This window comes from Pan troglodytes, chromosome 6 (assembly GCF_028858775.2).
Source record: "Pan troglodytes isolate AG18354 chromosome 6, NHGRI_mPanTro3-v2.0_pri, whole genome shotgun sequence".
Taxonomy (NCBI): Eukaryota; Metazoa; Chordata; class Mammalia; order Primates; family Hominidae; genus Pan; species Pan troglodytes.
Genome location: NC_072404.2, coordinates 7,417,021 through 7,484,336, shown reverse-complemented (window position 1 = coordinate 7,484,336; position 67,316 = coordinate 7,417,021). Strand labels below are relative to the sequence as shown.

Genomic DNA, 67,316 nt, shown 5'->3' with positions numbered 1-67,316 from the left:
CCTGGGTGGGCGGGTCTGAGTTTCCGCTGTGGGGCCCCAACAGCCGACGTAAGTAAGGGTGCAGCGCTCACGCCCCACGTCCCGGGAGCAGCGCCGGGCAGCAAAGTTCTCCGGCACCACCTATAACTTGGAACAGCTCTCAGGTAACTGGTTTTCTGATGGAAGAGGCAGGGTTTTCAACCCAAGGCCAGACACCTCGACGTGACGCAGAACTAAACAAGGCTCAGCGGGGGCATCATTTCCTCTCAAGGAAAAGGAACTGCCAGCAGTCTCAGACAGAGACAATTCCTGCGGCTGCAGCTGGGGATAAGTGACGGAGCCGGGACGCCGGGCGCCCCCTTCCAGGATCCAGACCGAGGGCCTGGGCTCCATAAAGCGCAGGGCAGGGCGGCTCCGCCCAGGAAGGCACCTTGCAGAGGGTGAGGATCAGAGCCCGGGGCTCCCCCCGGCAGGGCAGGCAGCCCAGGGTCAGCCGTCCAGAACTGTGCTTTCAGGAGCAGGTGATCCCCAGGCAGCCACCTCAGCTTCTGGAGGATCATGTTTTCCCTTTTAATTTTCATTTTAGAGACAAGGTGTCACTCTGTCACCCAGGCTGGAGTGCAGTGGTGAAATCACGGCTCACTGCAGACCTCCTGAGCTCAAGCGATCCTCCTGCCTCAGCCTCCCGAGCAGCTGGGACTACAGGTGGGCACCCCCACACCCAGAGAATTTTAAACTTTTTTGTAGAGACAGGGTCTCACCATGTTGCCTAGGCTGGTCTTGAGCTCCTGGACTCAAGTGATCTTCCTGCCTCAGTCTCCCAAAGTGCTGGGATTACAGGTATGAGCCACCTTGCCCAGCCATTTTTAACTTTTTAAGTCCCAGCAAATACTCACTGGTCACCCATGGGCCTGACCCTGCTCAGTGGGGGGCTGGCAGCCTTGGCATCTCTTGCTGTGCTGGCACAAGCTGAGAAGGACCTGCTTTGGGGTCCAGGAGGGAACATTTTCTCCACCAAGTTGGGACTGGGCACAGTGGCTCTTGCCTGTAATATCAACACCTTCGGAGGCTGAATGCTTGAGCCCAGTAGTTTTAGGCCAGCCTGGGCAACATAACGAGGCCCCATCTCTACAAAAGAAAAAAAAAAAAAGAATTTTAAATAGCCAGGTGTGATGGCACATATGTGCCTATGGTCCCGGCTACTCGGGAGGCTGAGGTGGGAGGATTGCTTGAGCCGTGAAGTCGAGATTGCAGTGAGCTGTGATCACACCACTGCACTCCAGCAGCCTGAGTGACAGGGCAAGACCTTGTCTTTTAGGAAAAAAAAAAGAGAGAGTGCAAAAGTGAGTTCAGCAGCTGACGGCTGGATGACCCCTCTGAACGGTCCCGGCTGTGGATGCCCATAGAGAAATGGGGATTTCAGCTTTGGGGCTCTGATTCTTCCCAGATGAGAGGACGCATCGGGGCTGCCGCTCGCTCTCCGAGGCCAGCATGGGGGCTCTGGATGGGTCACTTGTTCTTGTCCAAGGGGTGAATGATGACACAGACTCCATGCCCCACCCCCTCAGCTGCCCAGCCAGTCTGACCAAGACGGAGTGGCCCTTCCACTTCTATTCTCCGTGGGTCTCCGAGGATGTGGGATGCGGGAGAGGGAGGAGGGGCAGGAGGAAGACCAGGAATGGAGGACGGGAGCTCTGTGCGAGAGACGCGGGTTCAGAAACCCAGCGGCACAGCAGCAAGCGCCCTCCCGCCCCTCGACCAGTGACTCCCACGGCAGGTGCAATCCACAAAACCAGAGGCCACCCAAGGTGTACCCGCCTCTCCCAGGAGCCTTTCTGCCAGAGACCCCAAGCCGGGTGCCCTCCACACTGGGCCGCAAGGGTAGGTGGGGCCACTGTGGCACTGGTACCCAGTGGGTGCCTGTCAAACAGGTGTCAACCGACTAATTGCAGTCCGGCTGGTCCCAGAGACCAGCCAGACACCCTTCCTACTGAGGGTGAGGTCCTACACTGGGAGGGCCCCCACTGTCCGGCTGTCCCGGACACAGCCCCACTAAGCATGCGGGAGGCACCCCACTTGGCACCCCCCAGCCCGGCCCATACCAGCCAGCAGCCTGGCCCTGGCTGGCTGCCCTCCAGCAAGCCATGACTGTCGGCCCGGCTTGGAGGACGTCTGGTCACCTTGCATTTGCAGTCTGAGGAAGCTGTGTCATTCCGCTACATCCAGAGGTGACTCAGGCAGCTGCAGCAGCAGAGAGCAGACTGCAGAACACACCACACCCCCTCCAGTCCCCACCCTGGCTCCCACCACACCATCCTCCTGTCCTCGGCCTCCAGCTCCCCATCAGCATCCTGTTCTCCCCCGGCCGCCCTGGGGCTTCAATCCGCTCCCAGCCTCCAAGTCCAATCAGGGGCATTCCGGGGGGCCCAGATGCCCCCCAGCCCCCAACCGCATCATTCACCAGAGTTGCCCCTGCCCCTCTCTCTTTTCCTCGTCCACGCGCCAACCGGGCTTGATCCCCGCCCTCAAGCATCACCCGCCTGAACCCACAGCACCTGCCCAGGCTCCGGCCTCCAGCGTCTCCTGTCTGGACCACAGCTTTGCCAAATGGGATGCCCTCACCCTGATCCTGGTGCCCCCCACACAGCCCCACAGGCGGTCAAAAGTCTTGGGGGTTCCTCCCAAACCCCGACTCCCCCACCCCAATGCCGTTTTAGGTTTCTGATCACCATCTGCAGAGAGCACGTGGTTCCCTGCCCTGCTTCTTCCAGAAACACTCCCCACTGCTCTCCTCCTCGCATAGGCAAGCACCCTCTACCAAGGCCTGGTTCTAGATCCTTCTGGGGACAGGGGGCCTCCCCAAGGCATGGTGAGCTCCTTGCAAGCAGGGAGAAGGTCTTCCCTACACCCCACACTAGCCCCCGCTGTACGAGATGAGCCGGCCCCGCATGGGAGGGCAGGGAGAGGGCAGTCTCCACCCCAATACCTTCCCCAGGACACCCGACGCACAGTGCGGAGAAGCAGGAAGGCTCTACACCAGACCCCACCGGCCCGTGGGACAGGCCAGCAGACCTCATGGCCTGGGCTTCCTCATCTACAGCAGCTGGTCGGGGGGTGGGGCATGTGGCCACTCAGGTTCACTTGTACCTGCTCTAAAACTCTATGATTTTAAGACGACACTCCCAGTTTCCTGAAACTGTAGGAAAGCGGAAACATGACGAGTCTGTGACTTATAAAAAGCAAAAATAAATAGCGGGGAAAGGCATCTTCCATTCGCGGAGAGCAGGGAGGGTGGGGACGGAGCGGTGAGTCACTGTTTACTGTTGAAAGGCGGCCACACGGAGCCTTGTCTCAGCTGGCCAGATTTCCATTTCCCGTGTGGACTGGACCCGAAACCCAGAAAGTCCACTCCAGAAACCTTTAGACTCAGAAACAGCTGGGACAAGAACAGGCACAACTTCTTCTCAGTCTGGGTGGCAAACAGCTTTGCCAGAGACTGTAAACAAACGCAGCCATCGCTGAGCCCCGTGGGTGAAAGCACACGCCTTGTAGACAGTGAAGTGGCCCGGAAGACAGTCTCCCTTAACAGCAGCCTCCCGGGTGCACACAAAGGCTGGCGCCCCGACAACCCTGACCCTCGGTAAACGCTGGCTCCCGGGTTTACCAGCACCTGGGGAGTCGACGCTGCGGGCAACCAGCCCCTCAAAGCCCTGGCTCGGTTCAAGGATAAAACGCAGGAGAAGCCTGGTTTTTCTGCTTTAATAAATGTCTTATTTTGGAATAATGAGAGGTCTAGTTTTAAAAGCAGACTCCCTCTCCCAAGGTCAAACTCAGACATTCCTACTGGGTTACCTAAGAAAGGGAGATGTTCTCATAAATGGCACTGGACGCCCAAATAGGGTGTAGGTGTGTCCCAGACACCTGCACAGCCCACCTATGTTCTCCAGACCCCGCCCACGGCTCTTTTAACGCTCCATGTCCCTGAAGACATTGGGTTTGGAGAAGCTGCACAGGACACCCCACTCTGTGTTGGAGATCCCCTTACAACAACACACCGTGACGGTGAAACCTCAGTGCCAGTAAAGAGACCTGGCAGCCCACCCTGGAGAATCAGAGGGGTGGGAAGGGCGCTGCCAGAGCTGAACCACACGGATATCCCCTAGCCCACGGTGGGGGGCGGTGGGGGCGTTTTGAGTCTCAGGATCTTCCCAAGGCCAGGCACCTGGCCAGAGATTGGCTGGCTGCCTGTGGGTCACCTGGTGAATGAATGGTGAGTGGATCTAATTTCTGCCTCAGCTACAAGAGCTACTTAAGAAGCAAGAAACAGCATGCTCAGGGACGCAGGACACCGGGAGAGGGACACGGGAAGCCCCGCGAACACGGACACACACCGTGTGAGCGTGAGAATGCAGTGCAGGGCCACTGCTGTGTCCCAGGCGGACCCAGGTCAAGGGCCAAGGCCAGGCGGGGTCCTGGCTTTCTGGGTTTCTCGGTGGCGCCTGGTCCCACCCCCCAGGATCTAGAGGCTGTGCAGACGCAGACACACACAGTCACGGGCACATACACAGTTTCCTGAACTTGACAGAGGCACAGAAGAACTCACGCAGTGGGAGCGGGAAGAGGCCGGAGCCCCGGCCCCACACGTGAGCAAAGGGACGCGCCTTGGGGCCACTGTCACCTGCCCCCCTCCCGCCTCCCCACGGCCTTCCTTCCAGCAACCCTGGCAGGTGGGCGGCTGAGAGCGACACTAGTCCCAGGATCCCGCCTGTGGGGAGACCCGGTTACCCCCGCCCCGTTCCCGGGCACGCGTGGGCCCAGCCACTGAACCAGAGCGCCGCCCGTCACCGGGAGGAAGCGCGGGGGGCAGTCCGGGGCCGCACGCGGAAGCCACGCTGGGGCGGAAGCCGCGGGGAATCCACGCGCCCGCGCCCTCCCCGCACCGCCCGCACGTGGCGCCCGCCCCGCCCCCCGCAGGCGTGAAGGCGCGGGCCCGATGCGCGCCGCCGACCCGCGTGGATCCTCGTCCTCCCAGGTCTGGGGTCCGCGCCCTGGGGCCCCCGGCGCGGCAAGCATGGCCCGGGCGGCACGTGCAGGGGAGAGAGCCTCGCGTCCCGGGGAAGCCCCCGGGCCTGCGGGGCGGGGCCCACCTGGGCAGGTGCCCGGGCCGCGCCGCGGGCCGCATGAGGGTCTCGGGCCCCGCGCACCCAACCCCGCCACCCTCGGCCCGCGCCCCCAGGCGGCCGTGACTCAGCGGCCAGGTAGCCCCGGCCCCGCGCCCCGGTCCCCGTCCCCGCCGCGGCCCGGGCCCCGCTGCCCCACCGCCCCTCACCTGGCGTCGCGCGGAGGGCGCGGGCGCGCGGCGGCTCCTCGCGGGCACGCGCTGTCCTCGCGCCGGCGCTCACTGTCGCGCTCCCCTCTGCCGCCGCCGCCGCCTGGCGCTCGGGCTCCGACTTCGCGAAGAACAACAAGTCCCCCCCCGCCGCCCGCCGCCACCGCACCCGCCCGCCCGGCTCCCCAGCATCTGACACCGCTTCCGGGATCCGCGGCGCGAGCGTCACACCGCCCTGCCCCCCGGGGCCACGCCCCCTCCACGCCCCGCGGCCACGCCCCCGGCCACGCCCTCCTCTCCCGCCCGAGGGGCCGCTGGCCCCGCGCGCACCTGCAATCCCCGCGCTTTGGGAGGCCCTGCGGGAAGATCTCTGGAGGCCGGGAGTTCAAGACCAGCCTGGGCAACATAGCGAAACCTCCCTTCCCCCATTCTCCGTCTCTACAAACATAGAAAACATTAAGGCCAGCTGGGAACGGTGGCTCATGCCTGTAATCCCAGCATTTTGGGAGGCCAAAGCAGGAGGATCGCTTGAGCCCAGGAGTTCCAGACCAGCCTGGACAACACAGTGAGACCCCCATCTCTACAAAAAAATTACAAAAATTAGTCGGGCGTGGTGGTATGTGCCTGTGGCCCCAGATATTCAGGAGGCTGAGGCAGGAGGATGGCTTGAACCTGGAAGGTGGAGGCTGCCATGATTTCATCACTGCACTCTAGCCTGGGTGACAAGGTGAGACCCTGTCTCAAAAAAACAAAACAAGCAAACCAGCAATGTAAAAATGGGGATAAGCGGCTAGTGATCACAGCCTCTGTGGGTGGGGCCAGCCCCCTTCTAAAGCCCCAGCTGGTGGTTGCCAGGGGACACAGCAGGCCCAGGATGGGGTTAGGGCACCACTGGCCCAAGGAGTCCTGTGAGGGATCCTCAGGTGGGGGCGGGCCCCTGAGGGAGCTGCCTCTGCTTCCTGTCACAGGTGGAAGACAGGCTAGAGAGGGGATCCGTCTGGAGCCCCTTGCCACGCTTCTGGGTCCCCAAGTCCCGCCCCCCTCTGAGCGCTGCAGGAAGAGGAGTTTCAGGCCTGGGCAACCGAGGGCCCCCCAGGGCACCCATGGCATCTGCCCAGGGTTCTGGGAAGCCTGTTTTCTCAGCTCAGGTGGGACCCGGGAGCCTGTTTTCTCGGCTCAGGTGGGACTCAGGAGCCAGTGCAGGGAGGTCTGTGCATCTTCTGGGTGTCGTCCTTACCACCACGTGGCTGGGGATTTAGGGAGCAGCCCAGTGGCCTCTTGCTGTGGAGCACGGGGGCAGCCTCCCGGGCCATCTCTCCCCCCCACTTGCGGGTTCTGCACCGGCCACCTGGGAGGCCCCTCCTTGCTAAGGCCCACACGGCCGTCTGGGGCAGCTAGCCACAGTGATGCCTGCAACCTGGCCGCAGAAACAGGTGCCAAGAAATAACTCAACAGCAGCAGTAGCGACAATGTCCCATGTCCCCAGGATGTTTGCAGAAAGACATCCCCCGGGGATGGGAAAGGTGCTTCCCTTGTCCTGGCCCACACTCTGCACTCGGGGTCCTGGGATGCGCTGGGAGCCTCCAGAGAAGCTGTGGCCGTCTCCACGGGACTCTTTACGTTACTCATGTGGCCGTCTCCGCGGGACTCTTTACCTTACTCATGGTGTCGCTCCTCTAACCCAACTGCATTCTTTCCATAGCAGGCTTTTGTTACTAATCACACACTTTTATTATCTTTTTAATTTTTAAATTTGTATTTATTTATTTCTGAGATGGAGTCTCGCTCTGTCGTCCAGGCTGGAGTGCAGTGGCACCATCTCGGCTCACTGCAGCCTCCGCCTCCCGGGTTCAAGTGATTCTCCTGCCTCAGCCCCCTCGAGTAGCTGGGATCACAGGTGCCCACCACCACGTCTGGTTAAATTTTGTTTTTGTTCTTGTTGCTGTTTTGAGATGGAGTCTCACTCTGTTGCCAGGCCGGAGTGCAGTAGCACGATCTCGGATCACTGCAAGCTCCACCTCCCAGATTTAAACAATTCTTCTGCCTCAGCCTCCTGAGTAGCTGGGACTACAGATGCCTGCCACCACGCCCGGCTAATTTTTTTTTTTTTTTTGTATTTTTAGTAGAGATGGGTTTCACCATGTTAGCCAGGATGGTCTCAATCTCTTGACCTTGTGATCTGCCTGCCTCGGCCTCCCAAAGTGCTGGGATTACAGGCGTGTGCCACCACACTGGCTGATTTTTGTATTTTTAGTAGAGACGGTTTCACCATGTTGGCCAGGCTGGTCTCGAACCCCTGACCTCAGGTGATCTACCCGCCTTGGCCTCCCAAAGTGCTGGGATTACAGGCGTGAGCCACTGCATCCAGCCTAATTTTTAAAATTTTGAATTATTTATTTATGTTTGTTTTATGAGACAACATCTCACTGTCGCCCAGACTGGAGTTCACTGGTGCAATCACAGTTCCCTGTAGCCTCCACCTCCCAGGTTCAAGTGATCCTCCCACCTCAGCCTCCTAAGTAGCTGGGACCAAGGGCTGGTGCTACCACGCTCGGCTAATTTTCTTTGTTTTTTTTTTTTGTAGAGACAGGATCTTGCTCTGTTGCCTAGGCTGGTCTTGAACTCCTGGGCTCAAGTGATCCTCCCGCCTCGTCCTCTCAAAGTGTTGGGATTACACGCATGAGCCACTGTGCCTAGCCAAAGTTTACTTTTTATTGTGGTAAAGTAAACATCACATAGAATTTACCATTTTAACCATTTTTTTTAAGTTAAAAAAATATTTTTTCAGAGATGGGGTCTTGCTACGTTGGTCAGGTTGGTCTTGAACTCCTGGCCTCAAGCAATCCTCCTACCTCAGCCTCCCAAAGTGCTAAGATCACAGGTGTGATTAGGTGAATAGGCTGGGCATGGTGGCCATCACACTAGGCCAATTTAACCATTCTAAGTGTACGGTTCGGTGGCGTTAAGTACATTCACGTTGTGGTACAAACATTGCCATCATCCATCTCCAGAAATTTTTCATCATTTAGTAGTTCCTTTTGTAAAAAATGTTAAGTTCTGGCCGGGCAAGGTGGCTCACGCCTGTAATCCCAGCACTTTGGGAAGCTAAGGTGGGCGGATCACCAGAGGTCAGGAGTTCAAGACCAGCCTGACCAACATGGAGAAACCCTGTCTCTACTAAAAATACAAAATTAGCTGGGTGTGGTGGCGCATGCCTATAATCCCAGCACTTTGGGAGGCTGAGACGGGCAGATCACCTGAGGTCGGGAGTTCAAGAGCATCCTGACCAACATGGAGAAACCCCATGTCTACTAAAAATACAAAATTAGCCAGATGTGGTGACTCACACCTGTAGTCCCAGCTACTCGGGAGCCTGAGGCAGGAGAACCACTTGAACCCAGGAGGCGGAGGCTGCAGTGAGCCGAGATTGCACCATTGTACTCCAGCCTGGGAAACAAGAGCAAAACTCTGTCTCCAAAAAAAGAAAAAGTGTGTGTGTTGTGTGTGTGTGTGTGTGTGTTTTGAAACAGGATCTCATTCTGCCACCCAAGCTGGCGGGCAGTGGCACGATCCTGGCTCACTGCAGCCCGGACCTCCTGGGCTCAAGCAATCCTCCTGCCTCAGCCTCCCAAGTAGCTGGGACTACAGGCATGCACCATCATGCCCAGCTAACTTTTATATTTTTAAATAGAGATAGGGTCTCACTAGGCTGCTTAGGCTGTTCTTGAACTCCTGGGCTCAAGCAATCCATCTGCTTCAGCCTCCCAAAGAGCTGGGATTACAGGCATGAGCCACTGTGCCCAGCCTTGAAGAAAACATGTGTAACTTTATAACTTCAGAGTGGAAAAAGGTTACTCTAATCATGATTAAAAATCTACATACCATAAAACAGATTCAAGGCAAAAATCCTCGGAAGTAAAGTCACAACGCAAAGCACACACTAGGAAAAATACTTGCAACTCAGATCTACCAGGCAAAGGGCTCCTAAACGTGTGTGAAAGAACACAACCAATAAAAGAAGGCAAAGGAGATGAATAGATCATCCACGGGAAAAGAAATCCACAGGACAAACACGTGAAAAGGTGTCCGTAATCAGAGAAATGCACATCAGAGAAAGACATTGCCGTTCTGCTTCTTGTCCAGGTGAATCCCCAAGTCAGATCTCGCGCCCTTGGACGCATTGCTGGTGGAGGGGCCAGGCGGCGGAGCCCCAGGGAAGGAGTCTGGCCACACTGTCCATGAGACCATGGCCCCGATTTGTGCTAGAACCCAGCAATCCCACTACTTCTTTGTCCTTCTCTCCTCCTCCTCCTCCTCCTCCTCCTCCTCCTCCTCCTCCTCCCCTCCCCTCCCCTCTTCTCCTTCTCCTCTCACTCCTCCTCCCTCTCCTTCTCCTCCTTCTTCTTTTTTCTTTTGAGACAAAGTCTCTTCTGCTCAGGCTGGAGTACAGTAGTGCAATCCTAGCTCACTGCAGTCTTGAACTTCCAGGCTGAAGTGATCCTCTCGCCTCAGCCTCCTGAGTAGCTGGGGCCACTGGTGTGTGCCACCACGTCCAGCTAATTTTTATATTTTTTTCGTAGAGACAGGGTCTCGCTATGTTGCCCAGGATGGTCTTGAACTCCTGGGCTCAAACCATCTTCCTGCCTTGGCCTCCCAAAGTGCTGGGATTACAGGTGTGAGCTACAGCACTCAGCCTCAGAAATCCCGCTTCTAAAACTTGTGCCATTGATCTGCTTGTTCATATGTGAAAGGGACAGGTGCAAGGATCACCGCGGTGACATCGACAGTCATTGTGACCGACTGAAAACAGCCAAGCTGCCATTGTTGAGGGCCTAGCTAAGTCACTCGGCACAGCCACAGAGCAGAGTACTATGCAGCTATGAAAAAGAAAGAAGACCTCTGCATGCTGATTCGGAAGGTCTTCTGGGGTACATTGTTAATGAAAAAGCAAGGTGCAGAACTGGTGTATAATATGCTACCTTGAGTGTAAGAAAGGGCAGGAGAGAAAAATGTAGATTCGTGTTTGCACCAGTACAAGGAAGACTGGAAGGATGAACAAGAAGCTAATAGAGGCCGGGCCGGGCGCGGTGGCTCACGCCTGTAATCCCAGCACTTTGGGAGGCCGAGGCGAGCGGATCACGAGGTCAGGAGATTGAGACCATCCTGGCTTACACGGTGAAACCCCGTCTCTACTAAAAATACAAAAAAATTGGCCGGGCGTGGTGGGCACCTGTAGTCCTAACTACTCGGGAGGCTGAGGCAGGAGAAAGACGTGAACCTGGGAGGTGGAGCTTGCAGTGAGCCAAGATGGCGCCACTGCACTCCAGCCTGGATGACAGAGCGAGACTCTGTCTCAAAAAAAAAAAAAAAAAAAAAAAAAAAAGAAGCTAATAGAGGCCGGGCACAGTGGTTCACGCCTGTAATCCCAGCACTTTGAGAGGCCACGGCAGGAGGATTGCTTGGAGCTAGGAGTTCAACACCAGACTAGGCAATGTGGCAAGATCCCATATCTACAAAAAGTTTTAAAATTAGCCAGACATAGTGGCATGTGCTTGTAGTCCTAGCTGCTTGGGAGGCTGAAGTGTGAGGATCACTTGAGCCCAGGAGTTCAAGGCCAGCCTGGGCAACAGAACAAGACCCTGTCTCTACAAAATATGAAACAGCTAGGCTCATGCCTATAATCCCAGCACTTTGGGAGGCTGAGGCAGGCAGATCACTTGAGCTCAGGTGTTCAAGACCAGCCTGGCCAACATGGTGAAACCTGTCTCCACTAAAAATATAAAAAACTAGCCAGGCGTGGTGGCAGGTACCTGTAATCTCAGCTAATCAGGAGGCTGAGGCAGGAGAATCACATGAACCCAGGAGGAGGTTGCAATGAGCTGAGATAGCGCCACTGCACTCCAGCCTGGGTGATAGAGTAAGACTCAGTCTCAAAAAAATTTAAAAAAAATTAGCAGGGCCCTATGGTGCACACCTGTAGTTCCAGCTACTCAAGAGGCTGAGGTGGGAGGATCACTTGAACCCAGGGGTTTGAGGCTGCAGTGAGCTAAGATTGTGCCGTTACACTCCAGCCGGGGCAAGAGAGCGAGACCCTGTCTCTAAAAAAGAAAAAGAAAAAAGCCAGTAGAAACAGGTGCCTTTGGCGGGGTGGACGGGGCAGGGTGAGAAACCAGACTTCTCTGGAAAACCCGTTTTATGTTCTTTTGGCTGTCGTCAGGCCACATATTCAAAACTCTACAATTCAATGTAAAGTGAGATAGAGGAAAGAATGCCTGCCTCGTGGGGTGGTTGTGTGGGTTCAGGTTCTAAGGGGCCGTGCAGACCTTTGCCCCATGCGTTGGTGAATGTCCCTGTTATTACGGCTTTATGGCAGAGGCAGCATTAGTTACGCCCAGATAGGCTGTCCCTGTTTGCCCTGGGAAGAGCTGTGTGGCTGAGGGTGTCCCTGTTTGCCCTGGGAAGAGCGGTGTGGCAGCCGGGGCTCTGGGACTGGGGTACAGAGCGGGGCCTGCCCCGGGACCCCAGCGGTGCAGGGCTAGTTCTTGCAGGGAGATGAGTCCAATTGCACCATGAGCCCGGGGCGCCCCAGGAGGGGTGGGGTCCCTCCTACCCTCGCTTCTTCCTGAGAGTTGGAGGTATGGAGGGTAACCCGGGGGACTCAGGTGGCCCCGGCTGAGGTCGGGGAAAGGAAGGGACACGGAGACCACCAGGATCAATTCTACTGCAGGGAGAAGACAGGCAGGAGCCCTGAGCATGGCGTGTGGGAGGTGGCCCCAACAGTTCTACAGGCTCTCCCCCAGGGACTCAGATCCCAGAAAAGTGGAGACTGGAGTCCGGAACAGGCTGGACTTCAGGACCCCCGGCCGCATCCCACCCCCAGCTCGGGAAGTTCAGCATGGCTCCCCGGGAGCTAAAGGGGGCCCAGTGTCTGCACCCCACGCCTCGGGAAGGGGCAGCCTCTGCAGGCAGGTGCTTGCTGACCGCCACACACGATGCATGCTTCTCTGCAGGACGGCAGGGCTCAGCGGCGCCCCTCCGTCTCCAGCACTCCCTGCCCCCGTGAGGAGGAGAGGGGATGTGACTCTCTCGGCAGAGGCAGGGCCGCACCTCGACCTGGTCCGCCTGCATGCTCAGGGCTGTCTTGGGTGCCGCTGGCTCAGTCCTGTGCCCTTGGAAGGCTCCACCTGAACAAAGGCCCTCCCAGGAGTGTGGGGGCCCCCTGGCTGGGTCCCAGTGTTCAGGCTCCTCCCAGGAAGCAGTGATGGGCCAGGGCTGTCGGGATGGCGGGGGACCTCTGCCTGTGCAGGGAGCAGAGGGAAAAGGGGTCCCTGTGCATGTCAAATCTGGGAGAGGTACAAAGGGCCCCGGAGAGGGAGGAGGTGGGATCTGACTTCCCAATGCTTCACCACTTGCCCTGAGGGCACGGCTGCCACCCTTGAGCCTGCTCCTCATCCCTAAAATAGGAACAGGATCGACTTGAGGGCCAGACACGGGGAAGTTCTTTGTAAACTGCAAAGCGTTCTCAAATGAAAAGACCGGCTGGGCGCAATGGCTCACGCCCAGGACTTTAGGAGGCCGAGGTGGGCAGATCACCTGAGGTCAGGAGTTCGAGACCAGCCCGGCCAACATGGCGAAACCCCGACTCTACTAAAAATGCAAAGATTAGCCGAGCTACGATGGCGCCATTGCACTCCAGCCTGGGTGCCAGAACGAGACCCTGTCTCCAAAAAAGAAACTCAAAACAAACAAAAACACAGTAGTTCCCACCCAGTGGTGACCTGGCCTCTGGGGGTCCCTTGGCCTGGACAGCTTCCTGCATCCTTGGTTGTCATGCCGGTGGTGGGGGAGGTGACCAAGGTTCTCTCCCGGAGCAAAACCCAATCAGGCTTCTCTGGCTCTTTCTTTGCTTTTTTTTTGAGACGGAGTCTCGTTCTGTCACCCAGGCTAGAGTGCAATGGCGTGATCTCAGCTCACTGCAAACTCCGCCTCCCAGATTCAAGTGATTCTCCTGCTTCAGCCTCCTGAGTAGCTGGGATTACAGGTGCCCAACACCACACCCAGCTACTTTTTTTGTATTTTTAGTAGAGACTGGGTTTCACCATGTTGGCCAGGCTGGTCTCGAACTCCTGATCTCAGGTGATCTACCCACCTTGGCCTCTCAAAGTGCTGGGATTACAGGTGTGAGCCACCATGCCTAGCCTAATTTTTTTGTTTTTTATTTTGTGTTGAGAAAGACAGGGTCTCACTCTATTGCCCAGGCTAAAGTGCAGCAGCATGATCATCACTCACTGCAGCCTCGACCTCCTGAGCTCAAGTGATCCTCCCACCTCAGCCTCCCAAAGGGCTGGGATCACAGGCATCAGCCACGGCTCCAGGCTGCCTTCCCATCTTCCACAAGCATCATTGAATGATGTTTTCTTTTTCTCTAACAGGGAGTTGCTGCTGGCGTGGAGTAAGCGGGAGCCAGGGAGGCTGGTCAACACCTGCGTGCACAGGACAGACCCACAGCAAAGAATCTTCCACCCACGGGCTGGGGTTGGGGCACCTGTTCCGGGGAAGCCCAAGTCCCTCTGTGACAGCCTTTCCCTCATGCTCAGACAACAGCAAGAAGCAAGTTAAGAGCTGCCAAGGTTGAGTTTCTTTTGGGTGCCAGTCACTGGGTCAGGTATTCGACATTCCTCCATTAGACTCTTCCGAAGGGCCTGGCGAGACAGCCAATACGGTTCGGCTGTGTCCTCACCCAAATCCCATCTTGAGTTGTAGCTCCCATAATTTCCCCATGTTGTGGGAGGGACCCTGTGGGAGGTAACTGAATCACGGAGGTGGTTTCCCCCACACTGTTCTCGTGGTAGTGAATAAATCTCACGAGATATGATGGTTTTATCAGGGGAAACCCCCTTGTGCCTGACTCTCATTCTGTCTCTTGTCTGCCACCACGTGAGATGCGCCTTTTGCCTTCCGCCATGATTGTGAGGCCTCCCCAGACACGTGAAACTGTGAGTTTATTAAACCTCTTTTTCTTTATAAATTATCCAGACTCAGGTATGTCTTTTTTTTTTTTTTGAGATGGAGTCTCACTCTGTCGCCCAGGCTGGAGTGCAGTGGCACAATCTCGGCTCACTGTAACCTCCGCCTCCCAGGTTCAAGTGATTCTCCTGCCTCAGCCTCCCAAGTAGCTGGGATTACAGGTGTGCACCACCATGCCCAGCTAATTTTTGTATTTGTAGTAGAGACGGGGTTTCACCATGTTGGCCAGGCTGGTCTCGAACTCCTGACCTCAAGTGATCCACCTGCCTCAGCCTCCCAAAGTGCTGGGATTACAGGCGTGAGCCACTGCGCCCAACCAGGGTATGTCTTTTTCAGCAGCATGAGAACAAATTAATACAACAGCTTTGTGGTCTCGCAGGAGGACCAGAGAGCCAGGAGCGTGGCCCGTAGACGTGCGTGCAGGTGAAATCAGGCTTGCCCTAGCCTTGTTCATAATCGCCCCAGACTGAAACCGCCCAGGAGTCCACCACCCGGGAGACATGCCTCATTCCCGGACATTTGCGGTCCACAGCCTGGGCAACAGCCACGTCACCTTTCATGATGTCACACATGGCATTTTCCAGAGAGGGCTGTAGCAATCTCTCCTGTCCTCATGTTCTCATGACGGTGAACTCACCACTCTTCCAGCAAGAGGCCGAGTGGGGCCCTCACCCCGTGAACCTGGGCCGACTTACGACAGCCTTGGCCAGCAGGGGACAATGAAGGTGACGTCATGGGACATCCAGGGCTGGGTCTATGAAAGGCAATTGTTTGTTTTTTCAAAACACCAACTGCATTAGTCAGAGGTCTCCAGAAAAACAGACGCAAGAGGACGTAGAGAGAGGGATGTGGGGAGACGTATTATGAGGAATCGCTTCATGCAGTCCATCTGCAACCCGGAGATCCCAGAACGCTGCTGGTGAAACTCACCTGCGCACAAAGGCCTGAGAGCCAGGGGAGGCAATGGTGGAAATCCTAGTCTGAGGATGAAGGCCCAAGGGGGAACTGGGGAAAGTCCCAGATCCAGAGGCCCAAGAACCAGCAGCTCTCATGACCAAGGGCAGGAGAAGGAGAGAGAGAGAAGTCAGCCTTCCTCCACCTTCTGTTCTAGTTGGACCCTCCGTGGATCGGATGTTACCCGCTCTCACTGGGGACGGGGGGCGCCTCTTCACTGGGTCCACTGATCTAGTGTTGATCTCTTCCAGAGACACCCTCATGGACACACCAAGAAAGAATGTTTTAGGCCAGGTGCAGTGGCTAGGGCCTGTAATCCCAGCACTTTGGGAGGCTGAGGCAGAAGGACAGCTTGAGCCTGGGAGGTCAAGACCAAGCTGGGCAACATAATGAGACCCCATCTCTAAAAAAGTATCAAAAAATGGCTGGGCGCGGTGGCTCACGCCTGTAATCCCAGCATTTGGGAGGCTGACACAGGCAGATCACTTGAAGTCAGGAGTTCGAGACCAGCCTGGCCAACATGGTAAAAGCTACTCTACAAAGAATACAAAAAATAGCCTGGCGTGGTGGCATGCACCTGTAACCCCAGCTACTCGGGAGGCTGAGAGAGGAGAATCGCTTGAAATGGGGAGGCGGAGGTTGCGGTGAGCCGAGATTGTGCCACTGCACTCCAATCTGGGCTATGTAGTGAGACTCCATCTCAATTGAAAAAAAAAAAAAGTATTCAAAAAATTAGCTGGATATGGTGGTGCGTGCCTGTGGTCCCAGCTACTCAAGAGGCCAAATTGGGAGGATCGCTTGAGCCCAGGAGGTCGAGGCTGCAGTGAGCTATGATTGTACCACTGCACTCCAACCTGGGCAATAGAGCAAGACCCTATCTCAAAAAAAAAACCAAAAAACCTGTTATACCGTCTGTCTGCCATCCCTTAGCCCCGTCAAGTTGACATAAAATTAACCAAGAAAGGTTAAACTCTGTGAGATGAATGCACACATCACAAAGAAGTTTCTCAGAAAGCTTCTGTTCAGTTTTTATCTGAAGATATTTCCTTTTTCACCATAGTCCTCAAAGCGCTCTAAATATCCATTTGCAGATTCTACAAAGAGTGTTTCCAAACTGCTCCATCAAAAGAAAGGTTCAACTCTGTGAGATGAACGCACACATCACAAAGAAATTTCTCAGAATGCTTCTGTCTAGTTTCTATATGAAGATATTTCCTTGTTCACCATATGCCTTAAACTGCTCACAAATATCCCTCTGCAAATAATACAAAAAGACTGTTTCCAAACTGCTCCATCCAACACCAACTGGTGTCCTACGAGTCACTACTTGGAGTTACTGTGGAACCCACAGGTTAAGGACTTGGTCCCCCCACACTATCCTCACTTTAGCTGCCAGCCACAGAAGGGGTCCCCAGGCTACTAGATAGCTTCAGGATGGGGTCTGGGGGCCTTCACTTGGCTGAGGACAAATGTGGGCCTTCCCATGACCTCCCCACTCATTATCCAGTGTGATAATTCGCTATCACAGGACAACTCACGGGTTGTGAGTTGTGATTAGAGTTTATTATAAGGGGTACAGCTCAGGACTAGCCATGTGGACTTACCACATAAGGCAGGGAAGTGGGACACACAGGCACCCACGCCCTCTCCAGGAGCTTCGCCTACTGGCACGAGGATACAGCTCAGAAGCTTCCTGAGTGGCTGGGTGCGGTGGCTCACACCTGTAACTCCAGTACTTTGGGAGGCTGAGGTGAGTGGATCGTTTGAACCCAGGAGCCCTGTGCACCTGGAAGGCCAGCCTGGGTGACGTGGTGAAACCTCATCTCTACAAAAAATACAAAAATTAGCCAGATACGGTGGTGCGCACCTGTAGTCTCAGCTACTCTGGAGGCTGAGGCACGAGAATTGCTTGAACCTGGGTGGCAGAGGTTGCAGTGAGCTGAGATCCCACCACTGCACTCCAGCCTCGGTGACAGAGTGAGACTCTGTCTCAAAAAAAAAAAAAAAGAAAAGAAAAGAAAAGAGAAAAGAAACTCCCTGAGCCCTGTGGTTCTGAGTTCAGTATCCAGGTCTCATGACATACGCATGCTTGGTTAAACCACTGGCCATTGTGATTTAACCCTATCTTCAGCTCCCCCTCCCCGGAGTTCGGGAGTGGGTAGGTGGAGTGGAGTGAAGGTTCCAACTCAGTAATCACATGGCGACCGGGTACAGTGGCTCTCACCTGCAATCCCAGCACTTTGGCAGGCCCAGGCAGGAGGATTGCTTCAAGCCAGGAGTTCAAGACCAACCAAGGCGACCTAGCAAGACTCCATCTCTACCAAAAAAAATAAATAAATCAGGGGCTGGGCACAGTGGCTCATGCCTGTAATCCAAGCACTTTGGGAGGCCAAGGCAGGTGGATCTCCTGAGGTCAGGAGTTCGAGACCAGCCTGGCCAACATGGTGACACCCCATCTCTACTAAACATACACAAATTAGCCGGGCGTGGTGGCGGGTGCCTGTAATCCCAGCTACTCGGGAGGCTGAGGCAGGAGAATCTCTTGAACCCGGGTGGTGGAGGTTGCAGTGAGCCGAGATTACGCCACTGCACTCCAGCCTGGGCGACAAGAGCGAAACTCCATCTCAAAAACAAAACAAAACCAGGGAAGTGTGGTGGCGTGCACCTGTGGTCCCAGCTACTTGGGAGGCCGAGACGGGAACGTGCTTTTCTTGAGCTGCAGAGTTCGAGGCTGCAGTGAGCCATGATTATGCAGCCTGGGCGACAAAGCCAGACCCTGTCTCTATTTAAAATAAGAACAATAATCATACGATTGGTTCCTCTGGGGACCAGCCCCTGTCCTGGAGCTATCTGTGACTTCACCCTAAGCCACCTCATTAGCAGAAACTCAGATAGGTGGCTTGTTATAACAAAAGACACTCCTGCCACTCAGGAAATTCCTGGTGCCAGGAACCCAGAACAAAAACCTTATCTATAAAGATATACATTTTTTAATAGAGATAGGGTCTTGCTATGCTGCCCAGGCTGGTCTCAAACTCCTGGGCTCAAGTGATTCCCCTGCCTCAGCCTCCCAAAATGCTGGGGTTACAGGTGCGACCCACTGCACCTGGCTCGTTTTTTTTTGTTTTTATTTTTGGTTATTTTTTTTTTTTGAGACAGTGTCTCACTGTCACCTAGGCTGGAGTGCAATGGCATTATCTTGGCTCACTGCAACCTCTGACTCTGGGGTTCAGGCGATTCTCCTGTCTCAGCCTCCCGAGTAGCTGGGACTATAGATGCCTGCCACCACACCCGGCTAATTTTTCTATTTTTAGTAGAGACGGGGTTTCAATATGTTGACCAGCCTGGTCTCAAACTCCTGACCTCGTGATCCTCCCGCCTTGGCCTCCCAAAGTGCTGGGATTACAGGTGTGAGCCACCGCACCCAGCCTGTATTTTTTATTATGCTGTGTTATACGGAAATATGGCTCACTGTCCCCAGGGCCTCTTCCCCTTGGAAGCAAGAGCACCATGTGGTAAGGACATCCATGCCATCTGTAGACCCTCCTTGTCAGGTCCCAGCCTGTAGCCGGCATTAAGCAGGAAGGCTGAGGCGGGAAGCCGGTGAGATGCACCAGCCCCAGCCATGTCGTCTGCACCTGCAGGACAGAAGCCCCCGGGTAAGATCCCTCTGCTCACCCAGTCAAGCCGGAACCGTGAGAGGTCATGGCGAATGGCCACTGTAAATAACCCTCAGGATGACAAATGCTGATTTGCACTTGGAGTCAGGACTCCTGGAGAGTCCACCCTCTTCTCCCTATGCTGGTGGTTCCCCAGCCCGGGAATGTCACACTGCACCAACCCAACCTGGGAAGCTCTGTCCCTGACTGTAACGTCTGAGCCAAAAGTCAGGACGCATGATCTGGTGTGAGTTTGTTGTGGCACGACTCAGTGAAAGAAATGCCATCTGGGAACTGTGATAGGACATGGGTTGGAATCTCTGGGACATGTATTGGCTTTTTTTTTTGTTTTTTTAAAGGAAAGTTCGGCCGGGCGCGGTGGCTCACGCCTGTAATCCCAGCACTTTGGGAGGCTGAGGCGGGTGGATCATGAGGTCAGATCGAGACCATCCTGGCTAACACGGTGAAACCCCGTCTGTACTAAAAATACAAAAATTAGCTGGGCGTGGTGGCGGGCGCCTGTAATCCCAGCTACTCAGGAGACTGAGGTCGGAGGATTGCTGGAACCCGGGAGGCGGAGCCTGCAGTGAGCAGAGATTGCGCCACTGCACTCCAGCCTGGGTGACAGAGCGAGACTCCATCTCAAAAATAAATAAATAAATAATAAAACTAAAGGAAAGTTCATGAGGTTATTTTTCTCCTTTCCAACATAATGTGTCGGCTTATTGCAGAAAATGTGAACAATCCCCTGTACAATACCCAGCAGTGTCGGGGAGATTTTGATGGTTTATGGGGACAGTGGGACACAAGATAAAAAATCAGGACTGCCCTGGACGGGGCCAGCAGCGTAAGGTCCTAGCTCAGGTGCCTGCCCACCTCGCTCCCCCCAGCCTAGGAAGGGAGAGGGGAGGAGGCAGGGGCAGAGGGGCTGGAGCTCAGGTTCTCGGTCTATGCCCTCCAGGAGAAGCGCTCTGCACCGCAGAAGGGAGCCTCCCCACACAGTCCCACTGTATGCTGGCTCTGACCTTCAGATCTCCCAGCCCACGCCCTTGACCTCTGCCCTCCTCTCCACCATTGCTCACTAGTCACAAGGTGCCCCCGGAAGCGTCCATCACCACAAAGACAAACAAACAAAGAGCCTAGGCCGGCTCACGCCTGTAATCCCCACACTTTGGGAGGCTGAGGCAGGCAGATCACTTGAGGTCAGGAGTTCGAGACCAGCCTGGCCATCATGGTGAAACCCCCCGTCTCTACTAAAAATGCAAAAATTAGCTGGGCGTGGTGGCGTGTGCCTGTAATCCCAGCTACTTGGAAGGCTGAGGCAGGAGAAACGCTTGAACCTGGGAGGCAGAGGTTGCAGTGAGCCGAGCATCACCACACTCCAGCCTGGGCGATAAGAGCAAGACTCCACCTCAAAAAAAAAATTTATATTAAGAAAAAAAACAAAAAAAAAAAACAACTAAATGCCCCTCCAGGGCCTCAGCCTCTCCAGGGAGACAGTTGGAATGTGGGTGAGAAGCTGGCTGGGCCTGTGCCAGTCCCTGCTCCTCAGTTCCTTCCCACCACTGCACTGGTTCTCAAACTGCATTCCCCAGAACCCAGGGGGTTCTGTGTCGCTGAGCCCAGCAGGGGTTCCTGGCCCCTCCCCACACTCCAAGAGCACCCAGCTTCAATCTGCCCTGCACTTCGTGATTGACAAGAATATTCTGCATCGTCATGATTTTTCTTTCTTTTCCTTCTCTTTTGGAGACAGGATCTCACTCTGTTGCCCAGGCTGGAGTGCAGTGGTGCAACCTCAACTCACTGCAGCCTCGACCTTCCGGGCTTAAGCAATCCGCCCACCTCAGCCCCCCTAGTAGTGGAGACTAGAGGTGCACACCACCACACCCAGCTAATTTTTGTATTACCATTATTATTATTATTATTATCATTGGCAGAGATGGGGTTTTGCCATGTTGCCCAGGCTGGTCTCAAACTCCTGGGCTCAAGGGATCCTCCTGCCTCGGCCTCCCAAAGTGCTGGGATGACAGATGTGAGCCCCTGTGCCTGGCATTCATGACTTTTCGAAGATGGGGAAACCACAGCCAGAAAACTTTTCTAAACCACAGTTAGAAAAAGGCTGAGCGCGTTTATTTCCGCCCCCGGAGCCCATAGGTCGGCAGCCTGAACTCCGCCATGGGCCTGGCCAAACGCAGCGGCAAGCCTGGATCCTGGAGGGGTGGGAGCTCCGCGTGAGGGTCTTCAGAGTGGGGGCTGTGGAATCCCGGGACATCAGAGCAGCTTGCCTCTCACTGAACAGAAAGGGAAACTGAGACTTATAGAAGGGGTGCCCTGCTGAGAAGAGCACAGGTTCCAGATGGGACCGCAGTGTCTCCCTGCCCGGCCAGTTCTTTGCCAAGCACATCCAGCCTGGGAGGCAGTCCTGTCACCAGCACCCACCTTTCCTCCTGGCAGTGAATTTGAGAGCAGGCACCTGCAGCCCAGGGCAGCTTTCTTTCTTTTTTTTTTTTTTTTTTGAGACGGAGTCTCACTCTGTCGCCCAGGCTGGAGTACAATGGCGTGATTTCAGCTCACTGCAACCTCCGCCTTCTGGGTTCAAGCAATTCCCCTGCCTCCGCCTCCGGCCTCCGGCGTAGCTGGGACTACAGGTGCGCGCCACCACGCCCAGCTAATTTTTAAATTTTATTTTGTGTTTTAGTAGAGATGAGGTTTCACCATGTTGGCTAGGATGGTCTTGATCTCCTGACCTCATGATCCCAGGGCGGCTTTCTAGGCCGCGTTTTCCTGGATGTCTGGGATGTCAGGGGTGAGGAACGGAAGGACTCAGGTCTCTCGGGGTCAGAGGCCACGGGCCCCCTCCCTGCGCCACAGTCTTCCTGCTCCCACCTCCCGCTCCCCGTGATGGGGACTCATTTCCTCGTGAGCCGGCCGTTCTATTTTCAGACAATTGTTGGAAAGCACTTCCTAGTCTCCAGCCAGAAGCTGCCCCCCCACTCAACTCCCCCGGAGCTTCTGCTTGCTGGCGGGGGTCTGCATAGGTTAGGAGGCTCGCTGCCCGGTGGGTTCTTGAATATCAGCCCCAAAAGGGCTGCTTCAGGCCCGGGCCACCAGGGCGCCAGTCCGGCTGGGCACCAGCCCACAAGGGGCCACCTGCGACCTCCTGAGCTGCCAGGGGGTCCTGCTGCAGGGCACCTTCTTGGCAGAATCCAGCGCAAAACCTCCATATAAGATTGTTGTTTAGCAGAGAACAAAACCTCCACTGGTGCGTTGATGGGCTCCGAGCTGCCCCACGGGCATCGACGCCCTCATAACTGCTGACTCACGGCTTTGACACTCGTCACCGCGCTGAGGAGCTTCCAGTGTGCATGAGGCAGTTTCTAAATTTAGTGGGCAGGGTGGTTGGGAGATGGCCAGCCCCCTAGGCACCCTGTGGCCACTTGTCATTCAGAGGAACGCGGAATCTCTCAATCCCTGGCCCTGAGCGCCCACTTCTAGTGACCGTGGCAGCCGCCTGCCCAGCCGTGTGCCCGGGTCCTGGACCAGGGTCAGGGCCGCTTCCCACTGAGGCCCCTCAGCAGCCCAGGAGAGCGGGACGTCTGCCACATCCATTTTCCAGGTGGGGGAACTGAGGCCCAGAGAGGAAACCTGCCCAACACCACACGGCCAGTGAGCCGGCCGCCAGAACTCAACACCAGATAAATCTCCCCGGGCCTTTTGTGCCACATGGCCCGAGGCCCTGGAGCCCAGACCCCATCCTGGGTGTGGGGCAGAGCCGTTCCCCATAGTTCTCTAAATTTCCTCACTTGCAAAATGTAAAAAAAAAAAAAAAAAAGGGTGCCTACAGCGGATACTGTGGGCGTGTGGCTTCCCCGTGCAGGTGGCGCACGGGCCCAGCAGCTGCAGCCCGCGACGGTGAACAGTCCCTGGCTGCCTCTTCTCCACAGAACAGCCTGGGCTGGGGGGCACCACCCTGCCAGTGCCTGATGCATGCTCCCAGGGCAGCCCCCAGCCTCAGGCAGGAGAGAGTTCCTGGTCAGGTGGAGGCTTCAACAGAAGCACCCCTTAGCCTGGCTTCTTCCTGCCCCAGCCCTCCCTCCTCCCCAGTTTCCCTGTAAAGAATGAGGCCAGGCGTGGTGGCTCACGCCTGTAATCTCAGCACTTTGGGAGGCCGAGGCTGGTGAACCACTTGAGGCCAGGAGTTTGAGACCAGCCTGGCCAATATGGTGAAACCCCACCTCTACTAAAATCACAAAAATTAGCCGGGCGTGGTGGTGCGCGCCTGTAGTCCCAGCTACTCGGGAGGTTGAGGTGGGAGAATCGTTTAAACCCAGGAGGCAGAGGTTGCGGTGAGCCGAGATTGCACCACCGCACTCCAGCCTGGGCGACAGGGTGAGACCCTGTCTCCAAAAAACAGAAATGGCACTTGGGCTGGGTGCGGTGGCTCACTCCTGTAATCCCAGCACTTTGGGAGGCCAAGGCAGGTGGATCGCTTAAGCCCAGGAGTTCAAGACCAGCCTGGGCAACACAGTGAGACGTTGACTCTACCAAAAAATACAAAGATTAGCCAGGCACGGTGGTACACGCCTGTTCCCGGGCTTGGACCCGGGAAGGAAACTGAGGCAGAGAGGGGCATGTTTGTGTTATAGGAGACCCTGGAGCTGGCCTGAGGGGCCCTGGGAGGGAGCCCACAAAGAAGGGGCCGTGAGTGCACAATCTGGGGAAGGGGCAATGGAAGCCGGAGGTTTGAGGGGTGGGCCCAGAGAACTGGGTGGGCAGACCCAGCAGGGGCGGTTTCCACTGCGGGAGGAGAGAAGTGGGGAGGGCCTGAGATCCGAAGCAGGTCACAGGAGACATGTTGGGGGTATGGGCCTCCCAGAGTCCTTCCCCTTCCTCACGGCTCCCGATTCTCTTTGTCGGTTCACCTCTCTCCTGCGCAGCCTGGGGGTGGAACCGGGATTGGCCCCTGCTCTTTGAAGCCAAAGGGTCTGAGCTCTTCCCCAGTAGACCAGGTACCCTGAGTCACGGCACAGTGGTCAGCGAGGTCCAAGCTCTCCCCAGTAGACCAGCCGTCCTGAGTTTCAATGTGCTGCCCAGCGAGGTCTGAGCTCTCCCCGAGGAAACCAGCCATCCTGAGTCTCAGTGCGGTGGCCAGTGAAGGCTGAGCTCTCACCAGGATGGCCAGCTGTCCCGAGTCTCAGTGTAGTGGCCAGTGGCCTGACCGGTCCTTGGGATACCTGGAATTCTGGACGTGGGTCTGTCTTTGGGGCTGCACCCTATGGGAGCCCCATACAAGGTTGGGGTTCCAGCCAGGGGGTGGTAGAGAAAGTGGGCGCCCAGGTTCCTAGCAGGGGCTAGCCTGGGGGTGGATGGGGAACGAAGGCTTCAGGGAGGTTCAGGGAGGAGCCGGGGCTGGGCCCCCAGGATGGGGGTCACTTGAGAAGAGCCGCAGGTTCCCCACAAGGGCCCCTGTGTGTAACGGGAAGGCCAGGCCTGGTCTGCGCTGGGTACGCTTGGTACAGGAAGGGAGGCTGGAGCCCCCGGTCTAGGCCCAGGCTGCACAGAGAGCGGCAGCTGCTTCCTGGCACGAGGCAGTTAAACCACACGCAGCTGCAGGCTGCCCACCGCGCCCGTCTCCCCTCGGGCCCGACCCGGGCCTCTGCTCCCCCTGCCCCCACCCTGCCAGCCGCCCCCAGCCCCTGGTGCTGGTGGGTCTTGGGGGGCCGCAGTGGTGCCCTGGAGCCCAAACCTGCCACACCGATCAGGTCACGAGGTTGGGTCCTGCTAGGACAGGGTCACCTTTGGTACTCACTGCACTCTGGGGTCACAGCAAAGAGGACCCCGGGATGGTGGGAGTCAGAGGCTTGGGCTTGCCTGCCCGACGGCGTCCCTCCAGGCTGAGGCCCAGCTCTCCTAACAGCCTAGGCTTTTAGCACTGGCTTCCTCCCCCCAGAGAATTCACAGTTATCACTTACCTGTCCACGGGCTCTCACTGAACATGGCGAGCCACCCTGGACCCAGCAGGGGACTGGGCAGACCAGGCTCTGCTGGTGGCTCTGTCAGGCAGGAAGGCAGGGAAAAGACCAGCCAGGGGTGGGCGTGCACCTGTGGTCCCAGCTACTTGGGAGGCTGAGGCAGGAGGATCGCTTGAGCCCAGGAATTTGAGGCTGCAGTAAACCATGATCACACCACTGCATTCCAGCTGGGTAACAGAGCAAGACCCCGTTTCTAAAACATTTTTTTAAAAGACCTGAAGGAAGGGCCAGGCGCGGTGGCTCATGCCTATAATCCCAGCACTTCGGGAGGTCGAGGTGGGTGGATCACCTGAGGTCAAGAGTTCAAGACCAGCCTGGCCAACATGGCAAAACCCCATCTCTACTAAAAATATAAAAATTAGCCGGGTGTGGCTGAACGTGGTGGCTCATGCCTGTAATCCCAGCACTTTGGGAGGCCGAGGCAGGCAGATCACCTGAGGTCAGGGGTTTGAGACCAGCCTGGCCAGCATGGTGAAACCCCATGTCTACTAAAAATACAAAAATTAGCTGGGCATGGTGGCAGGCGCCTGCAATCCCAGCTCCTGATGGGGGCTGAGGCAGAATTGCTTGAACCCAGGAGGTGGAGGTTGCAATGGGCAGAGATCACGCCACTGCACTCCAGCCTGGGTGACAGAGCAAGACTCACAGAAAAAAAAAAAAAAAATAGCCAGGCTTGGTGGTAGGTGCCTGTAATCCCAGCTACTTGGGAGGCTGAGGCAGGAGAATCGCTTGAACCCCAGAGGTGGAGGTTGCAGTGGTCTGAGATTGAACCACTGCACTCCAGCCTGGGTGGCAGAGTGAGACTCCATCTCAAAAAAAAAAAAAAAAAAAAAAAAAAGACATGAAGGTGACATCCAGGTGCAGGGGACTGGGGCATCAGTGACTGACCAGAGAAGGAGGCCACTCGAGCAAAGACCAGAATGGGGTGGACAGGGAGTCCCAGGACCAGCTGGGGGGTTTCTGGGCACAGGAAACAGCGCATGGAAAGGCAGGCACCTTCCGGAAACAGTGAGAAGGCTGAGGTGCGGGGTGGGGCGGCATCGGGGGAGGTGAGACGGAGACGTAGACCCTGCAGGACCCGGCAGTCCTCAGCGTGGGGCTGGGACGGGGCGAACAGTGGCCCCATAGCCCACGTCCACCGGAGCCACAGGATGGGAGCTTATTTGCAAACAAGGTCTTTGCAGATATAAACTTATTTTTTTATTTTATTTTTTTTGAGATGGAGTCTTGCTCTGTCGCCTAGGCTGGAGTGCAATGGTGCGATCTTGGCTCACTGCAGCCTCCATCTCTCAGGTTCAAGTGATTCTCGTGCCTCAGCCTCCTGAGTAGCTGGGATTACAGGTGCTTGCCAACAGGCCTGGATAATTTTTTTTTTTTTTTTTTGAGACGGAGTCTCGCTCTGTCGCCCAGGCTGGAGTGCAGTGGCGTGATCTCGGCTCACTACAAACTCCGCCTCCCAGGTTCACGCCATTCTCCTGCCTCAGCCCCCGGACTAGCTGGGACTACAGGCGCCTGCCACCACGCCCGGCTATTTTTTTGTATTTTTAGTAGAGATGGGCTTTCACTGTGTTATCCAGGATGGTCTCGATCTCCTGACCTCGTGATCCGCCCGCCTCAGCCTCCCAAAGTGCTGGGATTACAGGTGTGAGCCACTGCGCCCGGCCCTGGATAATTTTTTTCTATTTTTAGTAAAGGCAAGGTTTCACCATGTTGGCCAGGCTGGTCTCGAACTCCTGACCTCAGGCAATCCGCCCGCCTCAACCTCCCCAAGTGCTGGGATGACAGGCGTGAGCCACCGCACAGGCCTAATGAAGGTAAAGATCTTGAGATGAGATCATCCTGAATCTGGGTGGGCCCTAAATCCCTTAACAGGTGTCCTCACGAGGCACAGAGACACAGAGAGAAGACGGCCACATGGAGACAGAGGCAGAGGCTGGAGGGATGTGGCCACGAGCCGAGGACTCCTGGAGTCCCCAGGAGCTGGTCGAGGTAGGCAGGGTCCTCCCCTAGAGCCCTCGGAGGGAGTCAGCCCTGCCCACACTTTGACTTCAGACTTCTGGGCTCCAGAACTGCAAGAGAGGACATTTCTGTGGCTTTAAGCCACCGAGTCTGTGGTGCTTTGTAAGAGCTGCTGTGGGAAACAACCACAGGTGTTTATTTTACTGTTCGGGTGATAAGCAGAGTCTTTGGAGAATTCTGAGCAGGGGAGGAACATTTGATTATATCTTTTTGTTTTTTTGTTTTTTTTTGAGATGGAATCTCGCTCTGTTGGCCAGACTGGATTGCAGTGGTATGATCTTGGCTCACTGCCACCTCCACCTCCTGGGTTCAAGTGATTCTCCTGCCTCAGCCTCCCAAGTAGCTGGGACTAAAGGCACCCGCCACCAAGCCCGACTAATTTTTGTATTTTTAGTAGACATGGGGTTTACTATGTTGGCCAAGCTGGTCTCAAACTCCTGATCTCAGGTGATCCGCCTGCCTCAGCCTCCCAAAGTGCTGGGATTAAAAGCCATGGCACCCGGCCTAAAAATTAAATTTCTAATAATTTTTTTTTTTTTTTGAGACAGAGTCTCACTCTTGTCGCCCAGGCTGGAGGGCAATGGCATGATCTTGGTTCACTGCAACCTCCGCCTCCCAGGTTCAAGTGATTCTCCTGCCTCAGCCTCCCAAGTAGCTGGATTACAGGTGTCTGCTACCATGCCCGGCTAATTTTTGTATTTTTGTAGAGACCGGGTTCCACCATGTTGGGCAGGCTGGTCTTGAACTCCTGACCTCAGGTGATCCACCCGCCTTGGCTTCCCAAAGTGCTGGGATTACAGGCGTGAGCCATCGCGCCCGGCCATAAAAAATATTTTCAAAAAGTGAGCAAACAATTTGAACAGACACCAATAATGCAGATACACGGATGACAAAAAAAGATGAGAAAACGCTCATCATTACTCATCAGGGAGACGCCGATGAAGAGCACAGGGCAGACCCTGCACACCCCCCAGGATGACGGAACGCCTGCGGTCCTGCCCGGGCCATCAGTGGAGAAGCCATCCTTGGAATCTGGAATCCATCCGGTGGGTGCCACTCAGCAGCTGACAGAAGCCACCGGTGCCTGCAACGCTGGGGTAAGTCTCAGAATAATGATGCCAGGCCGGGCGCGGTGGCTCACGCCTGTAATCCCAGCACTTTGGGAAGCCGAGGCCGGAGGATCACGAGGTCAGGAGATCAAGACCATTGTGGCTAACACGGTGAAATCCCGCCTCTACTAAAAATACAAACAAAAAAAAAATTAGCTGGGCGTGGTGGCCAGCGCCTGTAGTCCCAGCTACTCGGGAGGCTGAGGCAGGAGAATGGCGTGAACCCAGGAGGCGGAGGTTGCAGTGAACGGAGATCGCGCCACTGCACTCCAGCCTGGGTGACAGAACGAGATTCCATCTCAAAAAAAAAAAAGAATAATGACGCCGAGCAGCCGGCCAGGGAGCGTGCACTGTGTGCTTTCATTCACACAGACTCCAGAAGAGCAAACAGCGCCTCTCCAGGGACAGAAAGTGGCGCCCTGGCGGCCTGGGGACAAGGCAGGGGTGGTTTGGGAATGTTCGTTACAGGGTTGAAAGGGATGTGGGATGGGGCCACAGGTACGTGTGAATGTCAACACGCATCAGTGTGCACCCTTTACACCCTTTACACACCTGCAGTTTATCAGACGTCAATCATAACTCAAAAAAGCTGTTTTCAAAAAGAGGTGGGGAGAGGGAGGAGGAAGGCAAAGAGATAGAGGAGGGGGAGGAAGAGGAAGAGGGGAAGGAGAAGGAGGAGAAAGAGAAGAGGGAGGAGGAGGTGGTCAAGGTTGACTCCTGAGCTTTTAGAGAACGAGGAAGACAAGGAGCAGGAGGACAGAGAAGGGGGAAGAGGTGGTCAAGGTTGACAGGAGGAGGAGGAGGAGGAGGGGGAGGAGGGGAACGAGGGGGAGGGGGAGGGGGAGGATGGGTAGGGGGAGGAGGGGAGGGGAGGAGGAGAGGAGGGGGAGGGGGAGGAGGGGAGGGGAAGGGGAGGAGGAGGGGAGGGGGAGTGGGAGGAGGGGGAGAAGAAGGAAGGGGAGGAGGGAGAGGGGGAGGAGGAGGAGGTGGTTGTTCTCAAGGTCGACCCTGAGGTTCTGGCCTGGGCCCGGGTGAGGGCATTTGCCGAAGGCACAGGCCCCGCATGCAGGGGCGGTGATGCTGGTCAGAGGATGAGGAGAGGCAGGTGGCGGGGCAGAGGAAGCTCCGTGCAGGGTGCTCCCATTCAGGTGACAGGAGGAGGAAGCATTACCCCATCGGATCTCCCCTCCCCTTAGAGAGTTACCCTGAGGGACAGATTGAGAAATGGTAGAGGGACGAAGCCGCACAGCCCCCGCCTGGCGTCCGGCAGGGATCCGCGCCTGACCGGCCTCTCCTCCCATGGGCACCACGGACGTCTCCTTCCGGACTCACTGCCCACACAGCGCAGGGTGCAGGGCCCTGGAGCCCTTGGGGTCCTCCGGGGACCCAGCTGATGCCCACAGGAGTGGAAAGAGACCGTGGCGGGTCACACAGCAGTTCTCAGGCTGCAGCCTGGGGCCATGAGCCTCACTGAGGCCACAGTCAAATGGCCACACCCAACTTCAGGGGCACAGGGAGACCAGCTCTGCCTTGCCGTCCCTGGATGAGGAGATGGGACACACCGGGCAGGTGGTGCTCAGGACTCCCTCGGTGGCGGGGCAGCGTTCGAGTCAGTGCCCTGCTGGGAACAGATCTCCAAGATGTGGTTAAGTGGCAAAAGCCAGGTGCAGAAAAGAGGAGCCGTGCGCTACCTGCAGGGTGACAAGGCAGAGGGAGGCACACGGGTGGCTGCCTGAACGCACACGGAAAAGCCGGGAACACAGGCACAAATCAGAACACAGGCTGACTCCAGGGGAGGGGACCAGCTGCTCAGGGGTCGGGGGAGACCTTCGACCCTTTGACTGGATGATTCCCCCACCTTTTATTTTTATCTTTTTTTAGACAGGGTCTTGCTCTGTCGCCGGCTGCAGTGTAGTGGCACCATCATAGCTTACTGCAGCCTTGACCTCCCGGGCTGAAGAGATCCTCCTACCTCAGCCTCCTGAGTAGCTGGGACCGTAGGCATGCACCACCATGCCTGGCTAATTTATTCTTGATTTTTGTTTGTAGAGATAGGGTCTCACTATGTTGCCCAGGCTGGTCTCAGACTCCCACTTTGGCCTCCCAAAGGGCTGGGATTAGAGGTTCATGCCACCATGCCCAGCTAATTTTTATTTTTTTGTAGAGATGGGGGTCTTGCTATGTTGCTCAGGCTGGTCTCGAACTCAACCGATCCTCCTGCCTTGGTCTCCCAAAGTGCTGAGATTACAGGCATGAGCATCACACCTGGCAACTGTATGATCTTTTGTGTCTTTTGAGTTTTGTTCCCATCAGTGTTTCCATTAAAAAAAAAAAAAAAAGGCGTGGGGGCGGGGCGGGCGCAGTAATTCCAGCACTTTGGGAGGCCAAGGCGGGCGGATCACCTGAGGTTAGGAGTTCGAGACCAGCCTGGCCAACATGGTGAAACCCCGTCTCTACTAAAAACACAAAAAAATTAGCCAGACATGGTGGCGGGCGCCTGTAATCCCAGCTACTCGGGAGACTGAGGCAGGAGAATCGCTTGAACCTGGGAGGTCGAGGTTGCAATAAGCCGAGATCGCGCCACTGCACTCCAGCCTGGGCGACAGAGCGAGACTCCGTGCCAAAAAAAAAAAGAAAAAAGAAAAGGGTGAACTTTGTGGAACACGAGTTCTATCTCAATAAAGCTATTATTATTATTATTATTATTATTATTATTATTATTATTAGAGACAGGGTCTCTCCCCGGGGGCCCCCCGGGCTGCGCCCCCTCGCCAGTGCCTGCACCCCGGCCGCCCCCGCCCTCCGGGACGTGCAGAACCTGCCACTTGACGCATCCGCGGATCCCTGACGCCACTCCTCCCCGCCGTGCGTCCTGGAGTGTGTCCCTTCGCAACGCCAGCACCACCTGTGAATGGAGAGGCCAGCGCCTGCCCCGCGCCGCCGACCCACCTGGACCGGACCACAGGCGCGCGGCGCCGGCCAGCCCACCTCCCGCCGCCATGGGGCGCTGCAGGCATCAGGCCGGCGCCGCGGGCCTCTCGCGCCTCCCTCTGGGCCCGCTTCCCGCCGCACTGTTTTCCTTCCGGTTGTTCCGGAAGTCGGGTCCTCGAGGGCGGCGAGATCGGTTTCCGATTCCGGGGTGGCCGGGTGGCGGTAGCGGCGCTCCGGTCGCGATGGGCCAGAGGTAAGTGAGCCGCGGCCTGGGCGCTTCCTCATTGCCGGGCGAGCGCCTGGTTCTCGCGGCTACCGCTCCCGGCCTCTGGGCCGTCCCTCTTGGTTCTGCCGCCTCCAGCCCGACGTCCGCGTCGCCTGCTGCCGCCCGACTGAGCCGCTCCCGGGCAGCTGGGAGGCGGGGTCCCTGCAGCTCCTGCAGCATCGCCCCGCCGGGCGGGCGCGGGACCACTGTCCCCGGGTCCCAGGCCCAAGCCCCGTGCGGTAAGGGAGCGAATGAGCGAGCGAACGAGCGAATGAGTGAATGAATGACCGCACGCTGGCTCCTCCGCAGGTGACGCCGCAGCCGCCGGGAGCCGCGAGGGACGGGGCAGGATGAACCGGGCCAAGCCCACCACGGTGCGCCGGCCCAGCGCCGCGGCCAAACCCTCAGGTGCGTCTCCCTCCCCGCTCTGCAGCCCGGGGGTCTTTGGGGGTCTTTGGGGATCTCAGCTGCCGCGGATCCTGCGTTGGGCTTGGTTGTTCCGCAGCCGCGGCTGTTTCCAGGAATTCGGTCTGGAAACACTGCTCTCGGTCCTCAGCGGCTCTGAGAGTCCCTGGGAGGCTTGGGACAGTGGCGACTTCCTTCGCGACCCCGGTGATCTCGTTTCAGGCTGAGCTGCAAGGCGGCCGACAGTAGTGGAAGGGTCTCCCCAGCCAGGAGGCAGGAGGCAGCACAGTCTAGCGTAGCACGGGGTCTGCGGCTAAACTGTCGGCTCAGATCCTCCGGACTTTGCCACTCGCCTGCTGTGTGACGCTGGGCACATCGCTTAACCTGTCTGTGTCCCTTTCTCCCTTGTAAAGTTAGAGTAATAGCACCTATTGCGGAAACTCGGGGCGGGGGGTACTAAGCACACTAATTTGGATAGACCAGAGATGGCCTGGTTTGTGGTCAGCGCTACGTGACTGTCCACCATCACCTGTGCGTATCCTGCTGGTCCCAGCTCTGCTGTAGGCTGCTGAGTGAGCTCTGGCTTCTTCCTTGCCTTCTCTGACTCTTGTTTAATCCCCTCTGACATAACAGGAGGTTGGAGTCCGTCTTTTTCCACCTTGGGTGTTGCGAACGTGCCCGGTTTTCTCTCTCCTTTCTCTGCAGGGCACCCTCCCCCGGGAGACTTCATTGCTCTGGGCTCAAAGGGTCAGGCCAACGAATCGAAAACGGCGTCCACCCTGCTGAAACCAGCCCCTTCCGGCCTGCCTTCTGAGCGCAAGCGGGATGCGGCGGCTGCGTTGTCCAGTGCCTCGGCCCTCACCGGTCTCACCAAACGCCCCAAACTCTCCTCCACACCCCCTCTGAGTGCCCTGGGGCGCCTGGCTGAGGCTGCAGTGGCAGAAAAACGAGCCATTTCTCCGTCGATTAAAGAGCCATCTGTGGTGCCAATTGAAGGTAATGAGTCTGTGGACGTCCCCCGAGAACACCCCTCAGCTCATGCCGTCCATCAGGTGTTCAGGGAAGGCCCCCTCCAGGCCTAGTGCTGCCCGTATGGCCGAGGTCCTCTGGGAGAGCGGATGTTTGTGGCTTGTTCTTGGAAGTGCTTCTCACGTAGATGCCCTTTTCCCGTGTGTGCATCTGCGTCCTGCACTGCCAGTGGCTGCCCTTTGAGAACCGGGTCACTCCTTTATTAAGTTGTCTGTCTCATGTGTCTGTTGGACGCCCCCTTTATGACGGGCACTGTCTGAGCGCTGGGGGTAAACCGGGCGTGACGACACCCCAGGTGTCTGTTCTCAAGGTTGCCCATCCTGGTGCGTTCCTCTCTCAACCTGAGCGGAGGCGATCAAGGCTGTGGGTCCTGGTGCGTTCCTCTGTCAGCCTGAGAGGAGGTGATGTGTACTTGGTTCCTCCTTCCCTCCTGGTTACCAACAGAGAAGAGCTGATCCCCTCCCTGTTTTCAGTTCAAAAGCAGCAGAACAGTAAAGACATCAACGGGGAATATAAGCTTCACCACCGTCCCGTTCTCGCAGAAATGCCTTTAACTGTGTGCCTAGAATCGCCCCTGCCCCTCTGCGCCATTTTCCCAACGACCATTTCTCAAGGCTCCGTGACTCTCTGGGAGTCGCTCTGGCAGCTATCGCACCAGCCCCAGCAAGCCTCGTGGTCTGCAGTGTTTTGTTTCTATGGGAGCATCTCTTCTGGGTAATTTCTTTGTAGGAGTCAAAAAGAACAAGTGTCCTGATGACTTTGGTAGTGAGGTGTCTGTTCAAGCCGCGCCGCCTCTGGTTACTGAGTTTTGTGCCAGACAGGACCCAGGGGACTTGTGGGCTGTGGCCTTGCCCTCAGGGAGGGACCAGGCTGCTGCAGTGCAAGCCTGTGAGTGAGTCCCCGACGGCCCTGGAAGGGAGGAGGCCTGGCAGGGAGTTGCAGTATGGGCTCGGGCCTGGAAGCACAGGCGATGAAACCGGGGCAGGCAGGAAAGGGAGATGCCAAGCAGAGAATGGACTGTGCCCAGGGAATGGAGGCCTGGCCTGGGCAGCACACGCTCGTGAGAGCTGAGGCTGGGCGCTGTGGGCAGTGTTTGTGCTGGACTCAGTTGGCATCAGGGAGCCCTGGGGGCAAATGGCCCAGGATGGCACAGCTGGGGCACTGCTTTAGGAGGTCGAGCCTCAGACCTCCCACGAGGCGTGTCCCTGGGCAGCTGGTGCCGGTGGGGATTGAAGATGGAGACCACAGGCCCCACCCTGGCCCGGGTTCTTGGCCGCCGGCTGCTCGGTGCTTTATTTATTTTTAGCACCACCTCCTGTAGAAAGGAGATTTTGAAGATGAAAGGAGATGTGGTTATGAAAAGCATATTCTGAGTGGTAGATCACTTTACAGTGTTATTCTCAGCGAAACAGAGAGATGGCTGCATCCAGCCATTTGTGGTAAATGTCCCAAGCTGTCCCTCTGTGCCAGCAGCCCACTTGTCCCCCAGCTTGTCTCGGCATCAGGAAATTTCTTCCAAGTCTCTGTCCCGGATGCAGTTAAGGTGGATCACAATGCCTGTGTCCACATGTGTGTGGATATGTATATATTTATTATTTATTTATTATTTATTTTTTTTTGAGACGGAGTCTCGCTGTGTTCCCCAGGCTGGAATGCAGTGGCACGATCTCGGCTCACTTCAGCCTCCGCCTCCCGGGTTCAAATGATTCTCCTGCCTTAGCCTCCCAAGCAGCTGGGATTACAGGCATGCACCACCACGCCCGGCTAATTTGTGTATTTTTAGTAGAGACAGGGCTTCACTGTATTGGCCAGGCTAGTCTCGATTTCCTGACCTCAGGTGATCCACCTGCCTCAGCCTCCCAAAGCGGTGGGATTATAGGCGCTAGCCACTGCACCTGGCCGTGTGTGGATATTTAAAAACACAGTCCTAAAAAACTGTTGGGACAGAGAAGAATCCGAATGAAAATGAGAAAACCTCCGATCCAACAGTGGCAAACACGACGATAGGAAAGGTGTGTGCTGGCCCTGGTGCTCCTCGGAGGATGTGGGAGGGTCAGGCACTCGTCTGGAGGAAGGTTGTGAGCCGAGCACCCATGGAAAGAGGGAGGAAAAGTGGGAAGAAGGGCATGCTGGAGACTGGAGCTGGGGTGGGTGCGGAGAGAGGGCCACTGTGCTGCGGTCCACAGTGAGAAAGAAGCCGCCAGACGGAGCCACGATTCAGTGGAAAGTAAAGCTGCAGGTGGCCTGGCTTGCTGGGAAATGTCTGTAGCCTTTGGGGTAGTCATGTGGGACACAGCGGAGCCAGGACTGGAGTGGCTGGTGGGCTAGTGCTGAGGCCTGTGGGGCAGCCTGTTGTGTTGAGGGGACCATTTGGTGGGGTGCTTGTACCCTGTGGGAACTTTCCTGAGGGTGGATCTCTGGTCCCTGGCAGGGCCGACCCTGAGAGCTCTGGGTTCCTCGGGGTCTTCCTGGTGTCCCGAGGCTTTGGGGCGACCCTGCCCTGGCCCCGTTCTGACCGTACTGCCTGCCCCGGCCAGTGCTGCCCACGGTGCTGCTGGACGAGATCGAGGCGGCCGAGCTGGAGGGCAACGACGACAGGATCGAGGGCGTGCTGTGCGGGGCTGTGAAGCAGCTGAAGGTCACCCGCGCCAAGCCCGACAGCACCCTCTACCTGAGCCTCATGTACCTGGCCAAGATCAAGCCCAACATCTTCGCCACCGAGGGCGTCATTGAGGTTTGAGCCGGGCCCCTGGCGGGAGGCGAGCAGCGCTGGGGCCCTCGGCTCCCCTCCTCACCTCCCCCTTAAGTGTCCCTCCCGGCCCACCCCAGTTTTGCCTCTGGGGCCAGCGAGGCTCCCACGTGACATGCGCCCTCCCTGGCAGGCTCTGTGTAGCCTCCTGCGGCGGGACGCCTCCATCAACTTCAAGGCCAAGGGGAACAGCCTTGTGTCCGTGCTGGCCTGTAACCTCCTCATGGCCGCCTACGAGGAGGACGAGAACTGGCCCGAGATCTTTGTCAAGGTGAGTGGTCTCTCCTGGGACGGTGAAGATGGCAGAGTGCCACGGGGTGGGGCAGGGGCGAGAGAAAAGCAGAAGTGTGTTCTCTCCAGAGGGCTGTGTCTGACAGCCCTGGTGGTGATGGCACGGTCCCTGCTGCACCCAGAAGCTGGAGAGGGCCACCTGGGCACCCAGTCCCCGGGCAGCAGGCAGGCGTTCCCCAACCTGGCTGCTGCCCGGCTGGGCTCGGGGCTGAGGGTGTGGCTGCCACACAGGTGTACATCGAGGACTCCCTGGGGGAGCGGATCTGGGTGGACAGCCCTCACTGTAAGACGTTTGTGGACAACATCCAGACGGCCTTCAACACTAGAATGCCCCCGAGGAGCGTGCTGCTGCAGGGGGAGGCGGGCCGCGTTGCGGGCGACCTGGGTGCGGGTGAGACACACGGCCAGCCAGAGAGGGCGGGTGTCCAGTCCCAGGGCAGGGGAGGGGTGGGAGGACGGGCGGGTGGGAGGCGCTGCATGGAGCCCTCTCCTTGGTTTGCAGGGAGCAGCCCACACCCCTCCCTCACGGAGGAGGAAGACAGCCAGACGGAGTTGCTGATCGCGGAGGAGAAGCTGAGCCCTGAGCAGGAGGGCCAGCTCATGCCCAGGTAGCTGCGTGCCCGCCCGGTCCCAGTTGGGGGCGGCGGGGGCGGGCGCCTCGGGGCCACCTTCCTCCCTCCTCGCTCCCTCCTCTGGCCTAGGTACGAAGAGCTCGCGGAGAGTGTGGAGGAGTATGTCCTGGACATGCTGCGGGACCAGCTGAACCGGCGCCAGCCCATCGACAACGTCTCCAGGAACCTCCTGCGGCTCCTCACCTCCACCTGCGGCTACAAGGAGGTGCGGCTGCTGGCGGTGCAGAAGCTGGAGATGTGGCTGCAGAACCCCAAGGTGCGGGGGCGCCCCGGGGGGGTGGGCAGGGCAGGGGCGCCCGGGCGGGGTAGGGGGTGGGGGCAGGCTCTGTGTGGCCCCACGGCGTGGCCTTCCTGCCAGGGTGGCCATGAGCCCACTGCTCCCTCCTCGGCCCCGCAGCTGACCCGGCCCGCCCAGGACCTGCTGATGTCCGTCTGCATGAACTGCAACACACACGGTTCCGAAGACATGGACGTCATCTCACACCTGATCAAGATCCGCCTCAAGCCCAAGGTCCTCCTCAACCACTTCATGCTGTGCATCAGGTGCGTGGCAAGCCGGGGCAGAGCGGGGGTGCGGGTGGAGCGGGGGTGTGGGCGGAGCGGGGGTGCGGGCGGAGTGGGGACAGGGCCTGTACCCTCACCTCCCCTGGCTCCCACACCCAGGGAGCTGCTGAGCGCGCACAAGGACAACCTGGGCACCACCATCAAGCTGGTGATCTTCAATGAGCTCTCCAGCGCCCGGAACCCGAACAACATGCAGGTCCTCTATACCGCACTGCAGCACAGCTCGGAGCTGGCGCCCAAGGTAGGCCCAGGGTCCCTGGCCTTGCCCTCCACGCCAGCATATGGGGCTCTGGGCTGGAGGGGCACGTGGCATCTGGGGAAGCCGGTGGATTGTCAGTGCTTCGTGGGAGAATGCTCCTCGGTCTTGGGAAGGAGCTTTTGAAACTCACGTGGGCATGAGGTTGAGCCGTTTCTAGAGTGGGTGCAGCCACAGCGCCCAGCGTCTTTCTCAGAAACTGACACTCTGTCCATTTAGGAGGGAGCCACATTGAGTCTTAAAAGCCACCCAGGTTTCTGAGCTAAGACCCAGACCTGCTGCTATTTTTATTTTTCAAGCTCATTCCTGCCTTTGAATAGTAAGATTGTTTTTAAAATTTTTTGTAGAGACCGGGTCTTATTATGTGGCCCAGGCTGGCCTCAAACTCCTGGGCTCAAGCGATTCTTCTGCCTCAGCCTCCCAAAGTGCTGGGATGACGGGCATGAGGCCCTGTGCCTGGCCCAGACCCGCCTCCTGTGCATTGGGTCCCTCGGTTAAGCAGGGGTCCCTGTAGCCCTGGCTGTAGGACCCTTGGATTTCCGTGTCTCCTTTGAAGCGGGCTGGGGAGATGCTCCCATCGCCACCAGCACGTTAGGCCTCCCAGTGCGCTCTGTGGCGTGTGAAACACGAGGGAGGCACAGCCGCTCTCAGCTCTGCGTTCAGTCTTCGCGGCTCCGCATTTTGAGACAGGAGTGAATCCTTTCAGATCCTTTCAGATCTTGGGTGGTGGCCTTTGGTTTCTGTTCAGCCCGTGGCGCACGGGTGGGCTGAGATGGCACACGCGCTTCTATGGCTCTGCCACCTGGTGTCCCACACCCCCAGCGTCCGTTAATTAATCCTTCTCCTCATTTCACGAGGACCGACTCCCCACCTGCTGGTTCTCAGAGAGGGGAATCAGATGTGGTCCCTGCTCGCCAAGGGCTGGCAGCCAGTAGAGCAAGGAGCCCGCCACCCCGCGCCCCGCACTGTCTGAGACCCACTGCAGTGCCCTCGGGCGCCATACCTGTTGGTGCTGCGGGAAGGGGCCCGTGACAGGGACAGCACTGTCGGGCAGCCTCCCACGCGGCCTCTCTCTGCCCCAGTTCCTGGCCATGGTGTTCCAGGACCTGCTGACCAACAAGGACGACTACCTGCGGGCCTCGCGGGCCCTGCTGCGGGAGATCATCAAGCAGACCAAGCACGAGATCAACTTCCAGGCCTTCTGCCTGGGGCTCATGCAGGAGCGCAAGGAGCCGCAGTACCTGGAGATGGAGTTCAAGGTGCCAGCCCCCACCGCTGGGGCGCCTTTCCCTCACTGCGGGTTCCACGCGCCGCCGTCCCCCTCGTCCTGGGTCCCATGCACATTCCACCCCTTCGGATGCTCTGGCTGAGCGTGGGTACAGGGATGAGTGAGGCTGTTTGCGGTGACGCGTCCCAGAGGATAGCATAGGCTCTGTCCTGTGTGAGGACCTATGAGGGGCTGACCAAGCACAGGGGAACTGGCAGCCCCTGGGCTGGATGGGATGGATTGCTGCCGGGAGCAAGGGGAGCACAGGAGCAGGGAGGCAGGGTGGGGCTGCGGGCTGCCTGGCTGGGTTGGAGACTGTTCGAGGGCTGCGGAGGGAGCTGGCGCTGGAAGGCACAGTGAGGGTGGATCGCAGAGATGCCAGGTCCCTGCAGCCAACTCGCAGCCAGCCTGCCGGGATGGCCTGTTTTGCGGACGGGGCTTTGTGGATCTCTGTTGACTGAACCTCCCTCCTGTGGCCAGACTAGGACCTTGTGGGCCACCGGCCCTGGTGCACCTCCTGTCAGGCCCCTCTCCCAACTGGTCCTGGGCTCTCTCTCTGGATCCCTGCTTGTGTGTGTGTATGTGTGCGCATGTGCAAGTGTGTGGGTGCTGCGCCCACGTGTTTGTGGAGTGAGGCTCCCGGGTGTCCCTTCTGGATACGGACCCCGTGCCGCGCCCACGTGGGTGTGGAGTGGGGCTCCCGGGTGTCCCTTCTGGATACGGACCCCGTGCCGCGCCCACGTGGGTGTGGAGTGGGGCTCCCGGGTGTCCCTTCTGGATACAGACCCCGTGCTGCACCTGCAGGAGCGCTTCGTGGTGCACATCACCGACGTCCTGGCCGTGTCCATGATGCTGGGCATCACAGCGCAGGTGAAGGAGGCCGGCATCGCCTGGGACAAAGGAGAAAAGAGGAGTAAGGATGTGGGGGTGGCCTGGCCCTGCTTGGTGGGGGTCTCGGGTCCAGGCTGGTGGCTGGCGGCTCTCCGAGGCTGCACTGTCCCCTGAGCGCCCGGCAGGAGCGGTCCCACAGCACGGCCACTCGGGGACATGGAGCCTGGAAGCTGCCGTCCCCGTTCCTGTCCATCCGGGTCTCACCCCAGCTGCAGACTCAGACCCTGTTCCCATGAGCGTCCTTTGTGTGCTCCAGTTCTGGCCCAGCATGGGGGCATTGCAGGCATGGTGGCCCCAGCCGCGGGCGGGAGTGGGGAGGGGAGGTGGTGTTTGGGGCAGTCCGGGTGTTTGATCATGGGTTCGCAGGAAGGCTGGGCCGCAGAAGCCCTCTAAGCCATTGACCGAAGCGAGTCACTGGCAACAGGAGGATTCCAGTCACCCACGCACGCGTCAGGGTCACTCCATGCCTCCCAGGGTGTTATTCCAGCTGGGAATCGTCCAGAAGCTGGGGGTGCCCCGAGTTACCCCCTCCCAAGTGCCAGCATTGAGTTGGACCCCCAGGGGTGCCTTAGCCCCTCATAGCCCACGGCTCGGATGGGCCACTAAGCTGCGTGTCTGTTTCAGACCTGGAAGTGCTCCGCTCATTCCAGAACCAGATTGCCGCCATCCAGCGGGATGCCGTCTGGTGGCTCCACACTGTGGTCCCCTCCATCAGCAAGCTCGCCCCTAAGGACTACGTGCACTGGTGCGGCTGGGGCCCTGCACAGCCCCTGTCCCACACCCCACTGAGCCGGGACAAGCCGGGGCCCCGCACAACCCCTGCCCCAAACCCCACTGAGCCGGGACAAGCCAGGCCCCCACACGGGAGTCTGTCCCCTCTCTGCGGACAGCAGCAGCCGTTAGGCTCCAGGCAGTTCACCCTGTGCATTGGAGCCTCCCGTGGAGCCTCTGCCTTGGTTGGGGTGGGGCTGCCAGGCTGGGGCTGCATTTCTCTGCAGCGATTTTGTAAAGGGCGCTCGGCCACTGTCCAGCCCGGCAGCCCCGTTCCGCTGCTGTCCAGCCTGGCAGCCCCGTGAGTGGTCCCTGGGTTCTTTGGTGGTGCTGTGAGGAGGTGCTGAGCTTGGGCACCAGGCAGCCCGGCCTCTGAGCGCTGGGGCCCCTGGGAGCGGGGTCCCTTCCCTGGAACTAATGGGGCTGGTCCCTGAGCACCCACATCATGACTGAGGGCTCTTCTCTGCCTGCCCAGCCTGCACAAGGTGCTGTTCACAGAGCAGCCGGAGACCTACTACAAGTGGGACAACTGGCCACCCGAGAGCGACCGCAAGTGAGTGCGCTGCCGCCTGGGGCTCCTGTGTGCCGGGCCGGGCGGGGCTGCGGGGTGCCGGGCGGCTGCGGCAGGAAGGGCCAGTGGGAGTTGGGCGGCTGTTCCCATGGTCACAGCACCGTCCTGCTCCTCCTCCACAATCCCGGGCGCCACCCTTCTCCCACTCCCATGCTGGCGTCCCAGCGCCACTGTAGGGATTCAGCTGCTGCCTGCGTCCACGTGACTCCAAGCCCCAGCCGCAGCCTCCCCCGGACCCCCGCCTTCCAGTTGCTTCCAGGGCGTCCACGGGCACGCCGCCCTTCACCAGTCTCAGATGCACCGTCTGCCCCTGCTTCTGTCCAGACAGCCGCACACTGTCCTTCCCCAGCCGGCTGGCCTCACAGCTCTGTCCCCCTTCAAGCCCCGTGGGTGACCCCGTGGGTTCTTGGTCTACACTCCCCTCCAGCCCCGCCTGGGGCTCCTGCTGGTTCACCCTGCCCCCACCTCGTGCCCTGGTCGCTCTGCTCACCTTCACTGCGGCCTTCCGGTCAGGCTTTGGAGGTGTAGGGGTTATCTCTGCCTCCTGGCCCCCAGCTCCTTGAGGGCAAGAACCATCTAGAGGCCTCTGGGGTGGCAGAGCCTCTGTGTGGTGGTTGTAGGAACCAGTGACTCTGTGTGTAGCCCCAAAGGCCTTGGGGTGGGGGTAGCCTCCCCTTCTCCCCCTGTCCAGGCGAGACTTAGAGCCAGGGCTCCTGTCCTGCAAAGGGAGGCTCAGGTTGGAGGGGATAGGCTCGTGGGAAGCAGCAGCAGCCCTCTGCCGCCAGCCCGTGGGCTCTGAGGGAGAGGCTGGCCTGTCCTCGGCCCCTCAGGTCTGGCAGGTGTGGGCAGCCCACACTGAGTCACGCCTCCCCCGCCCCGCAGCTTCTTCCTGCGTCTGTGCTCCGAGGTGCCCATCCTGGAGGACACGCTGATGCGCATCCTGGTCATCGGGCTGTCCCGGGAGCTCCCGCTCGGGCCCGCGGACGCCATGGAGCTTGCCGACCACCTGGTGAAGCGGGCTGCTGCTGTGCAGGCGGATGGTATGGCTTCTGCAGGGGATGGCACCTGTGCTGGGTCTGCTCCCCTCGTCCCTGCAGAAACCCCGGCTCTGGAACGCACCTCTGGGGTGCTCCACAAAGCTGCGCTTCAGCTGGGTCCTGGGTCCCCGGGAGTCTCGGGGACCTGCCTTCTCCACATCTGCCCGTTGGGAATTCAGAAGCGTGTGTGTCTTTGGCAATGGTGCAGTCACTGCCCCGTTCTTTGGAATTTGCACATTTTTTGGAATTGGCACATTCTCGGTGTGATTTGGCCACGGCCAGATTTGCTGTCTGTCACCTCCTTTAGGCGATAGGTAGAATGATTATAAATCCAGCTCGCGCCTCGTCCGTGGCTCTGCCCTGAGGGCTTGCGGGTCCCCACCCTGCCGGCCACGCCCCCGTCCTCACCTCCCTACCCTCTCTTGGCAGCCCTGCCTGCTCTCTAGACCCAGGCCAGGTGTCCCCGAGAGCAAAGTGCCCTGTTTCCCAGTGAGAAACCAAGCTTCCCCCAGCTCTCCTGCTCAGGCCTGTGCCCCACCCTGCGGCATCCCCCACCCCACCCCGACGCGGCCCGAGCAGGGCCGGTTCCCTCGCTGCCTGTGCCTGATGGTCTGTGAGCAGCCCCAGAACCCATGTGTGGCTCTTGGTCTTAGATGTGGAGGTGCTGAAGGTGGGGAGGACCCAGCTGATCGACGCCGTTCTGAACCTGTGCACCTACCATCACCCTGAAAACATCCAGCTCCCACCGGGGTAAGCCCACGCCCTGCTCCCCACTCCTGCCCGGGTAAGCCCGCGCCCCGCTCCCCACTCCCGCCCGGGTAAGCCCACGCCCTGCTCCCCACTCCCACCCGGGTAAGCCCGTGCCCTGCTCCCCACTCCCACCCGGGTAAGCCCGTGCCCCACTCCCCACGGGCCTGCTCATGGCCTGTTCCCAGAGACCAGTGGGGCCACTACGGGCCTTGACTGGCTCGGCCCGAGTCCAACCGTTACCTGGGTTCGAGTGGGCTGTTTCCCCGTTGTCTTCCCCCGTGTCTCCAGCTCAGTCATACCTTTTTCTCCTGTGTTTAACGTGTATGCGTTATTTTTTACACAACAATGAGTTTATGCTCTATATTTCACGGCTTTATCGAGAGAGAATTCATGTACGTGTTATCTAAAGTGTGCAATTCCATGTTTTCAGAATGTTCACAGGTTGTACAACCTTCATTATAATTTAATTGTAGAACCTTCTTTGGTTCCCCCAAGAGAACCCCATTCCCACCGGCTGTCACTCCTCATTCCTCCCAGCACAGACCACGCAGCTGCTCACCTGCTGTCACCTCTGTAGAGTGGCCCTTTTGGGTGTTTTCTGTAAATGGCATCCTACAGTGCATGATCTTGTGACCAGCCTCCTTCCCCGGGCACGCTCTTTCCGGGGTCGCCTGTGCTGGAGCATGAGGCAGTATCAAAGTCCTCCTCGTGGCTGAGGGCACCCCACTGTGTGGACAGAGATCATGTCTGCTGCTTCCGCTCCCCTGCTGACGGACGGTGCTGCTGTGAGCGTGTGTGGACAAATCTGTGTGGCCGTGTCTTCGGTTCTCTTGAGCAGGTGGCTAGGAGTGGGGTTGCTGGGCCACGTGTTTAACTGAGGCTCTGTCAGACCCTCCCCATCGGCTGCCCCACCTTGAGTTCCCACTCGCGTCCCCGCCAGCGCTGCGTGAGGGTTCCCGGTCTCCATCCTCACCTGCACTCATGGCCCATGTTTCTCAGCAGAGACATCCTGCTGGGGTGAGACGATATCTCACGTTTGTTTCGGTTTGCATTTTCCGTTTTTTGTGGGGAACGGAGTCTTGCTCTGTCTGTCACCTAGGCTGGAGTGTGGTGGCACAATCAACGGTTCACTGCAGCCTCAACCTCCCTGGCTCAAGCGGTCCTCCCACCTTGGCCTCCTGTGTAGCTGGGACTATAGGCACGTGCCACCATGCCCAGCTGATTTTAGTGTTTGCAGAGATGGGGCCTCACTTTATTGCCCAGGCTGTTTTCAAACCTCTGGGCTCAAGAAGTCCTCCTGCCTTGACCTCCTAAAGTGTTGGGGTTACAGGTGTGATGAGCCACACTCCGCCTGGCCAGAAGTTTTCAATTTTGAGCAAATCCAATTTTATCTATTTTTCTTTGGTTTCTGTGCTTTTGTGTCATGTCTAAGAAACTATCGCCTAGTCCAGGGTAGTGGAGATTTAATTCTGTGTTTTCTGTCAAGGGTTTTATAGTCCCAGCTCTTACTTTCAGGTCTTTGAGCCACTGTGACATAGTTTTTATGGTGTGAGGCAGGGGTCCGGCTTCATTCCTCTGTGTGTGGCCGTCCAGCTGTCCGGGCACCGCTGTGGAAAGCCTGTCTTTCCCTGGTGAGGTTCTCTTGGCTTCGTGTCGGAAGTCGCACCCATGTGGGTTGTTCCTGGACCTCACTTCCGTCCTGTGGACCCACGTGGGCAGCACAGAGCTCGCCTTTGGGGAGGCCCGATCATCTTCGTGCTGCTGCTGCTGCTGTGTGTGCTTTGACGTTGTACCTAGGACGCTGGGGCTGCCCCACGCTCCCGAAGCCCTCCTCCCGTTTTCTCCCAGGAATGTTATAGTTTGGTGATCAGTCTCCGGAGTCTGTCATCCACTTGGTGTGTGGTGTTTGGTGGGGCCCCGCTTCATTCTGTTGGTTGGTTCTGGTTGTCGCAGCACTGTTGTTGAGAGGGCCGTTCCTGCGCCTTGGGCCGCCTTGGCGCCCTGTCGGCCTGTTGTGCCTAAGTTTGAGGGTTGACCTCTGGACTCTTGTTGCATGTAGGTGAGAGGGTTGACCTCTCGACAGCTCCATTCTGTCCGTCTGCACGTCCGTTCTGTCCGTCTATGTGTCCATCCTCTATAAGGGCTGAGTTTTACAATTGGGAAGTGCGTTTTCCAACTTTGTTCTTTCCCAGGATTGTTTTGGCTGTTTTAGGTCCTTTCATTTCCACGTGAATTTCAGGGTGAGCGTGTCAGTTTCTGCAAAACAGATGACTGGGATTTCGAGGGAGACAGTGTGGAATCCATGGATCAGTCTGGGGAGTGCCACCATGTCAGTGAGGCCACGCCCTGCGATCCGTGCACGTGGGAGGATTTCCCTTTATCCAGAGCTGACACCCTTTCAGGGGTTCCCGTTTATCCGGAGCTGACACCCTTTCAGTGGTGTCCGTTTATCCGGAGCCGACACCCTTTCAGGGGTTCCCGTTTATCCAGAGGCGACACCCTTTCAGGGGTTCCCGTTTATCCGGAGCTGACACCCTTTCAGTGGTGTCCGTTTATCCGGAGCCGACACCCTTTCAGGGGTTCCCGTTTATCCGGAGCCGACACCCTTTCAGGGGTGTCCCTTTATGCAGAGGTGACACCCTTTCAGGGGCATCCCTTTATGCAGAGCTGACACCCTTTCAGTAGCGTTTTGGAGTTTTGGTCGGACGCACTTCGGAATCCCGCACTGCACTTGAGCCTCGCGTGCTCTGTGATGCTGTGGTCGAGGTTCTCCTGCCTCTCTCCTTCGGCAGCTGCTGCCCGCTCTGCTTTCTGGTGTGGTCTTTCCCACTCGGCAGCCTCCGCATGTGGCTCCAGGCAGTGCCTCGATTCACATCTGTCTCATAGCCAGGATCCGTTTCCTCACCTGAGGGGCCCGTGCTTTGATTTAATTGTATCGTTACAATAATTCCATCTCGGTGGCTCCTGGGGTGGTGTCTGTTATCTCAGGTAGAGTACAAAAATCATTGACACTTAATGAACGTTTATTATGTATCCACCACCGCTCCCATTTTGTAGATGGGAAACAGAGACTTAGAAAGGTAAGGACAGAGCCAGAGTCGGGCCTGGACAGGGAGCCCAGAGCCAGGCTGACGCACATGCTTGGACAGGTGTCACTGGAGGGCAGTCCCGGGAGGAGCTGGGAGCCAGCACCGTCCCTGCCCCAGCTTTGTCACCTGGCCCGGCCGATCCTTGGTGCTGAGCTTGGTGCGCTGGGCCTGAGTCGGGGCGCCCCTGCCTTCCAGGTACCAGCCTCCGAACCTCGCCATCTCTACCCTCTACTGGAAGGCCTGGCCCCTCCTGCTGGTCGTCGCCGCATTCAACCCAGAGAACATCGGTGAGCCTCTGCTGGCCGCCCCATGCGCACACGTGGCCCTGCGGGTCCTTATTCCTTTGGGGCAGTTTGTCTGTTGGGACTTGGGATGAGCCCAGCTGGGGATGAGAGGAGGAGCTGGGAGAAGCGGGGGTCACACGCCTGGTGCCCAGGGGAGCCTGGCCAGCCCCACACCCTCCGATTCCCTAGGCCTGGCCGCGTGGGAGGAATACCCGACCCTGAAGATGCTCATGGAGATGGTGATGACCAAGTGAGTGCGCACGTCCCCTCTGCGGGCCTGGGGCGGGGAGCAGGGCCTGAAGTGAGTGCGCGCGTCCCCTCAGCGGGCCCGGGATGGGGAGCAGGGCCGGAAGTGAGTGCGCACGTCCCCTCGGCGGGCCCGGGGCGGGGAGCAGGGCCTGAAGTGAGTGCGCACGGCCCCCCCTCGGCGGGCCCGGGGCGGGGAGCAGGGCCTGAAGTGAGTGCGCGCGTCCCCTCGGCGGGCCCGGGGCGGGGAGCAGTGCCTGAAGTGAGTGCGCGCGTCCCCTCGGCGGGCCCGGGTTGGGGAGCAGGGCCTGAAGTGAGTGCGCGCGTCCCCTCGGCGGGCCCGGGGCGGGGAGCAGGGCCTGAAGTGAGTGCGCACGTCCCCTCGGCGGGCCCCCTCGGCGGGCCCGGGGCGGGGAGCAGGGCCTGAAGTGAGTCCGCACGTCCCCTCGGCGGGCCCGGGGCGGGGAGCAGGGCCTGAAGTGAGTGTGCACGTCCCCTCGGCGGGCCCGGGGCGGGGAGCAGGGCCTGAAGTGAGTGTGCACGTCCCTTTGGCGGGCCCGGGATGGGGAGCAGGGCCTGAAGTGAGTGTGCACGTCCCCTCGGCCGGCCCGGGATGGGGAGCAGGGCCTGGTCTTGTTCCGCTGGGGCTGTGTTCCCTGCTGTCTCCTGGGTCGTGCTGCATCAGCATCTTAGCATCTCCTGTTGACTCATGGACCTGACCTTCTGGATCTAAGCCTGCTGCACTTTGTTCTCTTCTCTTTCCCTTGCCGGGAGAGGGGGTGTGGATTGAGGCGGCATCACGGAGGCCAGCAGGGAGGTCCGCAGGCACCCCCAGCTCTCCTGGGCAACGCTTATGCTGCCGACAGGAGTGGGGACCGGGCGGGCTGGGGGTGGTGTGACGCTGGAGGACGTGGCAAGAGAATCCGGCCAGAGATGGGTTAGACAGGATAGAGCCAGGCCCAGTGGGCCAGGTGGGCTTTAACACTGGCCAGTGGGCCAGGTGTGACCCTGCGTGGGATCAGCAGTGGGTGAGCCTCAAGGACAGTTCAGTGCAGGTGGGACGAGAGTCGGCACAGCCTGCCTAGGAGACGCCCAGGGCTCACCACCAGCTGTGCCTGGCAGCATTGGTGCCCACACAGGGCGAGGGCCGATGAGCTCTGGGGCCAGCATACTATCTCACCAGTGAGGGCACCACACCAAGGGCAGTGGCCAAGGTGAAGGGGCGCCCGAGGCTGTGGCATCATAGGGACGGGGAGTGTGTGTGGCCCTGGTATTGTGGGGACCAGGTGTGTGTGTGTGGCGTTGGGATCGGGTACGTGTGGGGCTGTTGCACTGTGAGGACTGGGCATGTGTTTGCCCATGGTTTTGTGGGAACTGGGTGTGTGTCTGCCTGTGTGTTGTGGGGAGTGGGTGCGTGTGTGTCCTGAGGTGGGAGGCACAGCTGCTTCCCCCCACCTCTGAAGGAGCAGACTGACTTTGGGGCCCTGGGGACAGAGCTCAGATTAGAGCAGCCATGGGGAGCTGGGTTTTGGAACACGCCAAAGCCACGTGTGCCTCTGTAGGCAAGAGAGTCCCTGCCCTGCAGGTCTGTCCCTGGATGGGGCGGGCGGAGCCTGCATGGCTGTCAAACTAGGCTGTGCTCCCAGCGTAGGTGGCGTGGAAGGGGAGGTGGCCTGGGAGGAGGCCAGGTTCTGACACCGCTGGCCTTGGCTCTGGTGAGGGCAGGCGTGCAGCCTGCGGAGGACGAGGCAGTGGCTGGACCGCGCCTCTGGGCAGCGCTGCGGCTTCTCTTCTCGGCTCTGACAGCCCCATAGATGTTACCGGGCGCCCTGTGCTCCTGACTGCTGTGCAGCAGAGGCAGCAGCAGCAGCCATAGGGGTTTTACCCTCCTTGACCCTGAGCGTGGCCCACTGGGAGTGAGCCCTTCATGGGGGGCAGGGTGACAAGCTCCCCCGTCTGGCCCTAGCAACTACTCCTACCCGCCGTGCACCCTGACGGATGAGGAGACCCGGACGGAGATGCTGAACCGTGAGCTGCAGACCGCCCAGCGGGAGAAGCAGGAGATCCTGGCCTTCGAGGGGCACCTGGCGGCCGCGTCCACCAAGCAGACCATCACTGAGAGCAGCAGCCTCCTCCTGTCGCAGCTCACCAGCCTGGACCCCCAGTACGCAGCCCGCACAGCCCCGCCCCGCGCCTGCCGTCGGGACCTGTGGGTGGTTGGTGTGGGTGGGACAGAGGCTGAAGGAGCAGGCGGAGCCGACCGCACTGCGGCAGACCCTGAAAGGCCCGTGGAGCCCCGTCCCCACGTCCCTGGCTTACTGCTGTGGGGCCAGGCCTTGGGGACATCCCAGGTCAGGACGGGTTGCCCGTCTCGGGCTGTCGGCCGCCCCTCGAAGCAGGGATGGGAGGAGGAGGGGTTCTGGGGGTGACCCGCTCAGGGCGTGCTGACGCACCGTGTCCCCTGTGACCCTCAGGGGGCCCCCCCGGAGGCCTCCCCCTCACATCCTGGATCAAGTGAAAAGCCTCAACCAGTCCCTCCGCCTCGGGCACCTCTTGTGCCGCAGCCGAAACCCTGACTTCCTCCTGCACATCATCCAGCGGCAGGTGAGTGCCGAGGCTCCAGGAGGTAGAGATGGTGGTCTTAGGAGGCCTGGAACCTTCTGGAGGCCTTGGTGGCCAGAAGAGGGCAGGACACACCTGGATGCGGGGCCCATGAGCTGGCTGCTGCGTGTCGCCCTTTCCGGCTCCGCGGTCACCCGGGGGGCTGGCGGCAGGTGTTGGGCCTGGAAGGTGCTGAGCGGCCGCCACTGTCGCCTGCCCAGGCGTCCTCGCAGTCCATGCCCTGGCTGGCGGACCTGGTACAGTCCAGCGAGGGCTCCCTGGACGTGCTGCCCGTGCAGTGTCTGTGCGAGTTCCTGCTGCACGATGCTGTGGACGATGCTGCTTCCGGGGAGGAGGAGGACGAGGGCGAGAGCAAGGAGCAGAAGGCCAAGAAGCGGCAGGTCAGGGCCGCCCACCCCTCAGCCCCCGCCTCTCACCCCGCACCCGTCAGGGCAACCCATGCCTGAGCCCACCAGCCGCGCACCCCACGTCCTACCCGCCTGGCCTGTCACCTGCACCCCTGAGAGCCCCTTCCTCCCTGCAGAGGCAGCAGAAGCAGCGGCAGCTGCTGGGCCGCCTGCAGGACCTGCTACTGGGCCCGAAGGCTGATGAGCAGACCACGTGTGAGGTGCTGGACTACTTCCTGCGGCGCCTCGGCTCCTCCCAGGTGGCCTCCCGCGTGCTGGCCATGAAGGTGAGGTGGGCGGGTCTTTCTGCGCACGCTCTTCATGTTTAAAATGAGTAGGCTGGGGACCGGGCACGGTGGCTCACGCCTGTCATCCCAGCACTTTGGGAGGCCAAGGCAGGCAGATTACCTGAGGTCAGGAGTTGGAGACCAGCCTGGCCAACATGGTGAAACCCCGTCTCTATTAAAAATAGAAAAAATTAGCTGGGCGTGGTGGAGGGGGCCTGTAATCCCAGGTACTCTGGAGGCTGAGGCAGGAGACTCGCTTGTACCTGGGAGGCGGAGGTTGAGGTGAGCCAAGATTGTGCCATTGTACTCCAGCCTGGGCAACAAGAGTGAAACTCCATCTCAAAAAAAATAAATAAATAAATGAAAAATAAAGAAGTAAAATGAGTAGGCCTGGCGCAGTGGCTTGCTCTTGTCATCCCGGCACTTTGGGAGGCCGAGGTGGGAGCATCACTTGAGTCCAGGAGTTTGAGACCAGCCTGGGCCACACAGGAAGATCCCCTCTCTACAAAAACTGAAAAAATTAGCCGGGTGTGGTGGTGTGTGCCTCTGTTCCCAGCTACTTGGGAAGCTGAGGCAGGAGGATCACTTGAGCCCAGGAGTTTGAGACCAGCCTGGGCAACATAATGATACCCATCTCTACAAAAAATAAAAGATGAGAAAAATGAGCTGGGTATGGCAGCATGCACCTGTGGTCCCAGCCACTTGGGAGGCTGAGATGGGAGAATCACTTGAGGCTGCAGTGAGCTGTGATCACACCACTGCACTCCAGCCTAGGCAACAGAATGAGACCCTGTCTTAAAAAGGAAAAGTAAAAATCAAATGAGTGTTCAGTTCACCCCAACTGTATTTTAAGTTCCTTCCCTGCGTAGGAAGGACGCGCTAGTGAAACGTGAAGGTGGACCCTGCCGCCTGCCCGGTGTTCCTTTCTTGCTGGTGACGGGAGGGTCCAGAGTGGCTTCAGGAACTTGAACAGAAGCATTTAACAGAAAGAGCTCAGTCTCGTTTTTCCCTTATATCTGCGGCCTCTCCCGTGGGAAGCAAGCGCCACATTCTCCTCGGGGCTCTGAGGGCACCATGCGTGTGCTCCCGGGGCCAGGGCGAGACCCTGCCTGCGCTGCCGAAAGCTGGCCCAGCACATGCGTGTCTGCCACAGGGTTTGTCGCTGGTGCTTTCGGAGGGCAGCCTGCGGGACGGGGAGGAGAAGGAGCCCCCCATGGAGGAGGATGCGGGGGACACAGATGTGCTGCAGGGCTATCAGTGGCTGCTGCGGGACCTGCCCCGCCTGCCTCTGTTCGACAGCGTCAGGAGCACCACAGCCCTGGCCCTGCAGCAGGTGAGGGCGCTGACCGGGGCCGCGGCAGGGAAGGATGAGAGGGCCACAGCCCTGCCCTGTTGCCGCTCAGACCACCCTCCCCTCCAGGCAATACACATGGAGACTGATCCCCAGACCATCAGCGCCTACCTGATCTACTTGTCCCAGCACACGCCTGTGGAGGAGCAGGCCCAGCACAGCGACCTGGCCCTGGTGAGGCAGCAGGGTCAGCCAGCAGTGTGGCCCTGGGGAGGGGACGGGGCCAGCCAGCAGTGTGGAGCTGGGGAGCGGACGGGGCCAGCCGGCAGTGTGGCCCTGCGGAGGGGATGGGGCCAGCCAGCAGTGTGGAGCTGGGGAGGGGACGGGGCCAGCCAGCAGTGTGGCCCTGGGGAGGGGACGGGGTCAGCACAGAGACCCTGCCCTGGGGAGGGTAAGGGGCCAGGGGTGCAGTGCCCTGGGCGGGCGGCTTGTTGGGCGGCAGGGAGGCATTGAGGGTGGGAGGGCCATCACGGCTGCTGTGCTGGGGCCTCTATGACCCCGTGGCCACCTGTGTCCGTTCCTTAGTCACCACTCACTCCCTGGAGCCTTTCTACCCAGACCCTGAGGATGCGAAGCCATGGGGATGAGGGTGCCTTGTTCACAGCAGGGTGGAATCTGAGCCATCAGCCCTCTCCCCGACGCCAGGAGGGTTTGGGCTGTGGGCCCAGGTCGCTGGGCACCTGCCCGCTGTCCTCAGCATCTCGGGCTCACATGTGTGGCGCTGACTCCCATCTTCTCTCCTGGGTGCTGTCCTTCTGTGCTGGGCTTCTTCTCACTTTGCACCACGGTTCTCTTGTCCACAACGTGCGCTGTGACCTAGTGAAAGTTGGTGGCCCGAGTCCTCAGGGAATGAGCGATAGGTGAACAGATGGTGGCCGCTGGGCAGAGGGCAGCAGCGTCCGCTTTCAGGGCCTGGTCATTGTCCCTGGCTGTGAGAGTCGTGTCCTCCCTCCCCTCTGGAGAGTCCGACCCAGCTCTGGTCGTCTCCCCTGGCGGCCTGCGGCTGAGTGAGGGTCTGCGGTGCCGCAGGCCCTGCTTATTAAGATCCCAGTGAGAGCGTGCCTGCGACGAGGCCGCCCCAGCTGGCTGGAGAGCAGAGCTGTCTCGGAGCCTCTGACGCCCCCCTGTCCACACACCAGGACGTGGCCCGGCTGGTCGTGGAGCGCTCCACCATCATGTCCCACCTCTTCTCGAAGCTCTCCCCGAGTGCCGCGTCGGACGCCGTGCTGAGCGCTCTGCTGTCCATCTTCTCACGCTACGTGAGGCGCATGCGGCAGAGCAAGGAGGGCGAGGAGGTCTACAGCTGGGTGAGGGCGCACGGCACGCTCGGTGCCGGCTGGGTACCCTCGGCGCTGGCTCAGGGTCCCTGAACCTTACGGCCCGACTCCACCTCCTTTCCCACAGTCGGAGTCTCAGGACCAGGTCTTCCTACGCTGGAGCAGTGGGGAGACAGCCACCATGCACATCCTCGTGGTCCATGCCATGGTGATCCTGCTGACGCTGGGCCCGCCGCGAGGTGAGCCGCCACAGGCCCCGGGAGGGGCAGCTTCGTGCCAGGCGGGCCACGGCCCTGACCACACCCAGCGGCTTCCGCGTCCTTGCCTTGCTTCTGGGCGGGAAGCCCCCCAGCCCTTCCACCCTGTGTCCTGGCTTCTCTCCTAAAGAGGAGGCTGCAGTCCCTCCCGCGTGTCTCTGAGCACTTGGTGGACGTGTGGGAGATCCCCACGTGGTGGGACCTCCCAGCCTGTAGAGCCCTGAGCTGGAGGGCCTGGTACAGCCTGGGGTCAGAGTCCTCACTGCCCCAGCCTAACCGTGCAGGCCTGCGGTGCCTGGGAGGCGGCAAACTCGGGATTTCACCGTGTGGAGGTGCGACATGAGGCTGCCAGGCAAGTGGGTCCTCTCCCCGGGGCCCAGGCGAGTGACCCTGAGGACACTCTGGCCAGCGCAGTGTCTGGAACCCGGCGCCTACCCAGCTGTGCCCTCTGCGGCCGCAGCCTTCCCCTTTACTCCTGGCTGACACCAGGAACTGCTCCCGCGTTCACCCCGTTGTGTCTGTCAGTGGGGGAAGGGGGCGGAACCCTCATGCTGGGGTTCGGGTGGACGTGGGTGGGTGGTGACCCCTGTTGGGAGGCAGATGCAGTCACAGGCGTTGCCCCTGGGAAGGGCAGCCAGGGAAGCTGGCCCTGTGTGGGCCTGGGCCTGTGGGGTTTCCCAGTGGCTTTGTGGAACCAGAGAGCTGGATGGGACCTGGTTCAGCCAAGCAAAGCCCCGAGGGCAGGGGCTGGACAGGGACACGCACACGTCCCCTTGGCCACAACAAAATGGCAGTGATGCTGCTTGCCTTCCTGCGGCATCTGTGAGGATCAAATGCGTGCACCTATGCAAAGCGTCCGCACATAGCAAGTGCTCACCTAGCATGGGAGCCCTGTGCTCCTCCCAAGTCTCAGTTTCCCCCTCGGGAGAGGAGGTGCCTCTAGCCTTGGCACCAGTGGTGCTTGGGGCTGGGCTCCAGCGGGTCTGAAGGCGGCTCACCCGTTGTCCTTCCTGAAGCTGACGACAGCGAGTTCCAGGCGCTGCTGGACATCTGGTTTCCGGAGGAGAAGCCACTGCCCACCGCCTTCCTGGTGGACACGTCGGAGGAGGCGCTGCTGCTTCCTGACTGGCTGAAGCTGCGCATGATCCGTTCTGAGGTGCTCCGCCTGGTGGACGCCGGTACGGCCCAGGCTGGGCTCGGGCGGGGGCTGCTGACTCAGGGGTCCCGGGCCCCTTGCCTGCTCCTTGTGGGCCTGGGCAGCCTCCGGCTGTGGCAGAGGAGAAGACTGGCCGGGTAGCCTCAGGGGATCCTGCAGACCATATGTCCGGGCCACAGCAGGCTGTGCTGGACCCTGGGAGGAGACCTAGGGCAGCCTGTGCTGGCCCCATCCGAGAGGGTCTTACTGTCAGGCTCAGGGGTCTAGAGTGAGAAACAGGTCCTGGATGGAAAAAAGAGAAACCCTCTCCTGGGGTTGGAGAGGAGGAGGGGAAGTGGTGGGGCCTCTGGGTGGGTCCCTGAAGGATTTGGGGGTTGGAGCTGCAGCTGGGGACCCCAGCAAGGACTGAGCAAGGGGCCTGGGCCCACGTAGGTCAGTAGGGCTGGTGCCTGCTCACAGTGAGGAGACATGGGGGGCAGCTTGGTGAGTGAGTGGGGCTGGCTCTGGAAACCCATGACTGCCAAGGGGTCTAGGCTGTTGTGTGCCCCCGGAAGCCACCGATGGCTTCGGGGCAAGAGCGCCCTGAGCACTGAGAGGAGATAGTCACAGCAGCCTGTGTGCAGCTTGGGAAGTGTACTGCGCCGTGCCACCAGAGGCCCTCTGGAGCGCCCACCCACCCCTGGGGATGGGGCCCACACAGCTGCCATCCAGGGTGCAAGGTGGTCCCGACACGCTGCCCCCTTGTGCGGCCCCAGGTCTCAGGTGGGGCTGCCGAGTGTGCACTGCCCCAGGTCTTGGGTGGGGTCACCGAGCCCACGTGGCCCAGGGTCTCAGGTGGGTGGGGTCACTGCGCACAGGCAGCCCCAGGTCTCGGGTGGGGTCCCGAGTGCGCATTGCCCGGGTTTCGGGTGGCGTTACGGAGCGCGTGCACCCTCAGCCCTGCAGGACCTGGAGCCGCAGCAGCTGCTGCTGTTTGTGCAGTCGTTTGGCATCCCCGTGTCCAGCATGAGCAAACTCCTCCAGTTCCTGGACCAGGCAGTGGCCCACGACCCCCAGACTCTGGAGCAGAACATCATGGACAAGAGTAAGATGCCAGGGACCTGCGGAGTGGGTTCACACACGCTGACCGAGCCCCAGCCCGGCCAGGCTTTTGGGGCCTGGGTGCGAGCGGGTGGGTGATCCGAGGTCGGGTGGGTGTGGGTGGCACTCGAGGGCAGGCTTAGAGCTGTGGGTTGGTGAGGCTGGCACAGTCAGGAGGGACCCGAGGCCTGGGCCTGCCCCAACCCTGGGGCCAGGCACCCCCTAGGGCCGTGTTTTGAGCTTGGAGGGAGCTGTTGGGGCCTCAGTGCTGACTGAGCTCACCCAGCTTCTGAAGTCCTTGGGAAGTGCTGGTGACTGTGGGGGCATCTCCAACTCTGGTTTCTGTGGAGAGGGAAGGACCTGCTCCCTGGCCCCTGGCCGCGCCCAGGTGTGACCCTGCTACGGTTTGCAGATTACATGGCCCACCTGGTGGAGGTCCAGCATGAGCGAGGCGCCTCCGGAGGCCAGACTTTCCACTCCTTGCTCACAGCCTCCCTGCCGCCCCGCCGAGGTACTGGGGAGGGGTGGGGCCAGCACAGAGACCCAGCCTGGGGAGGGGTGGGGCCAGCACAGAGACCCAGCCTGGGGAGGGGTGGGGCCACCACAGAGACCCAGCCTGGGGAGGGGGACGGGGCCTGCACAGCCACACAGGGCAGTGCACACTTGCTGATGCCACCTGAGAGGGGCCCCCACAGAAACTCTCAGCCTGTCTTTGGGCAGCGTTTGCCTCTGGCCAGCATGCAGGTTCCTGTTCAGAGTCTTGAGATCCCTGTGGACCTGAGCGAGACCTGGGGTCCTTGGGGAGCACAGCGCCCAGGTCTGAGCTCGTCCTCCTGGGTGACAGTCCCCGGGCAGGACTCGCCATGGCTTGTACAGTTCCCACCGCTGGAAGCAGGTCAGAAAGTGTCCAGCCACTGACAGTTTCCTGTCTCTGCAGACAGCACAGAGGCACCCAAACCAAAGAGCAGCCCAGAGCAGCCCATAGGCCAGGGCCGGATTCGGGTGGGGACCCAGCTCCGGGTGCTGGGCCCTGAGGACGACCTGGCTGGCATGTTCCTCCAGGTAGCGATGCTGCTGCATGTGGGTCTCCACCTGCAGCCCCTCTTCCTGTGTGCAGCCTCCCCTGCCGCCTCGCACGCACAGCGGCCTTTACACGTGTGACCGCCTGACCTTGGCACGCTGCACACGCACAGTGGCCTTTACACACGTGACCACCTGACCCTGGCACGCTGCTTTCACGTAACACCCCCATGCTCTCAGATGGAGGCTGGGCCAACAATGGGGAAGGGGGTCGCCCTGCATCCTCCCTGCCATCCTTGCACACCCCTCTGCGCGGGGCACCCGGTTTGATGTGTGCAGAAGCTGAGGTTGCAGGTCTCGCCTGAGGTCTGGCTGTTGGAGCCAGGGATCCTGCAGGCCTCACCACCTCCTGATGGAGAGCCTGGTGGTCCCTGGGCAGGCTCTGGACGCCTTTGTTCTCTGGGGCAGCTCCTGGGTGTTGGGGTCCCTCACCGCTTCCCATCACAGGTCTCAAGGGCCCTGGGCCCCTCAGGCCACAAGGTGGGGGCTACGAATGAACAGGGACATGATGGGACGCGGTTCTGGCACGGAGCTGCACCGGGCGCTTAGCCTCTCCGCTGCGCTCCTCCTCCTCCTCGGCTTCCTCCTGACACTGGCCTTCCCCGTTCCAGATTTTCCCGCTCAGCCCGGACCCTCGGTGGCAGAGCTCCAGTCCCCGCCCCGTGGCCCTCGCCCTGCAGCAGGCCCTGGGCCAGGAGCTGGCCCGCGTCGTCCAGGGCAGCCCCGAGGTGCCGGGCATCACGGTGCGTGTCCTGCAGGCCCTCGCCACCCTGCTCAGCTCCCCACACGGCGGTGCCCTGGTGATGTCCATGCACCGCAGCCACTTCCTGGCCTGCCCGCTGCTGCGCCAGCTCTGCCAGTACCAGGTACCCGGGCATGGGCCTCTTGAGGGGGAGGAGGGAGGAGGGCAGTGAGGGCTCTGCCTCCCGCAGGACGGCCTGGGTGTCCTGTGACTGCTCCTCTGTGGGTCTTGGGTCTCAGTTTCTAAGTGAGAAAGGACAGTGCCCCAGGGAGTGGCGGCAGGGTCCCCTTTTTCCAGTGAACATTCCCCCGGGACGGGAGGTGGGGGCGGTGCGGCGTCCGCCTGTTCGCACCACCCAGGCTCGGCGCTCCTGCCTTGCTTTCCCTATCTGCTGGTACCTAGGACTGTGTTTTACTTGTGTGTCTGTGTTTATTTTTTCCTTTGAACCGCGTGGGAGCCCTCACCAGCTGGGGGGTTTTGAAAGGGTCTCTGTGAGGTCGTCTGGGCCCGTGCAGGGGAGGCACCGTTTCAGACAGGAGGCGGGATGAGGTTGGCCCAGGCTCCAAGTGCCGGTCGCAGCAGGTCTCAGCAGCCTCATGGGCCCTGCTCTGGGCCTCGGGTGCCGGGTCCCCGTGTGTCCTCTGCCAGGGTAGCCACGTGCTACTTTGTCCCCGCAGCGCTGTGTGCCACAGGACACCGGCTTCTCCTCGCTCTTCCTGAAGGTGCTCCTGCAGATGCTGCAGTGGCTGGACAGCCCTGGCGTGGAGGGCGGGCCCCTGCGGGCACAGCTCAGGATGCTTGCCAGCCAGGCCTCAGCCGGGCGCAGGCTCAGCGATGGTGAGGACCGTGCCGGGCTGGCAGACGGCTGGGGGGCACTGGACGGGGGCTCACCCAGAGTGGCCAAGCTGCCTGGCACCCCGAGGCCTGGACAGTGGCTTGGGGGGTGGGTACCCGCGTGGGCCCAGGGGAGCCCTTCCACCGTGGGGCCTCCCTGGATGGGGTACACCGATGGGGTGAGGGCTGGAGCCACAGGGCACTCACACAGACCTCCCACAGTGCGAGGGGGGCTCCTGCGCCTGGCCGAGGCCCTGGCCTTCCGTCAGGACCTGGAGGTGGTCAGCTCCACCGTCCGTGCCGTCATCGCCACCCTGAGGTCTGGGGAGCAGTGCAGCGTGGAACCGGAGCTGATCAGCAAAGGTACCTTCCTGGCACCGTCCTCTTGGGCCACGGGGGCCCTGGGAAGACCCAAACCTGAGGCTCCTTCTTGCTGCCCAGTGGGGGACGGACAGTGTCTGCTCAGCACTGTCCCCGGAAAGTGCCCACAGAGGTCCCCTCCCAGATGGCTCAGGGCGGGGCCTCTTGAGAATGAGTTGGAGCTTCCTTCTTGGGGGGCCCCCGATCACTGCTGCACCCAGCAAAGTGAGCCCCAGCCCCAGCCGCACTCTCCTCTCCGGCCCCGGCCGCACTCTCCTCTCCGGCCCCGGCCGCACTCTGGCCCCAGCTGGGCTCTGCTCTTGTGTCCCACACGTGCTCACCCCACACCCCACCCTGGCTAGCCCACACCCACTCAGCGGCCCCCATCCGACCTGGGAGTGACCCACATGTCTCTTTGTCCCTTGCGCAGTCCTCCGGGGGCTGATCGAGGTGAGGTCCCCCCACCTGGAGGAGCTGCTGACTGCACTCTTCTCTGCCACTGCGGATGCTGCCTCCCCGTTTCCAGCCTGTAAGCCCGTTGTGGTGGTGAGCTCCCTGCTGCTGCAGGAGGAGGAGCCCCTGGCGGGGGGGAAGCCGGGTGCGGATGGCGGCAGGTGAGCTGGGGTGCTGCACACGGCCAGGGTGGGCAGGCGGGTGGCACCAGCCCTTCGCTGAGCCACCTTCTCCCTGCAGCCTGGAGGCTGTGCGGCTGGGGCCCTCGTCAGGCCTCCTAGTGGACTGGCTGGAGATGCTGGACCCCGAGGTGGTCAGCAGCTGCCCCGACCTGCAGCTCAGGCTGCTCTTCTCCCGGAGGAAGGTGAGTGGCACCCAGCTTCAGCACGGGGACCCACCCCAGGGTAAAGGCTCTTCCTCACCTGAAGTGCAGCAGCCTTGGCCTGGGCGAGCCTTGCAGGGGCCCCAGCACCCCCCCTGCTCTCAGGCCATGTGTCCATGTAGCAACCCAGAGGAAGGGTAGGTCCTCCAATGGCCCTAGCAGAACCCAGGCCAGGGTCACAGCCACCTGTGGACCAGCACTGTGACCAGCCAGATGTGGGGATGGGGTGGGTGGATGGGGTGGGGTCGGCCCTGCCAAACCCTGTAGATCATGTAGGGGCCTCCATCTTCCCAAAGGGAATGGGGCTGTGGCCAGGAGAAGGGAGGGCAGGTGCTGGGCTCCCCACAACCTCCAGGGAGGCTGCATGGAGCCCCGGGCACCTCCGCTCTGCGGCATGGCTCCCGTGGGAAGAGGCGGGGAGATGCAGCGCAGCCACCAGGAGCGGCCCTCCAGCACCACATGACGGGGCCGGTGTCACCGGCAGCACCCCAAGCCTCGGCTCTCTGAGTGGCTCATTGGGGAAGCTGTCAGCTGACCTCAGCAGAGCCTGCCATTGGCCCAGGTGAGGCCATCCGGGCTTCTTCCTCCCTCCCCAGGGCAAAGGTCAGGCCCAGGTGCCCTCGTTCCGTCCCTACCTCCTGACCCTCTTCACGCATCAGTCCAGCTGGCCCACGCTGCACCAGTGCATCCGAGTCCTGCTGGGCAAGAGCCGGGAGCAGAGGTGGGCGCCTCCCTGTCCCCAACCTGGGCTGCGCGCATACTGGCCTTCACCAGAAATCTCCCAGCGCCGGCTCTGACTGGTATCTCCCATGCTGAGACGAGATACCTCGTGCTCTGGAACCTTTGCCTCCCCACAGGTTCGACCCCTCTGCCTCTCTGGACTTCCTCTGGGCCTGCATCCACGTTCCTCGCATCTGGCAGGGGCGGGACCAGCGCACCCCGCAGGCAGGTCTTGGGAGGGTGGCCCATCCGGGAGAGGGGGTGGTGCTCCGGGGCTGATGCAGGCACCCGTTACAGAAGCGGCGGGAGGAGCTGGTGCTGCGGGTCCAGGGCCCGGAGCTCATCAGCCTGGTGGAGCTGATCCTGGCCGAGGCGGAGACACGGAGCCAGGACGGGGACACGGCTGCCTGCAGCCTCATCCAGGCCCGGCTGCCCCTGCTGCTCAGCTGCTGCCGTGGGGACGATGAGAGTGTCAGGAAGGTGACGGAGCACCTGTCAGGCTGCATCCAGCAGTGGGGAGACAGGTGCTCAGGCCCCCCGGCCCCAGATGCTGCCTGGGAGTGAGCCATGGAGGGGGTCGAGGTCCAGCCCTGAGTGGGTTCCCATCACGCCTGGTCCCGTCCACCCACCCCTGTCACTGGGGCCCCATCCGCCTGGTGAGCCCTGCTCCACCTCTTCCAGTGTTCTGGGCAGGCGCTGCCGAGACCTTCTCCTGCAGCTCTACCTACAGCGGCCGGAGCTGCGGGTGCCCGTGCCTGAGGTCCTACTGCACAGCGAAGGGGCTGCCAGCAGCAGCGTCTGCAAGGTGAGGGTACAACTCTGCCGCTCCCCGCCACCGTCCCAGGTGCCCTGGCCGGGCAGGGAGGGAGGGCGGAGGCCACAGTGTGCATGGCCATCGCCGGCTACCCCTCTTGCCCCTTCCCGGTCCGCGCCGCCCTGTGGCCCTGTGGGTTTGTCTGCGTTGAGTTTTACACCGAGGGAGCCTGTGGGTGCTCTGCTCGCACAGTCCGGAGAGTCGTGGTGTTGTGGGCACTGGGTGGCCCGCCATTGTGTGGATCGGCCGTTGGTTTATCTGTTCACCTGCTGGTGGACGTGGGGTCACGTTCAGTTTGGGGCAGTGACAGCTGCTGGGGACTCGTGCCCGGGTCTTGGTGAACGGCTGCATCTGTTCCTCTCCAGTGACCCTGGTGGGGAGAGCTGGGCCTCCCGTACCCGCTTCCCCACCACAGGCCGGAACCTGCAGCCTGTCTTCTGCTGGTACCACAGAGGGCAGCTGACTTTTTCTAATCATTTCTGCTTGTGGTTTTTTTCACTTATATGTCATTTTATTCGTTGAAATCACACTTGATGTGCAGTTTCGTGGAGGGTTTTTGAGGCAGGGTGTCTGTTGCCAAGGCTGGAGTGCAGCGGTACCATCATAGCTCACTGCAGCCTCAACCCCCTGTGCTCAAGTGAGCCTCCCACCTCAGCCTCCCGAGTAGCTGGGATCACAGGCACGTGCCACCACACCCAGTTACTCTTTTTGTATTTTTGAAAATAGAGAGGGGTCTCATTGCCCAGGCTAGTCTTGAACTCCTGGGCTCTGGTGATCTTCCTGCCATGGCCTCAGAGTGCTGGGATGACAGGCGTGAGCCACCGCGCCTGCCTGGCCGATGTGTAGTTTTGGCTTGTTTCCCGCTCATTGTATCATTTGGTGTGGAGCTTTGCTTTTATTCTGTGTGTGGGGTTTTCCCAGAGGCTGGCTGTGGCCTGCCTGCCCTCCCGAGGTGCTCATGGAAGCCGTAAGGAGCCAGTTCCTCTGCTCATGGCGTGCCACGCGGTGGATCGCGGCCACAGCTGGCGGCCAGGCTGAGTGTGGGTGGGCAAGTGAGGGGAGCCAGCGGCCCCAGCCTCAGAGCGCCCCTCCCTGCAGCTGGACGGACTCATCCACCGCTTCATCACGCTCCTTGCGGACACCAGCGACTCCCGGGCGTTGGAGAACCGAGGGGCGGATGCCAGCATGGCCTGCCGGAAGCTGGCGGTGGCGCACCCGCTGCTGCTGCTCAGGTGCTGTCCCAGAAGCCCTGCCCTCGCCAGACGCTGGTTTAACCAGGGGGGTCTGCGGCTCTCCAGCCTGGGCAACAAGAGCGAAACTCCGTTTCAAACAAAAAACAACAAAAAAAAGCATGTTCCCATGGGCTGAGGTTGACCGAGGGAAGTCAGAGACCTGAGCTGGGCCTCAGGTGGGAGGAGCTGGGTGGGCCTCAGAGAGGCGCGATCTCATCCCCACCTCCTAGGGCAGGGGGGTGGTGTTAGGGGGCAGCGCGGGGTCTGGCTCCCGGGGCAGGCAGTGGGGCCTTCCTGGGGACGTGTGCCAGGTGAGCCCGCCGGCCGGGGCTGACTGGGCCCTCACCGCGCCCGCAGGCACCTGCCCATGATCGCGGCGCTCCTGCACGGCCGCACCCACCTCAACTTCCAGGAGTTCCGGCAGCAGAACCACCTGAGCTGCTTCCTGCACGTGCTGGGCCTGCTGGAGCTGCTGCAGCCGCACGTGTTCCGCAGCGAGCACCAGGGGGCGCTGTGGGACTGCCTTCTGTCCTTCATCCGCCTGCTGCTGGTGTGTGCTCCCGCCGCCCGCCCTCGCGCTCCCTTCCACTCCCTCCGCCCTGGCCCAGGCCTGCCTCACTCACCCGCGGAGGGACTGGGAGGACCTCTGCAGCCAGGGCCCAGGCCAGACCACCTGCCCTGGGGACCAGCTCCCACCCTGGGAAGCCCCTGGCTGCTGCCCCTCATGTGCCTGGGGGGCCCACGTCCTTCAGAAGCCCAGCCCAGACCCTCCGTGCTGTTCTCTGCGTGTCGCTTGTGCTACCTCGAGTCCCTCATCCATCTGGGCACATGCCCCAGACAGCCATGTCCACACCCTGACGGGCCATGCCGGCCACCCTTGGGCCTGTGGCGCCCCAGTGGTTGGCAGAGGGGGCTCGTTGGCTGTGGGGTCCATGCCCTGAGGCTCTGGGAGCAGATGGGAGCACAGGCTCTGTTTTGGCCCTGTGGGGCAGAGCAGCTTGAGGGTGCCGCTTTTGCTTTGCAGAATTACAGGAAGTCCTCCCGCCATCTGGCTGCCTTCATCAACAAGTTTGTGCAGTTCATCCATAAGTACATTACCTACAATGCCCCAGCAGCCATCTCCTTCCTGCAGAAGCACGCCGACCCGCTCCAGTGAGTGCCCACGGGCTGCAGGGAAGCCTCGGGCCTCCGGCGAGGGTCCAGCGGGGTCTGGAGAATGTTCCTGGGAAGGCCGTGTCGTGTCAGATATGCTGCTCCTGAGGCCGGGGAGGGCTGCTGAGCGTGGTGCTCATCCCAGGGCGCAGAGGCCGCCCCACCCTGTGCCGAAGCCGTCTGAACCCACCCCTGCAGCTCTCTGTCCCGTTCCACGCACATGTGGCTTCCCCGCCCGGCCCTCCCCCTGAGCGTCCTGGCCTCTCCTGCATGCCTGTGTCCACGCGCTCCCATGCCACCCTAGTTTGACCCCTGACCCAGCCTTCCGCCTGCCAGCGTCTTCCTCCCAGGTGAAAGCATCTTCTCTCCCCAGTGACCTGTCCTTCGACAACAGTGACCTGGTGATGCTGAAATCCCTCCTTGCAGGACTCAGCCTGCCCAGCAGGGACGACAGGACCGACCGAGGCCTGGACGAAGAGGGCGAGGGTGAGTGGGGCTGCCAGGGGCTGCTGGAAGCAGCTGCGGAACAGTCCTACAGGGCCTGGTTTTCCCAGCTGCACAGCCAGCCCTGGGCCGTCCGAGGCGTCCCGATGGGGGCTGTGTGAGCCTAGGACCTTGCTGGCTCCCCCTGGCCCACCTCAAGGGGACGAAGCACTGACTGGTGCCTGACAGAGCATCAGCACACCTGCCCCCCGGCACATCGCCCCGCCCCTGGCACATCCACCATCCACCAGCACTTGTCCGAGGTGTCCCTCCCCAGGAATCCTCCCCTGGTCCTACTGGGCAAGGCTTGTCCTTGGTTTTTCCCTGCCTGAGGTGACACGGCACCGCAGCACGTCTCTCCTGTGCCGCCGGAAGAGTGCCAGGCCCGGGTCCCAAGGGGCCATCCTGTCTTGTGCCCAGTGGGTCCTGGCCCACATTGCAAGAAACCCAGCAGGGAGAGACTCGCAGAGGTGCATGCGCCGGATCCAAAGGCAGCTCCTGGCTCCTGGCTCCACCCCATTTGTGGAGCGCTGCTGTGTGTGGGCAACTTGGGAGCCTGGGCAGTGGCCGCTGTGCTCTCGGGAGGGCAGGTCCTGGTGCCTCTGTGTGGCACGTCCTGCCGCTCCCGCCCTCCTGCAGCACTGCCACTGTCTTCCAGAGGAGAGCTCAGCCGGCTCCTTGCCCCTGGTCAGCGTCTCCCTGTTCACCCCTCTGACCGCGGCCGAGATGGCCCCCTACATGAAGCGGCTTTCCCGGGGCCAAACGGTGGAGGGTGAGTCAGGCCCTGCTTCACCCACGCCAGGTCAGCGCCCTGGGTCCCATGGGGCTGCGGGCAGCAGCCAGCAGCCATCTGGGCACTGACTTTGGCGTGAGTCTGGCCCACGCTGGGCTGTGGGTGGGTGGGCTGTTCCTCACAGTGGGGAGCACCCCCAGAGAGGGCCTTAGAAACTCAGGGGCCCAGGGGAGCTGGAGGTGGCTGCTCTGCTTCAGGTACAGCAAAAAGCAGGGGAGCCCCCTAAGGTGGTGGGGGTACAGCAGGCGGGTGGGCAGGACCAGCGGGTGGGCAGGACTGGTGGCCGCCGTCAGAGGACAGCCAAGGCTGGGCGGCCCGGATGGAGTCGGGCCGTGGGGACACTTGGTGCTAAGAGCACCCTGGATATGGGGCTGCCGTGAGGGGTCAACCCCTCTCCTTGGAGGCCACTAGTAGGGGCAGGGCCGGGCATTTGTGGAGCTTGGGGGCAGGTGACTGCCCGGGGCGTCACTGGGCTCATGCTTTCCAGTGCTTTCTGTCCTGTGGTGCTCGGGGCCTTGCCCCCTCTGGGTGGCTGGGGTGGGGTGGGCAGAGGTCTGCCTGGGCCCTTCAGCTCTGGCCTGGTCCTCTCTCTGTGTCAGATCTGCTGGAGGTTCTGAGTGACATAGACGAGATGTCCCGGCGGAGACCCGAGATCCTGAGCTTCTTCTCGGTGAGCTGGATGGGGCTGAGGGAGAGCTGGGAGGAGGCACTCCCTTGGGGAACCCCAGCAGGGCCACCACCCCAACATGGCGTGCCCGCGCTGAGCCCCAGGGAGTCCTCTGAGGCTGGGCTTCGGGTGGGGGCCCCAGCCCGGGTGTTCACAGTCAAGCCACCGCCAGAGCAGGCCCGCCTTCAGCCCCGGGCTGGGACCGGCCAGTGGCACGTGCGTCCTGCCTTCTGGATAGGGGACTAGGGTCCCTGCCGTTGCCGCCAACCATCACGAGACCAAGAGGTGAAGGGGCCTTGATGGGGGCTGGACCCCCTGGTCACACACCTCCCACCTTTCCCCCCGGTCAGACCAACCTGCAGCGGCTGATGAGCTCGGCCGAGGAGTGTTGCCGCAACCTTGCCTTCAGCCTGGCCCTGCGCTCCATGCAGAGCAGCCCCAGGTGAGGCCACCGCCGGCCCTGCGCTCCATGCAGAGCAGCCCCAGGTGAGGCCACCGCCTGGCCCTGCGCTCCATGCAGAGCAGCCCCAGGTGAGGCCACCGCCTGGCCCTGCGCTCCATGCAGAGCAGCCCCAGGTGAGGCCACCGCCTGGCCCTGCGCTCCATGCAGAGCAGCCCCAGGTGAGGCCACCGCCTGGCCCTGCGCTCCATGCAGAGCAGCCCCAGGTGAGGCCACCGCCGGCCTCTGTCCCGCCGCCACCGCTGGGCCCTGCTAACCCAGGCCACCGCTTGACCCGCCTGGTGGCCAGACCAGGCTTCCAGGTGGCTCAGCTCGCCCTGTCGGGTGGGGGTCTGGCGTGGGCACAGGGCGGAGGTTGCCACTGAAGTGCGTGGGTCTTTCAGCATTGCAGCCGCTTTCCTGCCCACGTTCATGTACTGCCTGGGCAGCCAGGACTTTGAGGTGGTGCAGACGGCCCTCCGGAACCTGCCCGAGTACGCTCTCCTGTGCCAAGGTGAGGACTGGCCCCCGCCCGGGGCCCTGGCAGTCCTCGGGGAGGCCGGAGGCGCGTCCCCCGAGGGCTGGCTCTTGGGAGTCCCGAGGTCTGGTCACTGCGGCCAGGATGTTGTGGCCAGCGTGACGTGCAGGGCCCCGTCTCCCCCACAGAGCACGCGGCTGTGCTGCTGCACCGGGCCTTCCTGGTGGGCATGTACGGCCAGATGGACCCCAGCGCGCAGATCTCCGAGGCCCTGAGGATCCTGCATATGGAGGCCGTGATGTGAGCCTGTGGCAGCCGACCCCCGTCCCAAGCCCCGGCCCGTCCCGTCCCCGGGGATCCTTGAGGCAAAGCCCAGGAAGCGTGGGCGTTGCTGGTCTGTCCGAGTAGGTGAGGGCGCCGAGCCCTGAGGCCAGGCAGGCCCAGGAGCAATACTCCGAGCCCTGGGGTGGCTCCGGGCCGGCCGCCGGCATCAGGGGCCGTCCACCAAGCCCTCATTCACCTTCTGGGCCACAGCCCTGCCGCAGAGCGGCGGATCCCACCGGGCATGGCCTGGGCTGGTTTTGAATGAAACGACCTGAACTGTCTGTGTACTCTCTGGTGTCCCGTGTCGCCTTCTGGCCAGTGAGAGCCTCGAGGACCCTGGCCTTGGCTTCCCAGCCCCACAGTGCAGGGAGTTGAGCAGGGTCCTGGGTGGTGGAGACCAGGGCCAGGCTGGGCTCTCCCTTGGGCCAGCAGTTCCCGCAGGTGTTGAGGGTCGGGGGATGCTGCCCGCTTGGCCGCCCCCACCCCGCGTCATGGTCTCCCTGTCGAGTGCCGGCCCTGGGCCCTGCCTGGCCTCGAGTCCTCTGCCCACAGGGTCGGCCTCTGTTGAGTGAGTCCAGCCTTGTCAGGCTGTGTGGGGGACTGGCCCAGCTGACTGGTCTCTCTCTCCTGCACTAAAAGGATCAACAAGGCCCTGAGAGCCTCAACTGTGGGCGTCCCCCTGTGGGAGCTGAGTTGGGGTCCCATTCCAGAACAGTCCAAGTAGCCGGCGGTGCTGCTCGTCCTGCCTTTGCCGGCACCCGCTCCCAGGGGAGGGTCCTAGTGCATGCGGGGCGGAGCTTGTCGTGGGGCCCTGTTTGCTGGCCCGCAGTGCACTCTCCTCCCTCCCAGCCAGGTTGGGGTTAGAGCCACCCACCTCTCTGTCCTCGCTGCACCGGGGTCTTTCCAGCGCACAGATGGGACCCGTGCTCTCCCGGTTCCCCATGAGTGCTCCCAGGTCAGCCAGGCCCCGGCTGCCCTCCACCCAGGCCGCTGTGGCTGAGAAGCCGACCCAGGCCCTCCTGCAAGCCCAGGTGGCGCGAGGCCTCAAGGTTCTGGTGATGCTGTGGCCTTGGGGGACGCCCCGCGACAGCACCCAGCAAGGGGGCAGCTGCGCTCCAGGCCCACAGCCTCCCAGCCCAGCCCCTGGCCTGCACACCTGCACCACCTGCCCGGGCCCCTGGGCACTCCTGCACCCGCCTGCCCACCGTCGGATTCTTCCAGGCTGCACAGGTCCGGGGACCAGGTCCCGGGTGGGGTGAGCCAGTGCCGGGTCTGTCACCAGACGTGCCTGTCCACAGCTGGCTCCTGTGGCTCCGGGGGACTGGGAGGCTGCTCTGGGAGTGACTTGGAGGCCCATGGGCCGCCGAGCGGCCTCCATCCCAGCTGTGCGCGGCCGCCCTCCCCCACCCTTGCCCTTAGTGCCTTGCCTTCAGGCCCCTGGTGCCGGCACCTCTGCCCTGGGTCTGAATGTGTGTTAGGGTTAGGGACAGGGACAGCAGTGAGGAGCGCCTAGCACAGGCCTGGGTGTGGGGTGAGGCCCTTCCTGCTCTGCTGTTGGCTTTCCTACCTCTGCGCGGATAAGGGGCAGGGCCGAGATTGGAGCCCTGGAGCCCTGGAGCCATGGGCTGCCCCAGGGTGGGGCTGGGCTGAGTGGAAGCAGGGCCCAAGGTTTGTGCAGTGGGAAAGGGCCCTGGAGGCTCAGCAGATGCAGGGCAGGGATGTGGATGCCTCCCCAGCCCCCGGGGGTGGGGTGTGGATGCAGGGAGGCATCCTCATAGGGGGTGGGTGTGTGCAGGCTGTGCCGGCTCAGG

At 60.4% G+C, this 67,316-nt stretch overlaps 3 protein-coding genes across 6 annotated transcripts in view; 2 read left to right on the top strand and 1 right to left on the bottom strand.

Moving 5' to 3' along the window:
- MAFK (MAF bZIP transcription factor K) overlaps positions 1 to 5,505 on the bottom strand; it is a 12,316-nt gene extending 6,811 nt beyond the window's left edge. The window contains exon 1 of the mRNA XM_016956998.4: positions 5,309 to 5,505. The gene's annotated coding sequence lies outside the window, so the exon portion shown is untranslated. The remainder of the gene's footprint in view (positions 1 to 5,308) is intronic.
- LOC107975671 (uncharacterized) lies at positions 1,471 to 2,127 on the top strand. Its single transcript, XM_016956997.4, has one exon. The coding sequence runs from the start codon at positions 1,471 to 1,473 to the stop codon at positions 2,125 to 2,127; it is 657 nt and encodes a 218-aa protein (XP_016812486.2).
- A 20,514-nt stretch (positions 5,506 to 26,019) lies between the features above and the next one.
- INTS1 (integrator complex subunit 1) lies at positions 26,020 to 65,786 on the top strand. 4 transcript variants are annotated; one of them, XM_063815147.1, is made up of 50 exons: positions 26,020 to 26,154; positions 26,853 to 26,969; positions 27,928 to 28,096; positions 31,614 to 31,712; positions 32,415 to 32,705; positions 35,276 to 35,472; positions 35,621 to 35,758; positions 36,010 to 36,169; positions 36,281 to 36,386; positions 36,480 to 36,666; positions 36,808 to 36,953; positions 37,074 to 37,215; positions 38,313 to 38,489; positions 39,302 to 39,410; positions 40,013 to 40,133; positions 40,635 to 40,712; positions 41,613 to 41,770; positions 42,421 to 42,517; positions 45,802 to 45,893; positions 46,080 to 46,140; positions 48,103 to 48,300; positions 48,611 to 48,740; positions 48,959 to 49,138; positions 49,282 to 49,431; positions 50,585 to 50,764; positions 50,852 to 50,956; positions 51,922 to 52,089; positions 52,187 to 52,298; positions 53,333 to 53,494; positions 54,410 to 54,556; positions 54,965 to 55,063; positions 55,490 to 55,614; positions 56,244 to 56,498; positions 57,052 to 57,211; positions 57,431 to 57,571; positions 57,999 to 58,182; positions 58,262 to 58,385; positions 59,000 to 59,124; positions 59,261 to 59,348; positions 59,421 to 59,647; positions 59,805 to 59,928; positions 61,036 to 61,169; positions 61,527 to 61,719; positions 62,194 to 62,321; positions 62,695 to 62,807; positions 63,463 to 63,576; positions 64,197 to 64,267; positions 64,615 to 64,706; positions 65,108 to 65,217; positions 65,370 to 65,786. In XM_063815147.1, exons 4-50 carry the CDS (start codon positions 31,655 to 31,657, stop codon positions 65,483 to 65,485), a joined length of 6,573 nt encoding a protein of 2,190 aa, XP_063671217.1. In that variant the 5' UTR covers positions 26,020 to 26,154; positions 26,853 to 26,969; positions 27,928 to 28,096; positions 31,614 to 31,654; the 3' UTR covers positions 65,486 to 65,786. The 4 variants fall into 4 exon arrangements, with proteins under 4 accessions (XP_063671217.1, XP_016812480.2, XP_016812479.2 ...); XM_016956991.4 differs by lacking the exons at positions 26,020 to 26,154; positions 26,853 to 26,969; positions 27,928 to 28,096 and adding an exon at positions 31,203 to 31,292 and having other exon boundaries at positions 36,010 to 36,163; XM_016956990.3 differs by lacking the exons at positions 26,020 to 26,154; positions 26,853 to 26,969; positions 27,928 to 28,096 and adding an exon at positions 31,203 to 31,292.
- Positions 65,787 to 67,316: the final 1,530 nt, after the last annotated feature.

Bases quoted from the DNA above. Each gene is read 5' to 3' on its own strand.
- LOC107975671 (XM_016956997.4), top strand. From the start codon at position 1,471: ATGGGGGCTCTGGATGGGTCACTTGTTCTTGTCCAAGGGGTGAATGAT.
- INTS1 (XM_063815147.1), top strand. From the start codon at position 31,655: ATGAACCGGGCCAAGCCCACCACGGTGCGCCGGCCCAGCGCCGCGGCC. The intron at 36,667-36,807 runs GTGCGGGGGCGC...TCGGCCCCGCAG, and splicing joins TGTGGCTGCAGAACCCCAAG to CTGACCCGGCCCGCCCAGGA. The intron at 61,720-62,193 runs GTGTGTGCTCCC...TTTGCTTTGCAG, and splicing joins CCTTCATCCGCCTGCTGCTG to AATTACAGGAAGTCCTCCCG.